The sequence below is a fragment of the Panthera onca genome, chromosome A3 (assembly GCF_046562875.1).
Source record: "Panthera onca isolate mPanOnc1 chromosome A3, mPanOnc1 haplotype 2, whole genome shotgun sequence".
NCBI lineage: Eukaryota > Metazoa > Chordata > Mammalia > Carnivora > Felidae > Panthera > Panthera onca.
Genome location: NC_138341.1, coordinates 13078691 through 13150779, shown reverse-complemented (window position 1 = coordinate 13150779; position 72089 = coordinate 13078691). Strand labels below are relative to the sequence as shown.

The 72089-nt window shown below is 37.8% G+C and overlaps 2 long non-coding RNA genes across 2 annotated transcripts; both read right to left on the bottom strand.

Moving 5' to 3' along the window:
- Positions 1 to 7465: 7465 nt before the first annotated feature.
- Positions 7466 to 9161, bottom strand: LOC132689357 (uncharacterized). The gene is made up of 3 exons (XR_009614976.2): positions 8956 to 9161; positions 7932 to 8510; positions 7466 to 7623 (listed from the first exon to the last, which is right to left on the bottom strand). It is a non-coding gene; the product is annotated as an uncharacterized LOC132689357 (long non-coding RNA).
- A 12097-nt stretch (positions 9162 to 21258) lies between these two features.
- On the bottom strand, positions 21259 to 56967 carry LOC132689370 (uncharacterized). The gene is made up of 3 exons (XR_009614983.2): positions 56847 to 56967; positions 54725 to 54824; positions 21259 to 21378 (listed from the first exon to the last, which is right to left on the bottom strand). It is a non-coding gene; the product is annotated as an uncharacterized LOC132689370 (long non-coding RNA).
- Between the last annotated feature and the right edge of the window lie 15122 nt (positions 56968 to 72089).

Here is a 72089-nt window from a genome sequence, read left to right as displayed (position 1 = left end):
ATGATCTCATTGTTCATGGGTTCAAACCCTGAGTCAGACTCTGTGCTGACAGCTCAAAGCCTGGAGCCTGCTTCAGATTCTGTGTCTCCCTCTCTCTCTGCCCTTCTCCCGCTCGTATTCTGTCTCTGTCTCTCTCTCTCTCTCTCTCAAAAATAAAATAAAACATTAAAAAAATGTTTAAAAAAATACTCTGCCTATTGACCCCTGACCTCCATCCCCTGGAAACCACTGATCTTTTTATTGTCTCTACAGTTTGGCCTTTTTCAGAGTGTCATAGTTGGAATCATACAGGATGTAGCATTTTCAAATTAGCTTCTTTCACTCAGTAATATACATTTAAATTTTCTCCATTTTTTTATATAGTTTGATAGTTCATTTCTTTTTAGCACTAAATAATATTCTATTGTCTGACTGTATCACAGTGTTTATTTATCCATTCACTAACTGAAAGACATGCTAGTTGCTTCCAAGTTTTGACAATTATGAATAAATCTTCTGTAAACATCCATGGGCAGATTTTTGTGTGGACATAAATTTTCAAATCCTTTGGATAAATTCCAAAAAGGACAATTGCTGGATCATATAGTAAGAGTATGTTTAGTTTTGTAAGAAAACACTGAGCTATCTTCCAAAGTGGCTGTACCATTTTGCATTCCCACCAGTGATGTATGTGTTCTCATTGTTTCACATCCTCGCCAGCATTTGGTGGTGGTTAGCGTTACAGGTTTTTGCTATTCTAATATGTGTGTGCAGTGGTATCTCATTGTTTCGATTTGCATTTCCCTGATGACATATTATGTGTCTTTTTATATTCCTTTTTAAAATATTCCTATTTGCCATCCATATATCCTCTTTGCTGGGATGCCTGCTATGGTCTTTGACTTATTTTTAAATCAAGTTGTACGTTTTCTTATTGTTGAGTTTTTAGAATTCTTTTTATATTTCTATATTTACATTTATCAGATATGCATTTTAAAATGTTTTCTCTCAGGCTATGGCTTATCTTCTCGCTCTCTTGACATTGTCTTTTGCAGAGCAGAAGTCATTAATTTTAATGAAGTCCAGTTCATTCATTATTTCTTCATATATCATGACTTTGGTGTTATATCTAAAAAGTTATCACCATTTCCAAGGTCTTAAGTTATCTCCGATCTTATCTTCTAAGAGTTTTATAGTTTCTCATTTTACATTTAGGTTTATGATCCATTTTGAGTGATTTTTGTGAGTAATCCATTATGAGTACATTTTGTGTGTCTAGATTTTTTTTTTTTACATGAGGATGCCCAGTTGTTCAAAAGACTATCTTTGCTCCATTGTATTGCCTTTGTTTGTCAATTGACTGTGATTAGATCAGTCAATTTCTGGATTCTTTGCTTAGTTTCACAGATCTATTTGTTTATTCTTTTGCTGGTACTACAGTGTTTTGATTACCTAGCTTCAGAGTAGATCCTGAAGTTAGGTAGTGTATTGAATCTACATATTAAGTTGGGAAGAACTGACATCATAACAATATTGAGTCTTCTTATCCATGAACACTGAATAGTTGTTTATTTAGTTCTTCTTTGATTTTGTTCATCAGAGCTTTATAGTTTCCTCATAAAGATCTTTAGATTTCATTAGATTTATACCTAAGTATTTCACTTTTTGGATGCTAATGTAAATGATATTATGTTTTTAATTTGAAATTCCACTTGTGTATTGCTGATATATAGGAGAGAGTTTGATTTTTGTATATTCACTTTGTATCCTGCAAACTTGCTGTAATCACTTTTAAGTTCTGGGAATTCTTTTGTTGATTCTTTCAGTTTTTCAACACAGATGATCATGTATCTGTAAACAAAGATTTACTTTTTTCATTCTCAAATCTGTTTACCTTTTATTTCCCTTTCTTGCCTTATTATATTAGTTAGACTTCCAGTAAGAGGCTGAAAAAGCCTGGTGAGAGGGAACATTTTTGTCTTATTCTTTATGTTACTGGGAAATCTTTGAATTTCTCACCATGAAGTATGATGTTTGCTGTAGATTTTTTTGTAGATATTCTTTATCAAGTGAGGGAGTTCTTCTCTATTCCTAGTTTACTGAGAGTTTTTATTATGAATAGGCTTTGAATTTTGTTTTGTTTTGCTTTTTATGCATCTATTGATGCAGTTGTGTGATTTTTTTCTTTTTTAGCTTGTTGATGTGATAGATTTCATCACTTGATTTAAAAATTTTGAACCAGCCTTATATACCTGGGATAATTTCTACTTGGTCATGGTATAATAATTCTTTTCATACATTGTTAGATTTGATTTGTTAATATTTTGTTGAGGGCTTTTACACCTATGTTCATGAGATATTGGTCAGCCATTTTCTTTTCTTGTAATGTCTTTGTTTGGTTTTGATATTAAAGTAATGATGGCCTCATAGAATGAGTTAGAAAGCTTTTGTTTTTTCCACTTCTATCCTCTGAAAGAGGTTTTAGGAAATTGGTATAATTTCTTCATTAAATGTTTGTTAGAATTCATCACTGAATTCATCTAATCCTGACCTACATAGTTTTCCTGCTCTCTAAAAAAACTTTTAATATTTCTTGTAATGTTGGTCTGCTAGCAACAAATTCTCTCAATTTTTTTCTGAGAAAGTTTTTATTGCTCCTTCACTTTTGTGGGATAATTTTGGAGGTTCAGAATTTAGGTTGGTTGTTTTGTGTTTCTCTCTCTCTCTCTCTCTCAACCCTTTAAATATCTCACTCTACTCCACTCCTCTTGCTTGTATGGTTTCTGAGGAGAAGTTAGATATAATTTTTATCTTTGTTATTCTGTGAATTTTCCTGCATCTTTGGCTTCTTCCAAGATTTTCTTTTATCTTTGTGTAGTTTGAAAATGGTATGCGTGTGTGTAGTGTTTTGTTTGGGATTTGTTCTGCTTGGTGTTTTCTGAGCTTCCTAGATTTAGACCTTGGTGCCTGACATTAATTGGGGAGAATTCTCAGTCATTATTGTCTCAAATATTCATTCTCCTTCTGACATTTCCATTACACATACTACACCTTTTGTAATTGTTTCTCAGTCATTGGATATTTGTTTTTTTCATTTTTTGTCATTATTCTCTTTGCTTTTTGGTTTTTGAAATTTCTATTGATGTATCCTTAAGCTCAGAAATTCTTTTTTCAGCTGTAACCAGTCTACCATTAAGCCAATCAAAGGTATTCTTCACTTCTGTTATAGTGTTTTCTATCTGTTACATTTCTTTCTGGTTCTTTCTAAAGATTTTCAACTTTCTATTTACATTGCTCATCTGTTCTTGCATGCTGTCTACTTTGCCCTTTGAGCCTTTAACTTATTAATCATGGTTGTTTTAAGTTCTTGGCCAGATAATTTCAGCCATAATAATGCCATGCCTGTTCTGATGCTTGCTCTGTCTCTTCAAACTGTGTTTTTTGCCTTTTGGTATGCCTTGTGATTTTTTCCTTGGTAGTCTTTTGTGATGTACTGGTTAAAAGTAACTGCTGTAAGTTGGTCTTTCATAATGTGGTGCTGAGGTGTGGGAGTAGAGGAAGTGGCTTATAATCCTAAGAGTAGATCTCAGTCTTTTTTAATGAGCCTATTCCTCTGGATTGTAAAACTTAGCATGTTTCTCAATTTTCTTTCTCTCCTCCTTAAGATGACAGGATGGCTAGAATGAGCTGGACTTGGATATTTTCCTTTTTCCATATGGAAAGTTACAGGGGACTAGAGTTGGCCATTTCCCTTCCCCCAGATCAGTTAGGCTCTGATAGAACCCCAGCAGGCTAGGCTCTGGTTAGTTAGTTTCTCTTGAGGGAAAGAACTGTTAAGAACAGAGGACTGTGATGTATTTTAAAATGGTCCTAGGGGCACTTGGATGGCTCAGTCAGTTGAGCATCTGACTTTGACCCAGGTCATGATTTCAGAGTTTGAGAGTTCAAAGGCTGCATTGGGCTTACTGCTGTAATCACAGAGCCTGCTTTGGATTCTCTTTCTCTGCCTTTCCCCTGCTCATGCTCTTTCTCTCAAAAATAAATAAAATTAAAAATAAAAATAAAAACGGTCTTTGAATTAAATCTCATAATATTGTGAGTCCTCCATATGGATGGGTCCTCCTGGAGGATTTTAACTCTCAGAGTTGTCTACACTGAGCCTCCAGCAATTTGTCAATTACAGTTCAGGTTTTCCTACCTGGGAATGGGTTCTCACGTTGGCTTTCACTCTTGTGTCTCTACTTGGTAAGCCATGGCTCCCTGTATTTGCCTTCTACAATCTTGGAGCAGTGGTTCGCTCCGTGTCCTGCCTTTTCTTATGTGTCCAAGAAGAGTTGTTGACTTTTCAAGCAGTTCAGCTTTTTACTTATTAGGATGGAGTGGTAGCTTCTAAGCTTCTTACATGATTAGAATTGGAAACTGGAAGTCTTCTCTTTCCCTTTAATTTCCTCTCTCTCTCTCTCTCTCTCTCTCTCTCTATATATATATATATATATATATGTATAATTGATAAATTGCTGGAAGCCCAGTGTGGACAACTCTGAGAATTGAAAACCTCCAGGAGGACCCAGCCATATGGAGGGCCCACAATATTGTGAGATTTAATTCTAGGACCATTTTTATTTTACATATATATATATATATATATATATATATATATATGCACACATATGTAAAATTATATATATATATATATATATATATATATATATATATATATATAATTTTGAGTTTATTTATTTTGAGAGAGAGAGCATACAAATGAGCAGGGGAGGGGCAGAGAGAGAGGAGAGAAAGAATCCCAAGAAAGTTCCATGCTACCAGTGCAGAGCCAGACACAGGGCTGGATCTCACAAACCATGAGAATCAAGAGTCCAACGCTCAGCCCACTGAGCCACTCAGGTACCCCCACAATACATTTTTAAACATACAGTAATAATTAATTTCACTGAGTTTTTATTTAGTGAAATTTAAAATTTTAAAATATAATTTTACTTATGTCTTTGTACACCATTGCTTCTTATATTCCTTTTCTCCTTTATTTTTGAAATATAGCCTTTATTGATTACTTCAGTAGAATCTGAATAAAAATTCTATTAGTCTTGGTGACACAATTTTTAAAAATTTGTCCTTAATTTTGTCTGTGTATGTGTGTGTGTGTGTGTGTGTGTGTGTGTGTGTGTGTATAAAAATGACTGGTAGTTGTTTTCTCTCAATATATTAAAGTAGCTTTTAAAATTTCTTCACATTAATGGTGGCTGATGATAAATCTTATTGTCTTCCTGATTGTTGCTATTTTACACATAAACATTTCTTACTCTATGATAGCTTTAAAATTTTTCTATTTATCCAGGATACTTTAAATTTCACTAAATATACATAGAGGTATATATATTTACTAAATATACATAGACGTATTCATAGAGGTATACATAGAGGTATATATTTCACTAGATATACATAGAAGTATATAGTGATTACATTTCACTAAATATACATAGAGGTATATACTGTTTTGTACTCTGCCTTTTAAATCTGAAGACTTAGCTCTTCCTTCAGTTACAACTATTTTTTTCTTCAAATTTCTGCATATTAACTCTCTCCCATCTTCTTTACTTCTGGAACTATTTTATTGTATTAATAAACTAATTTTTTTAGGGAGAGAGAGCCCCTGTGTGCAAGCAGGGTGGGGGTGGGGTGTGCAGAGGGAGAGGGAGAGAGAAACGGTAAGCAGACTCCATACTGAGCACAGAGCTCTATGCAGAGATTGATCCCACAGGTCAAGAGGTCATGACCTGAGCTGAAATCAAGGGTCTGGATGCTTAACCAACTGAGCCACCCAGGTACCCCTGGAATTCATTTTGAAGTTATGTTATAAATTATACCCATTATTCATGTTCTTAATTTGTTTCTCACATTTTCTCCCTCTTTAACTTTGAATGCTATGGTTTTGTTATTTTTTTCAGATATGCCTTCCAAATTCATGATTCCTGCCTTGTACTATTTAATTCTCCTAATGAGTTTATTTATTTATTTAAAAAAAATTTTTTAACGTTTATTTATTTTTGAGACAGAGAGAGACAGAGCATGAATGGGGGAGGGGCAGAGAGAGAGGGAGACACAGAATCGGAAGCAGGCTCCAGGCTCTGAGCCATCAGCCCCAGAGCCCAACGCGGGGCTCGAAATCACCGACCGTGAGATCGTGACCTGAGCCAAAGTCAGACGCGTAACCGACTGAGCCACCCAGGCGCCCCATAATGAGTTTATTTTTAAATTATATGTTTTTACTTGACTTCTTTTGTTTTATGATCTTTTACTTGGTCTTTATTTACGTGTTCTTTATTACCTAAACATTTCACATATACTTATTGTAAAATTTTGTTATCTCCATTTCTACAATGAGAAATCCTTCCATTTGTTAATTCCACAGACTGTCTTTCTTGGCATTATGCTTTTCCATAACTAACATTGTGGATACTTCCTAGAATTTCCACATATCTTTGGTCATTAAAGGCCTCTCTATTAAAAGATCTCACAGGTGACTCTGTACAAGTTTGATGGGATTCTTCATTGTTAACCAGCTTTCAGGCTAGGTTCTTAATTCCAGAGTTTTTGAAATATTCAGTTAATATAAACTTAAGAGTAAAAGTAGGTTTCTGATTTCTGGTAGTTGGTTCTCTTTCCAATCACAGCCTGGAATAAGCAACTTTATTCTTTTCTGTGATCTAGGGAAATGGGCAGGTATTTTTCAGTTCAGATGATGTCCACTGCTGGATTCCTATAACATGTGGGCTCTCTGACCTAATTCTAGGTTCCATGTGGCAATTAAAACTCTAATCCCTAAGGTGTGCTTCAGATTCCAGTCCTTCAGTGAGCTCCATAGGTTCAAGGAGTAGTGACCATTACATCTAAGTGTGTCTTTTTCATTCCTTTGACCTAGAAAATTCCCTTTTTTTAAAATGTGAGCAAATAAAAAATCTATTTCTGGTGGTTTGAAGTTGGAAAGGAAGTTTTTGCATCTACTCATGTTGTGTTTTTGCCCATAAATTTTTATTTAAAGGTCATTAAAACATTGCCATTGACCCTGCTGCTAAGATTTCCTGCTAAGGAGGTAGTTTGACAAGTGCACAAAAATTTGAGGTTATCCATTGCAATAGAGAAAAGTAGTAAAGACCTTAAATCCCCTGGGAGAAGAAATCTTCAAATAAATGATGTACAAAAATATATTGATTATTATAGAGCCAGCAGATGCAATAGTTAAATCCTATTTTTTTCATAGAGATATAAAATTATGATTAAGATGATGAAGATGAATATGGTAATATTTAATCCTTGTATAGAGCTTGCTTTGTGCTGGATACTATTCTAAATAACACACACACACACACACACACACACACACACTTTTACTTATTTAATCCTCAAAATAACTCTAGGATTCCAGTAGTATAAATTTTCTCCCATTTTACAAATGAGAACACTGCTGTGGAAACTTTAATAACCTGATCATGGTAACAAACAATTAATATGACATGTGTGTGTAAAATATGGGAACATACACATGTATTTACAAAATATCCCTCTTGATTGAAGAACACACAGGGGAATGATTCTCTTGGTTGCTTCTGTGGAGATAAGTGGTGCCTGGGGAACAAAAATGGAGGAAGACTGTTAAGGTTTGATCTACGTGAATAGGTTAATTATTTTAAAATTAAATGGGGCACCTGGGTGGCTCAGTGGGTTGTTTCTGACTTCAGCTCAGGTCGTGGTCTTGTGGTTCGTGGGTTCAAGCCCCGTGTTGGGCTCTGTGCTGATAGCTTAGAGCCTGGAGCCTGCTTCTGATTCTATGTCTCCCTCTCTCCCTGTCCCTCCCCTGTTCACTCAAAGGTGTCTCTCAAAGGTGAATAAATGTTAAAAAAAATGTTTTTTAATTAAATAAATGGAGTAGTTACCTGGGCCTGGGCCTGGGTTTATATGAATGTAAAAGAAAAATATTGAGGATTTCAGACAGAAGAAGCATATGGGGCAAATGGTCTGAGGCACATGGTCTGTGCCTGACTCCACAATGGTCTGTGGAGAACAGTGAGTATTTGTTTGTGTCCAGGATGTAGAGCACATGCCGTGGAATGATGAGGACATAATCCAGATCGATTTGTGCTTGACAGCAGTCCCTTCTATCACCATTGCTCGTTGCTTATATTTGACTTGTAATGTGGACACAGTGCTGTTGCAATAGCAGGTTTTCAAAGGTGTTGGCACCACTCTGATAGACTCCTTCTCCAAATTCCACATCCTCCTTCTATTCTTACTCTGAAGTTTATTTATGCATTTCAGAAGAAACCAGATGCTACAATTGAATTAAATCATTGCGGTGGAACAAATTTCCCTTCTTGTCACTTGAAGGAATAGCAAGTTTTTATTCCTTTTCTTTAAAATTCTTAGTAGATCATTTATGTTTTCTTTTAAAATTTTCAGCCACAATTGGTTCCCAAGATATTCCAGAAGTTCATTTTTGCTTCATTAAACCTGTTCTGGATGAAGATATTAGAAATAGTTGTTTGTCTTAAAATGGAGTGTTTCTGCTATATAAGTCTATGCAGGGAGGAGAGCTGATGGTGCCCACAGGGAAGACTTGAGATGACCTTGAGAACACCAAGAGATTATCTTACCAAGATAAAAAGTGAGCATTCTGACAGTTTTACTGTATTATGGAGAGAGAGCAGGAAGAGTGGGAAGGAAGGAAGGAAGGAAGGAAGGAAGGAAGGAAGGAAGGACAGAAGGAAGGGAGGAAGAAAGGAAGGAAGGAAGGAAGGAAGGAAGGAAGGAAGGAAGGAAGGAAGGAAGGAAAAGGGAGGGAAGGAGGAAAGGAAGGAAGGAAGGAAGGAAGGAAGGAAGGAAGGAAGGAAGGAAGGAAGAAAGAACAGAAGGAAAAAGGAAGGAAGGAAGGAAGGGAGGAAGGAAGGAAGAAAATCTTACCTATTTAATAATCAAAGCCTGGATGCTAAAACTGACTTAGTCTTTGATTAGCTATACGATGATATTTTGATTCCTCTCTTGCAACACATCCCCTTATTGTATGGGTCATATCGTCTATATCAAAGCAAGAGGTTTTATATTGTATTGTTTTACATTATATAAGAACAATTCTATTCTAATTTGAAGAGTGTCTTTGAGAGTGTGACGTAGAGTTAGTGTCACATTCTAAGAATATTGCTGGGTCACAGACAAGCCTTAGATAAGGCTGTGAGAACATTCTGGTTCTCTCTGGTAGTCTAATTCTGGGAATCTTATTTCAGAGCTGTGTTCTAATTATTGTACTATACAACCATATCTCTGGTGGCTGGTGAGAGAGTGTGGAGACAGGAAAAGAGATTTCAGAGCTCATGCTGAAATATACCAGTGGTCTATTTGTTCATCTTTACATCAACAAATGTATTAATTTTTGTAGTTTTATAACAAATCTCGATATCCTTTAGAGTAAATTCTCGGACATTGTTCTTCAAACCATCTTGGCTATTCTTGACTGTTTGAATATTCATATATGCCTTAAAACCAGCCTGTCAATTTCCACAAAAGAACTTTTCTTTTATTTTAATACTAATTTTTATCATTTAATTTGCACTGTGGAACTGCAAGTATTACTTCCTCCTAATATAGGAACATGTATCACATATATTAAAAGAGATAGGAAAACTTCATTCTCTTCCTTTTGAGGTTTTGAACTCTCATTCAATTCATTATTTTCATGGGAACTAGTGTAATCTTTTCCGTAGCCATTTATAACAGTTGGCTTCAGTGTGGAACACCAATTTTTAAATAGTCTTTAAAATACAGACTTTGAAGAGGACACAAAGAATTGGAAAAGTATTCCATGCTCATGGATTGGAAAAACAAACATTGTTAAAACGTCTATGTACACTTGATGTAATCCCTATCAAAATACCACCAGCATTCTTCACAGAGCTAGAACGAACAATCCTAAAATTTGTTTGGAACCACAGATGACCCTGAATAGCCAAAGCAATTGTGAAAATACACACACACACACACACACACACACACACACACACACACACACAGCTGGAGACGTCATGATGCCGGATTTCAAGATATATTACAAAGCTGAAGTTATCAAGACCGTATGGTACTCGCACAAAAACAGATACATAGATCAATGGAACAGAATAGAAAACCCAGAAAGGGACTCAGAACTATATAGTCGATTCATCTTTGACAAAGAAGGAAAGAATATCCAATGGAAAAAAGTATCTCCATTTTTTAAAATATGAAATTTATTGTCAGATTGGGTTTCCATACAACACCCAGTGCTCATCCCAACAGATGACCTCCTCAATGCCCATCACCCACTTTCCCCTCCCTCCTACCCCCCATCAACCCTCAGTTTATTCTCAGTTTTTTAAGAGTGTCTTTTGGTTTGGCTCCCTCCCTCTCTGTAACTTTGTATTTCCCCTTCCCCTTGCCCATGGTCTTCTGTTAAGTTTCTCGGGATCCACATAAGAGTGAAAACATATGGTATCTCTCTTTCTCTGTATGACTTATTTCACTTAGCATAACACTCTTCAGTTCCATCCACGTTGCTACAACTGGACAGATTTCATTCTTTCTCATTGCCACGTAGTATTCCATTGTATCTATAAACCACAACTTCTTTATCAATTCATCAGTTGATGGACATTTAGGCTCTTTCTGTAATTTGTCTATTGTTGAAAGTTCTGCTATAAGCATTGGGGTACAAGTGACCCTATGCATCAGCACTCCTGTATTCCTTGGTAAATTCCTAGCAGTGCTATTGCTGGGTCATAGGGTAGGTCTATTTTTAATTTTTTCAGGAACCTCCACACTGTTTTCGAGAGTGGCTGTACCAGTTTGCATTCCTACCACCAGTGCAAGAGGGTTTCCCTTTCTCCACATCCTCTCCAGCATCTATAGTCTCCTGATTTGTTCATTTTAGCCACTCTGACTGGCATGAGGTGGTATAGCAGTGTGGTTTTGATTTGTATTTCCCTGATAAGGACTGACGTTGAGCATCTTTTCATGTGCCTGTTGACCATTTGGATGTTTTCTTTAGAGAAACGTCTATTCATGTCTTCTGCCCATTTCTTCACTGGATTATTTGTTTTTCAAGTGGGGAGTTTGGTGAGTTCTTTATAGATTTTGGATACTAGCCCTTTGTCCGATATGTCATTTGCAAATATCTTTTCCCATTTCGTCGGTTGCCTTTTAGTTTTGTTGATTGTTTCCTTTGCAGTGCAAAAGCTTTTTATCTTGATGAGGTCCCAGTAGTTCATTTTTTGCTTTTAATTCCCTTGCCTTTGGAGATGTGGTAAGTAAGAAATTGCTGCAGCTGAGGTCAGAGAGGTGTTTTCCTGCTTTCTCCTCTAGGGTTTTGATGGTTTCCTGTCTCACATTCAGGTCCTTCATCCATTTTGAGTATATTTTTGTGAATGGTGTAAGAAAGTGCTCTAGTTGCATTCTTCTGCATGTTGCTTTTTTCCATTGGATACTCTTTGCTGCTTTGTCAAGGATTATTTGGCCATACATTTGTGGGCCCAATTCTGGGGTCTCTATTCTATTCCATTTGTCTGTGTGCCTGTTTTTGTGCCAATACCATGCTGTCTTGATGATGACAGCTTTGTAGTGGAGGCTAAAGTCTGGGATTGTGATGCCTCCCACGTTGGTTTTCTTCTTCAATATTATTTTGGCTATTTGGGGTCTTTTGTGGTTCCATACAAATTTTAGGATTGCTTGTTCTAGCTTTGAGAATAATGCTGGTGCAATTTTGATTGGGATTGCATTGAATATGTAGATCACTTTGGGTAGTATTGACATTTTAACAATATTTATTCTCCCAATCCATGAGCAAGGAATGTTTTTCCATTTCTTTGTATCTTCTTCAATTTCCTTCATAAGCTGTCTATAGTTTTTAGCATACATATCTTTTACATTTTTGGTTTTGTTTATTCCTAGGTATTTTATGATTTTTGGTGCAATTGTGAATGGGATCAGTTTCTGTATTTGTCTTTCTGTTGATTTATTATTAATGTACAAGAATGCAACTGATTTCTGCACATTAATTTTTTATCCTGCGACTTTGCTGAATTCGTGTATCAGTACTAGCAGACTTTTGGTGGAGTCTATCAGGTTTTCCATATATAATATCATGTCATCTGCAAAAAGTGAAAGCTTGACTTCATCTTTGCCAATTTTGATGCCTTTGATTTCCTTTTGTTGTCTGATTGCTGAAGCTAGCAGTTCCAACACTATGTTAAAAAACAGTGGTGAGAGTGGACATCCCTGTCGTGTTCCTGATCTCAGGGGGAAAGCTCTCAGTTTTTCCCCATTGAGGATGATATTAGCTGTGGGCTTTTCATAATTGGCTTTTATGATGTTTAAGTATGTTCCTTCTATGCCAACTTTCTTGAGGGTTTTTATTAAAAAGGATGCTGAATTTTGTCAAATGCTTTTTCTGCATCGATTGACAGGATCATATGGTTCTTATCTTTTATCAATGTGATGTATGACATTGATTGATTTGCGAATGTTGAACCAGCCCTGCAGCCCAGGAATGAATCCCACTTGATCATGGTGAATAATTCTTTTTATATGCTATTGAATTCTATTTGCTAGTATCTTGTTGAGAATTTTTGCATCCATATTCATCAGGGATATTGGCCTGTAGTTCTCTTTTTTTGCTGGGTCTCTGTCTGGTTTGGGAATCAAAGTAATGCTGGCTTAATAGAATGAGTCTGGAAGTTTTCCTTCCCTTTCTACTTTTTGGAACAGCTTGAGAAGGATAGGTATTATCTCTGCTTTAAATGTCTGGTAGAATTCCCCAGGGAAGCCATCTGGTCCTGGACTCTTATTTGTTGGGAGATTTTTGATAACTGATTCAATTTCTTCGCTGGTTATGGGTCTGTTCAAGTTTTCTATTTCTTCCTGTTTGAGTTTTGGAGTGGGTGCTTAGGAATTTGTCCATTTCTTCCAAGTTGTCCAGTTTGTTGGCATATAATTTTTCATAGTATTCCCTGATAATTGCTTTATTTCTGAGGGATTGGTTTTAATAATTCCATTTTCATTCATGATTTTATCTATTTGTGTCCTCTCCCTTTTCTTTTTAAGAAGCTTGGCTAGAGGTTTATCAATTTTGTTTATTTTTCCAAAAAATCAAGTCTTGGTTTCATTGATCTGCTCTACAGTTTTTTAGATTCTATATTGTTTCTTTCTGCTATGATCTTTATTATTTCTCTTCTTCTGCTGGGTTTGGGGTGCCTTTGCTGTTCTGCTTCTATTTCCTTTTGGTGTGCTGTTAGATTTTGTATTTGGGATTTTTTGTTTCTTTTTTTTAATTTTATTTTTTATTTTTAAAATTTACATCCAAATTAGCATATAGTGCAACAATGATTTCAGGAGTAGATTCCTTAGTGCCACTTACCCATTTAGCCCATATCCCCTCCCCCAACCCCTCCAGTAACCCTCAGTTTGTTCTCCATATTTATGAGTCTCTTCTGTTTTGTCCCCCTCCCCCCCGTTTTCATATTATTTTTGTTTCCCTTCCCTTATGTTCATCTGTTTTGTCTCTTAAATTCCTCATATGAGTGAAGTCATATGATTTTTGTCTTTCTCTGACTGACTAATTTCACTTAGCGTAATACCCTCCAGTTCCATCCACGTAGTTGCAAATGGCAAGATTTCATTCTTTTTGATAGCCAGGTAATACTCCGTTGTATATATATACCACATCTTCTTTATCCATTCATCCATACAGGGACATTTGGGCTCTTTCCATACTTTGGCTATTGTTGATAGTTCTGCTATAAACATGGGGGTGCATATGTCCCTTTGAAACAGCACACCTATATCCCATGGATAAATGCCTAGTAGTGCAATTGCTCGGTCATAGGGTAGTTCCATTTTTAGTTTTTGAGGAACCTCCATACTGTTTTCCAGAGTGGCTGCACCAGCTTGCATTCCCATGGGATTTTTCTTGTTCTTGAGATAGTCCTGGATTGCAATGTATTTTCCTCTCAGGACTGCCTTCGCTGCATCCCAAAGCATTTGGATTGTTGTATTTTCATTTTCATTTGTTTCCATATATTTTTTAATTTCTTGTCTAATTGCCTGGTTGACCCATTCATTCTTTAGTAGGGTTTTCTTTAACCTCCATACTTTTGGAGGTTTTCCAGGCTTTTTCCTGTAGATGATTTCAAGTTTCATAGCATTGTGGTCTGAAAGTGTGCATGATATGATCTCAGTTCTTTTATACTTATGAAGGGCTGTTTTGTGACCCAGTATGTGATCTATCTTGGATAATGTTCCATGTGCACTCGAGAAGAAAGCATATTCTGTTGCTTTGGGATGCAGAGTTCTAAATATATCTGTCAAGTCCATCTGATCCAATGTATCATTCAGGGGTCTTGTTTCTTTATTGATCCTGTGTCTATATGATCTATCCATTGTTGTAAGTGGAGTATTAAAGTCCCCTGCAATTACCACATTCTTGTCAGTAAGGTTGCTTATGTTGGTGTTTAATTGTTTTATATATTTGTGGGCTTCCGTATTCAGTGCATAGACATTTATAATTGTTAGCTCTTCCTGATGGATAGACCCTATAATCATTATATAATGCCCTTCTTCATCTCTTGTTACAGCCTTTAATTTAAAGTGTAGTTTGTCTGATATAAGTATGGCTACACCAGCTTTCTTTTGACTTCCAGAAGCATGATAGACAGTTCTCCATTCCCTCACTTTCAATCTGAAGGTGTCAGGTCTAAAATGAGTCTCCTGTAGATAGCAAATAGATGGGTCTTGTTTTTTTAATATATCCATTATGTTACCTTATGTCTTTTGGTTGGAGCGTTTAGTCCATTTACATTCAGTGTTATTATGGAAAGATATGGTTTAGAGTCATTGTGATATCTGTAGTTTTCATGCTTGTAGTGATGTCTCTGGTTCTTTGTGGTCCTTGCAACATTTCATTCACAGAGTCCCCCTTATGATCTCTTGTAGGGCTGGTTTAGTGGTGATGAATTCCTTCATTTTTTGTTTGCTTGGAAAATGTTTATCTCTCCTTCTATTCTGAATGACAGACTTTCTGGATAAAGGATTCTTGGCTGCATATTTTTACTGTTCATCACATTGCCATTTTGTTTTCCTGCCATTCCTTTCTGGCCTGCCAAGTTTCAGTAGATAGGTCTTCCACTAGTCTTATGGGTCTCCCTTTATAATTTAGAGCCTGTTTATGCCTCGCTGCTTTCAGAATTTTTTCTTTATCCTTGTATTTTGCCAGTTTCACAATGTTATGTCATGCAGAAGATCATTTCAAGTTACGTCTGAAGGGAGTTCTCTGTGCCTCTTGAATTTCAGTGCCTGTTTCCTTCCCCAGATCAGGGAAGTTCTCAGCTATGATTTGTTCAAGTACACCTTCAGCCCCTTTCTCTCTCTTCTGGAATTCCTATGATATGGATATTGTTCCGTCTGATTGCATCACTTAGTTCTCTAATTTTCCCCTCATACTCCTGGATTTTTTTTCTCTCTCTTTTTCTCAGATTCCTCTTTTTCCATAATTTTATCTTCAAATTCACCTATTCTCTCATCTGCCTCTTCAATTCGTGCTATGGCTGCCTCCATTTTATTTTGGATCTCATTTATAGCATTTTTTTTTTAGTTCCTCATGATTATTTCTTAGTCCTTTGGTCTCTGTAGCAATAGATTCTCTGCTGTCCTGTATGCTTTTTTTCAAGCCCAGTGATTTATTTTATGACTATTATTCTAAATTCTTGTTCAGTTATATTGCTTAAATCGGTTTTGATCAATTTGTTAGCTGTCACTACTTCCTGGAGTTTCTTTTGAGGAGAATTCTTCCATTTTGTCATTTTGGGTAGTCCCTGTAGTAGCTCCAAACTGCAGGGCACTTCCCCTGTGCTGTCTGGAGAAACTTGTGTTGGTGGGTGGGGCCGCAGTCAGACCTGATGTCTGCCCCCAGCCCATTGCTGGGGCCACAGTAAGACTGGTGTGTACCTTATCTTCCCCTCTCCCAGGGGAAAAACTCACTGTGGAGTGGTGTGGCCCCTGTCTGGGCTGCTTGCACACTGCCAGGTGTGTGGTGCTGCTTCGATAGGATCTGGCCAAGTGTGTATTAGACAGGGTGGATCTGCAAGGTACACAGGGGTGGGAGGGGCAGGCTTAGCTCACTTTGCCCTCAGTGGTCGACTGAGGAGGGGCCCTGCAGCACCGGGAAGGAGGCAGACCCGTTGGAGGGATGGATCCACAGAAGCACAGCGTCGTGTGTTTGCGCAGTGCGAGCAAGTTCAGTGAAATGGTTCCCTTTGGGGTTTCGGCTGGGGAATGGGAGAGGGAGATGGCGCTTTCCAGTGCCTTTGTTCCCCGCTGAGCTCTCTTCTTCCTGGAGTCAACAGCTCTCCTTCCTGGCGTCCTCTTGCCCTCCCCACTCTCCGAGAATAGAGCTGTTGACTTTTAACATTCCAGATGTTAAGCCCTGCTGGCTGTCAGAACTCATGCAATCTGGCCCCTCTGCTTTTGCAAGCCAGGCTTTGGGGGCCCTGCCTTGCCCAGAGGGCTGCCCCTCCACTGCTCCAGCTCCCTCCCACCAGTCTATATAGCATGCACCACCTCTCCTCCCTTCCTACCCTCTTCTGTGGGCCTCTTGTCTACCCTTGGCTCTGGAGAGTTCATTCTGCTAGTCTTCTGGCAGTTTTCTGTGTTATTTAGGCCAATGTGGGTGGAATCTAAGCAATCAGCAGGACGAGGTGAGTCCAGAGTCCTCTTATCCCGCCATCTCCCTTCCTGTCTCTAAAGACAGTATCTTCAATATATAGTGTTGGGAAAATTAGATGGCAACATGCATAAGAATGAAACTGGACCATATACAAAAATAAATTCAAAATGAATGAAATACCTAAATGTGAAGCAGGAAATCATCAAGATCCTAGAAGACAACACAGGCAGCAACCTCTTTGACCTTGGCTGGAGCAACTTCTTACTATACTTACTAAACATGTTGCTGAAGACAAGGGAAACAAAAGCAAACATGAACTATTGGAACTTCATCAAGATAAAGAGGTTCTGTGCAGCAAAGGAAACAATCCACAAAAGCAGCCTAGGGAATGGGAGAAGATATTTGCAAACAACATGTCTGATAAAGGATTAGTATCCAAAATCTATAAAGAATGTATCAAACTCAACACCCAAAAAACAACCCAAGTAAGAAATGGGCAGAAGAGATGAGTAGACACTTTTGCAAAGACATCCAGATGGCTAATAGACACTGAAAAGATGCTCAAAATCCCTCATCATCAGGGAAATAGAAATCAAAACCACACTGAGATACTACCTCACACCTTTCAGAATGGCTAAAATTAACAACACAAGGAACAACGGGTGTTGCTGAGGCTGCAGAGAAAGGAGAACCCTTTTGTACTGCTGGCGGGAATGAAAACTAGTGCAGCCACCCTGGAGAAAAGTATGGAGGTTTCTCTAAAACTAAACATAGAACTACCGTATGATCCAGCAATTGCGCTATTAGGTATTCACCCAAAGGATACAAAAATACAGATTTGCAGTGGTATGTGCACCCCAATGTTTATAGAAGCATTATTAACAATAGCCGAATATGGAGAGAGCCCAAATGTCCATGAACTGATGAATGGATAAAGAAGACATGGTATATATACACAATGGAATATTACTCAACCATCAAAAAGAATGAAATCTTGCCCTTTGCAATGGCATGGGTGGAGCTATAATGTATTCTGCTAAGTGAAATAAGTCAATCAGAAAGACAAATACCATGTGATTTCACTCATATGTGGAATTTAGGAAACAAAATAGATGAATACATGGGAAGTGGGGGATAAAGAGGCTCTTAACAATAGAGAACAAACTGAGGGTTAATGGAGGGAAATAGATGGGAGATGGGCTAGATGGGTAATGGGCATTAAGGAGGACCCTTGTGATGAGCACTGGATGTTGTATGTAAGTGATGAATCATTGAATTCTACTCCTGGAACCAATATCGCACTGTATATTAGCCAACTAAATTTTAATTAATTAAATAAATAAATGTTTTTTCTTCTTTTATTTATCTCTCACTTCACTCATATTGGCCCAATTTTTTGAACTCTATACGTTATGCCAATGAATGTGTCTAAGTTAACAATAAGTATTATCAGGGACCTTTAAAAATAGACCCCAAAACTCAAGCAAAAGGATGTTTGAAGATCCATATTTTTATGATGACATCTATTCTACTTTCTATTTTAAAAATGATTAATTGAATTAAGGTAAAGGAAAATCAAATAACTTGTCCAAGATCATACAGCTTGGGTGATATAGCTGATGAAAATGTTGGAGCTAAAATGAAATCTAGACTCCCTAACTTCTAAAAGGATATTTTGCTCCTTTTAAGACTGTCTCCTTGGCCTTATCATTCTTTCCAACACGAATAACCCCCTCCCCACCCTCATTTTTACCAGGTGAGGGTCCATGTACTCATGAACTTGCGGCACCAGACTGTCTCACCCCAGAAACTGCTGCTGATTATCTCTGTCAAAGTAGTCTTTACTTGCTGATTCCTATAATTCTTTGTACCTCTCTCTCACATACTTCTCTCATTCTGTTTTTTATTTATACAAGTTACTTCTTTCTAGCCATATTGCAAATGCCTTGATGGCAGGAACTGACTTTTATAAATTTGGTATTCACGGTGCCTAGCCCCTTGTCCAGCATAGGATAGGTACTTACTGCTTGTTTAATAAATTGGATGAATTAAGGAATTCGGTAAGTAGAGAAAATGTCTCAGTATACCCATGGAAAGGCATTTGGGATATGGATGAGAAGGACAGAATATATTAACTTAAAAAAAAATCCATATAGTTTCTCCTCTTAAATGAGAAAAATGTTAGTGTCAATAAGAAAATCAGGTGATACTTGTTGCTAGTACATTTATTGTTCCCATCGAGGGACAGATGTCCCTCCTCGTGTGCTCTGCTGGGGCTGGGATGACTATCTCCATATTCTGGAGACAATGTGTTCTTTGTGGCCTTAGAAACAGAAACATAGGCTATGCTATAAGTCATATCAGATTTTGAATTGATGCTTTCACCTTCTCCTTAAGATAAGCCTGAAATTTCATTCTTTGAAGAAAAATGAGAATCTGGCTTGTTTATTGTGAGAACATAGGTCATCTGAAAAGGCAAACAGTTTTCAAATTAAAGATGGTATCTTGTGTATTAGAGAAAACAGGACCGTGAAGGCTGCCCGGAGCTACAGGAAGAGCACACCTCCCTGGTTGGGAGCGAACGCTGCCTCATCTTGGAAACCGTGGCAAGTCACTTAATCTTTTAGGGCCTCAGTCTTTCAGCATCCAAGTGGGAAAGATAATTTTCTGGTATCATGTAAGGTTTAGAAATGAGATTCATATCTCTACAGTGTTGGACAATTGTGAGGGAGTGTTCCTAATGGAAACAACTACTGATGTGGTCAGCAAATAATTGAACTGGGAATTTGAGGGCTCACAGCTGAGATCAGCAAAGTTAAAATCTGGCTTTCTCTGGTCTGAGCAGTGGAGGATGGGGTGGAGTCGGTGGCTTCTCTGGCTTGGCCTCTCCTCACCCTTGAATCTTGATAAAATGAGAGTTTGAAAGCCACCATCTTACCTCATTTTATCGTCACTGCTCAGTTATGTTCATTATTCATGCTACTTCAGAGATCACAAACCTGAAACTTTATGCCGTGCTCCAGGTCTAACAATCAATACGTAGTTGAGATAAAACCTGCACACAGATTGTATGACTCCAAATTATGCATTTCTAGGAGAGAATGATGATTACATTCCTTCTGTGACAACAGCAGCTAGGAAATAATAAGCCTATTCATTTATAAAAACTGAGTCTAGGCTTTCAAAATGTCGAGTTTAGTGTGATTATCAAAGTGTAAATCCTCTTATGTTTGTAACTTGTAAACACTGAAGGGGATGAATTATTTAACAGATAGAAACAACTTGTCATCTATCATTGCAGAGTGAGGAAGAAAGTGTTTGCTGGTAGAATTTATGACTTTGACATCTCAATTTAGGTTGTCCCTTTGGAACACCCAGATATGCTGAATTTATATGATCTGCATTCACACAGTTTCATATAGGTAAACAAAACACACTGTAGAGGAAAAATTCCATTTTACAGATACCTATAGAAAATCTCAGAGTATTCTTAGACTTCTCATTGAAAGTGCAGATTGGAAAACATGTTAAAAGCTTTTAGCCCAATACTTGTCTGATATTTGGCCCTCTCTTTACATCATTAGACTGTGTTCACTCTACCTCTGTTTGCACCCTTCCACAGTGAAAGGGCTGGAAGTTCATGTGAGAAGCACAGTGTAATAAGGCCATGGCCACTGGAATCTGAGACGTGACCTGAAATCCCTGTTCTGTCCCTTAGAAGATATGATTATTGACTTGTCACTTAATAGTTGTGTTCATGCTTTCATTTATTCATCATTCACCCACAGATATTGACTGAGTACCCACCATGTGGTGGGTACTGTGCTGAGAGCTACAGATTCCATGTAATATTTAAGTCACGGCACTTACCTCCACAGTGACTGAGGCCAAATAGAGATGAAATGATAAGATAATGGACTTGAAAGTGCTCTTACGATGGAAAAGTCTGATACGATGTTAGATATTATCTCCTCGGGTAGGACTTTAGTGGTGATAGCATTAAAATATAATTTCAGATCAAATGAAATTTTGGTTTAAATAGTTGATGGGAATAGATCTGGGAGAAAACAGGCTGCTCTGAGGGGCTATGCCAAGACAGAGATGCCATAGGAGCATGGTGCTTGCTTACCTTTCTAGGGGAGCACTGTGGATGGTGGAGAGGGTCCTGATTTGCAGCAAGGTTTTAGAAGGCTGTGGAGTATGAGGAGCTGAAAGGGTGTCAACAGAAGACTGTGTACTGTGAGCTGTAATCCAGTCACTCAGCCATCCAAATTTTCCACACTCACGGACTTCTGAATATGATGAGATTTGTTCCAGAGAACTGTGAAGAGGCTCGACTTCAGGACTGGGTCTTACATGGGACAGAATCCAGTAACACTCATTGAAGTGAATGTAGAGAGGACTATGTAAGAGGAAGGGAGGCATGAGAACCTAGGGAGCAGTCGAATTGCCACAGACCTGGAAATGATATTTGGACCTTATTTAATGAGATCTCTGCAACAGTCTTTTTTTGCTGAATAACTTACAAAATTAATCAAGCCTATTCTTCATGTTGTGTGAATCCACTGCAGCTCTGTTCCACGCAGTTTCATTCTGTCATCCAAGCTGAGGGAGCAGCCTCTAATTGGGACATGCTAGTCTCACTGCAAAAGGAAAAGAGTGGTGTCAGGATTATGTCAAGACTCTTAAACCCTCTGCAAAGAAATATTACTTCTGCTCACATTCATTGGCCAAACAAATCACATAGCCAAGCCTGATGTCAGTGTGGCAGGAAGGTATGATCTTGTTACAGAAAGAGGAAGTGAATAATTTAGAACAGTCATGAAGTTTTCAAAATATCTAAGGGCTGGGAAACACAAGCCCACATCAAAATTACATGAGTGCATAAGCAAAGTACTCTTTGGAGAGTTAGGAGTTATTCAGCCCTCAAACTCGAAAAGATGATGGAGCATTGGGGTGATGGAGAATTAAGTAGCAGTAAAGGTTGCAGGTGAAAAGGAAGGTTCAAACCAATTTTTAAATAAGTTTTGAGTCCCATGAAGAGAAATGTGCCTTTCATTTTTATAAAGTGAGTATTTTTTATGCAGATCATTAATATTTTTAGCACTCCTTTCTTGTGGCAGTATGAAGGATGAATGGAAGCGGTAAGAAATATAGATAGAAAAATCAGCTGGATATGGATAGAAAAGTCCAAGAAAGTAATGACAGTGGAGAAGTAAATGCGAATAAAAATATAAGGAATGATCAAAAGTTTCAGAGATGTGTTTGGCAGGACCTGGCAGCAGGTTTATTGTCATTGAGCTGGAAGAATTATACTGTTAACAATCCCATTAACATGAGATTTACAAAGATATTAATAGAGAAATAATATGGCAGCAAGGTTTGCTTAGCTTCCTTAGAAGCAAAAGTTCCTTTAGAAGCATAGTAACAGTCTCATCCACCCATTGTGACCTTGAGGAGCAAATAAAAGTCACAGGGTGGAAATTCCACTGGTCCTCACTGGTATGGATGTAGCAGGTATTCATGGCTTATGTACATTCTTGTTGGCCTCTTCTGATTGGTTGGGGTCTATGACCTATAAGCTAAGAAATATTTTGAATGCCATTTGTGCACACAAGGTCACTTTATCCCTTTATTTTTCTAGTCTACATGGTATCACTGAGTGGGGACAGAAATGGGTATCCAAATTCAATGATTCCATCCTCTTCCCCAGAACACAGGGTTATGTTGCTTTATTGGCTTATAGAGGACCTCAATAGGAAAACATATTGACCCATATCTGAACATTCTGCATTGACCAATGGCTTCCTTATTTTTCCATTGGGAGAGAAATAACGTTTCATTCTTACTCCCAGCATAACTTATATCAATCTTCATGAGTCGTGGTTGTGGTCAAATATTCTTTCTCACTTCCCAGTTGTAGCACAAACATCTCGCATTTCCCTTGGTACCAACACTTCAAATTCACTGAGCTAGCATCTGACTTTTCATTTGGCAAGAAGCCATGCATTCTGCATTTATCATAAACACTGCTTGTTTAAACTTTGTTATATCTAAGCAGCCAAGTTAAAAAATCTTTCTCTGGGGGCACCTGGGTGCCTCACTCAGTTGATTATCTGACTCCTGATTTTGGCTCAGGTCATGATCCCAGGGTTGTGGGATCAAACTCTGAGTTGGGCTCACCCTGAGCATGGAGCCTCTTTGGGATTCTCTCTCTGTCTCCCTCTGTTCCTTTCCCCAACTCACACACTCTCGCTCTCTCTCTCTAAAAAAAAAAAAAAAAAAGTCTGATAGCCCCAAAGGTGGAGTAATCTGTTTTTCTTCTTTCCTTTTGAAATGATAGAGATTCATCTTGTCCTTTTGAGTACTTTTCTGCATTCACAGTCCTCAAATCTCACCTTTTTGTACATTACACACTGAATTATGGTCTTGTTTCATTAATTATATACAAATAATATTTTAATAACATAACACTCTTATTCATAAATTAGATCTGGTCCCCTAAGGCTTCTTATTAGCCAGCAGTTTATTATTTTAATTTCAGTTAAGCCCCGTTATTTCCTCTTGGAATATGTTTGCAGGCATCTTATTCTCTGTCCATGTCTCCTATGTTAGTATTTCTCAAGATACTTCATACCACCACCCCTCCCCCTACTCATTCTGCTTGGTTTAGTTCATCAACTGCTTATATTTGTAGAGAAAAACTGGAATTTTCTCTTAAATTCTCTTCATAATGCATATAGACTTGCTCTTTCATTTTGCTGATTAGCAAGGAAATTGGTTTTGGTTTCCAGCACCTAGGGAAATTGGAGGACTTTTGTATAAAGATAAAGAAGCAACGGCTTCTTGTCATGTATTCTCATAGTCCCATTTTTCTGCCTAATGTATGATTTCTTTGCCCCATCTTCTCCAAGCTTAGACCTTTCCATGACCATTTAAAACCTAGTCTCTGCAGGCTGAAATCTGTGTGTGTGTGTGTGTGTGTGTGTGTATTGTTGCTTGTCTTTTTGTTTTATTTATATTCTTTGCTTCTCGTGCTGCTTGTGGCTCACCCAGCAGAAATGTCACTACCTATACTCCACTGATTAGTACTTGGATGAGCGACCCCAATTCCATAGCATGATAGCTCCTACACCAGCAGGCACAATAAACTGAATTCTTGCCAAATATTTCTTTGCCTTCCCCAAGTTGGAAAGCCTAGATTTATATGCTACCTGGAAGCTTTTATTCCTTTTAGGGACTTTATTCCCGAAGTGTTGCCAGAGAGCACTAAAAATGAATTTAAGGAGACAGTTACAGATGATTGGACAATTAGGTATAATTCAGAATGCCTTTCCTTAAGCAACATATGAATTATTACTATATTTCTTCTACATATTGTTAAATATAACACATCTTTCTTTAAAAACAAGGTTAAAGCTTGGTAAAGTCACAAGAGATTAACTCATATAATCTCAAAAGTAAAAAGCAAAGGTTTAAATATTCAGAGCTAACCTTATTTCCCTGGCAACCATGAGCTCTTCACCTTCAGCATATATATATGCCCACTGGACTTTATTTATGTCACCAGACCACTGTTGGATGTTTTTGAATGACCCATAGAACATTGCAACTCAGCGCATCTAAATTAACTCATTATTTTTCCTCCCAATTTTCGTTCAGTTTTCCATGTCTCAGTGAATGTCACCACCATTCATTAATTCTTTTCAGTCAGGAACAAGGGTGTGATCATTAATATCTTCTTCTTTCTCACATATCAATTTCTTTTTTTTTTTAATGTTTATGTTTATTTATTTTTGAGAGGGAGAGAGAGAGAGAGAGAGAGAGAGAGAGAGACAGCGCACGAGCAGGGAAGGGGCAGAGAGAGAGGGAGACACAGAATCTGAAGCAGGCTCCAGGCTCCGAGCTGTCAGCACAGAGCCTGACATGGGGCTCAAACCCACAAGCCATGAGATCATGACCTGAGCTGAAGTCAGACGCTTAACCGACAGCCACCCAGGTGCCCCATCATGTGTCAATTGCTAAGCTCAGTCCATATTTCCTCCAAACGTCTTTGAATTTATATTCTTTTCACAGATCTCACTGCCATAGGTTAGCGAAATTCATCTGAATTCTAATCGTTGACAGTCTGTTTTTTTTAACTTCCAGTTGTGCTTAATTTTGTAATGCTGTATACTGCATACGCTGGTCTCTTCTCTCCAGATAGATAAAGTATTTCTCAAAGATAAGTATCATATTCCATACATTTTGGTATCATTTTCCTGTGAATTTGGTACTAGAGGTATATATATTAGAAGTTCAAGTTCCTCTTAAGGGGTTGTGGCATTTTTCATCATACATCACCTCATGCCCCAAGTATCAAGGCTGAAATTGGGCCTATTGCTTAATTACACTTGTATATCTCTAAAGCAGCCTATTGTAGTATTACCATGCTTTAAGAACTGGAAAAATTTCAAGTGAGACCAGAAGCAGCCAAGCTTAACTTTCACTGAGGCTGCTGCCATTCCTGTGGGTATAATGTCTCCGTTCATCAAAAGACATTTTTTTTCCCTACTTAATGCACTTACCATGTGGTTTTATTAGAATGAATAGCTCTAGCCCTGTAAATGGGTTTGGTTGAAAATCCAATTTCTTTCAGGGCCAGTGGGAGAGGTCGAAGGGCCATAAATATTCCTCCTCTAAACTGTTTATAAGTAAAATGGCATTGCTGCAAAGGCCCAGTAAATGTCTTGCTATACTAAGTTATATACCAATCCCTGGCAATCTTTTCTTTCTTTCTTTGATGAAAACAGATTGCATGGTTATCCCTCGGTCAGGAGTTATGCTCATGAGTACCTTGATGGATAGAGATGTTTATCAGAAGGAGAATGGATCACCAGGGCATCAACTGTAAATGCTAGCCTTTTTCCTAAAGTTGGAACATAGGATGTCTTACCATGCTCTTCTCATCGTTTTATCTAGTGTTGGACTGACGATACCTGTAAAGAACTGACTAACCCGTCTGCCTCTGAATTTGCTTGGCTTTGGGTAAGGGCTATTGCCACTTTAGTCTTATTTTTCTGGCATTAAATGAAAATATTATCATCTATGGATTCTTCACACAGTTGAAGTAAATATGGATTTCACCCTGTTTTCAAAATGAGCTCTGAACCCATTCTATCAGATAATTAGTTTCATGAAATATTTCTGGGTAGAATATATGTACAGACAGAGTGTATACAGTGCTCTTGCATATGCGATGTCTCATGATTTTTCTCTCCAGAGGAATTGGGGAAAATGGGAAAAAATTGTATATTATTTTCTTAATTTGAAAAATGAGGTTCAGTAGAGAAGAGACCTACAATGCATTGAGTGTCTACTCTATGCCAGCCATTATGCTAGGTGCTAAATATAGAAGTTGGATAGTCACAAGCTGATTCCATTTACATCCACTCTTGGTTGGGTTTTTATCTACTCCAGGATGGCTTCTCCTTAAGTTTTTATCATCCCCAGAGGTATCTAAGACACCTATTATGGAGGCTAAATTGGGTCCAGTGTCATTGAGAGATAGATTAAGCTTACATAAGAGTTGATTGGAATGTGGATGGCAGCAATTCTGAAAGGCACATTTCATCCCAAATACTTATCAGTAATAGTCTGACTCAGGGTGAAGTTGGTGGTCCTCTCTTGCTGGCAGTAAGAGGGAGAACTAGTGTTGCATCAATATAAAATAGGATAACAAAATGAGACTCTTTGTATTTATTTTGGGCTAAAGGTCCCAAAGACTGAGAGTAATACAAAGCAAAGATAATAGATCAGCTCGCCAATGAAGTCCTCAAATTTGAGATCTCAATTTTGAGATCTTAATATCTACTTAAAGGTACATTAAGTTATTAAAATACCTTAAATTGAGAAGGGAAACTTTTTTGGATGAGAAGGCTTTTTTTTTTTAGTAAGAGAGTTGTTGATATATGGTGTGTTTCTGCCACCCTCTTCCTTACCAATACAGGAGGGGAGACTTTGTAAGGAACTTTAGAGAAACACTCAGAATTTTCTAATTGACCCATGTCCCTTAGAATTTTTAAGGGGCATGTACCAAGGCAAAGCTATGCTCCCAAATTTGTCTCTAGAGGAGAGTCTGGAAGAAGCAACCTGTGTCAGAGGACTAAATTTAGAGGACTGTACAGAGAATTAACTCTGTGTTTTCCCCAGGAGGCAGAGGGAGCTGGTCTGGAACATCTCAGATCCTTCTGAGAGAAGTGCCCAATGGAACAAATAATGCCCAAAAAGGGAGACGACCATTACATCCCCCAAACCTATTTATCTTGTAATTGGAAGTTTGTACTTTTGACCACCGTCATCCATTTTGCCAGCCCCTGGTAACTACCAGTCTTCTCCGTATTTATGAGTTCGTTGTTTTTAGATTACACATATAAGTGACATTATACAGAATTTGTCTTTCTGTGCCTGCTCTCACTTTGACTAAGGATCCTCTTTACAGTATCTTTGAGAGCAATCATCTAGACTATGCCTGATTGTTAACACTAAGGACGTCTCACTGTTTCCCTTGAGGCTTTTCCCCATAGATAGAGTTTTCTTTTGAAAACAGAAGCATCAGATATAATTTCTCCAATCCATGTGTAGATTACTTAGCTCCAGACTGTAGTAAATGAGATTATTCACTTTTATTATAATTATTATAGCTGACAGAAATTCCCATCCCTTCCAGAGTAGTAAGAGAACAGATCATTGTATGTTTTCTTGTTGTTATTTATTAGTTCTTATTGGTGTTAACTCAAGGAAAGAATGATTCATCAAATCCAATTTCTTGTATGACCTATCATTTTGAGTCATAATTCTATTAGTTTGGATCAAAGACCTATAGAGGTGCAATGTGCAATCTCTACTGTAAAATCAATGTAGAACAAAGCTAAAGAGTGGCCTTTTCAGGATATAACATTTCAAATATCACAGTATGTGGTAAACATATAAAGAAGGTAACCTACCTCTCATGTATAGCACCAGAGACCCGGTAGCTTATAATAACAGGAGTTTATTTTTCACTATTACGAAGTCTTTGATAAGTCCAAAATCAAGTCACCAGAAGATTCATTGTTTGATGAGGACCTGAAAACTGGATTATAGACAGCTGTCTTCTCACTTGTGCTCACATAACAGAAGGGATGAAGGACCTCTCTGGAGTTTCTTTTCCAAGGATACCAATCCCATTCATGAGGGCTCCACCCTCATGATCTATGGTTCCCACCTCCAAATATCATCACATTGGGAATGAGGTTTCCACATACGAATTTTAAGGGACACAAACATTTATCTATAGTAGGGACCAAGTCTTAAACATAGGATAAATGCTTGCTGTGCTCAGGGCATCTACAGTAAGATATTTGGGCGAACGTATTCTTAATAAGTTTTGTGTGTGTGTGCACGTGTGTGTGCGTGTGTGCGTGCGCATGCACGCGTGCGCACGTGCGTTATCATTGGCCTCTTTTCTTTTAAAGACTAAAGAATTGGAGAAAGTTGAATTAAATGAATTCAAAGCTTTGCACTGTAGGGAAGAAAAGGACAGTATATAGATTTGTGATTTTACTGTTTTATTTATTAGGCTTTAGTCTTTCTTCACTATCTGCATTTCAGATTCAAAGCCTAGATCTAGGTGACTCTGAAGCTATTGTAACATGTGTCCTGAGGTTTGAGATTATCTCCCTCAGTGATTGCATTGCTGTTTGGCTACATGTCTGCCATTTTACTAGTCTTCCCTTTTGGTTTTGGTAAATTTGCTAAGTTATGAGGTACAGAAAGAGCTCACAAATTTCCAGAGGGGAAGAAGATGTGCTCTGGAAGAACTAATGGACATTTGTACAACAACCCTTTATTAAATACTTTTTATGTGCCATACACCTTGTTGGGTGCTAAGCGTATAAAGATCAATTACACATGATGCCCTCAACATGCTCACATTTTCTGACATGAAAAGGGATAGTGCAACAGAGGGTTGCAGGTGTTATGAGAAACTGCTCCCACCATGTTAACTTAGATTCAATGCAAAGGTTGTGAGTTAGAGTGGAGAGTATTTTTCACGTATTACTAAAAGTTTATGTGCCAAGAATGACTGAATAGATTTGCTATTCCATTACTTTCTCTTTTCATATAACTATTCACTTATATATAATAAGAAATCCTGGTAAAATAATATGACCTAATATTTTGAGTCATAATTCTATTAGTTTGGATGAAAGAGGTGGAAAATGCAATCTCTGATGTAAAATCAATGTAGAACAAAGCTAAAGAGTATTTCTCAGTGTCAAAATAGGTGATATCTTTGCTTAACTATGTGAAAGAATCATAACAGCGATATATCATATTGTCACTTTAACTAAAGGGACTGAAATAATTGACTCAATATCAGACAGGATATATAGTTGTTTAGATTATTTAATTATATGAATAACCAAGTTTAGATTATGTAGTTGTATGAATATCCATGTTAAACAGTACGAATTCAGTTTTATTTTTTCCAGTTAAAAAAATAGTATTGATATCTTCTATAATGTAGGAAATTTTTATAAAGCTTTAAATTTAGAATTTTAGCGAACCTGAGTGAAATAAAGAATAAGCCACCAAAACAGACATTTGAAAGTTTAAATTTGTCATTTTCTTGTAAGATCAATATTATTCAGACCATAAGGTATATATAGTCAATGAAAGAGAGTATCAAGACATACTATTATCAGCAGATAAAAAAATTTCAAAATCAAGATATTACCTATAAAATTTAAGGAAAAGATTGGATGATAAAGTCTCAAGGATTAATATTTAATAGAATTTACTTATACACACAGCTTTATGTTATGATTTAGAATTAATTGTTAGAGTAAGGTATTTCCCTATAGGTTATGAATAGAAAATAATTCTAAGATAGAATCAAGAAAAAATAAATGAACCCAACCACAATAATGTATTAGCAAATATTAAAAAGAACATTATTACTTTTTATCATGAACTTAAATTTTAGAAGCTGACTTGACTATATTAAAAATAGTATTGGGGGGACACCTAGGTGGCTCGGTGGGTTAAGCATCTGATTGTTGATTTTGGCTCAAGTCACAACATCATGGTTTGTGGGTTCGAGTCTTGCATCAGGCTCTGCACTGACAGTGTGGAGCCTACTTGGGATTCTCTCTCCCTCTCTCTCTCTCAGCCCCTTCCCCCTTCTCTCTCTTTCTCTGTGTCTCAAAATGAATACAAACTTTTAATTTTTTTATTTATTTTCATTTTATTTATTTATTTTTAAATATGAAATTTATTGTCAAATTGGTTTCCATACAACACCCAGTGCTCATCCCAACGGGTGCTCTTCTCAGTACCCATCACCCACCCACCCTCCCCTCCCTCCCAACCCCCATCAACCCTCAGTTTGTTCTCAGTTTTTAAGAGTCTCTTATGTTTTGGCTCCCTCCCTCTCTAACCTTTTTTTTCCCCTTCCCTCCCGCACGGTCTTCTGTTCAGTTTCTCAGGATCCACATAAGAGTGAAAACATATGGTATCAGTCTTTCTCTGTATGACTTATTTCACTTCGCATTAACACTCTCCAGTTCCATCCACGTTGCTACAAAAGGCCAGATTTCATTCTTTCTCGTTGCCATGGAGTACTCCATTGGGTAGATAAACCACAATTTCTTTATCCATTCATCAGTTCATGGACATTTAGGCTCTTTCCATAATTTGGCTATTGTTGAAAGTGCTGCTATAAGCATTGGGGTACAAGTGCCCCTATGCATCAGCACTCCTGTATCCCTTGGGCAAATTCCTAGCAGTGTTATTGCTGGGTCATAGGGTAGATCTATTTTTAATTTTTTCAGGAACCTCCACACTGTTTTCCAGAGCAGCTGCACCAGTTTGCATTCCCACCAACAGTGCAAGAAAGTTCCTGTTTCTCCTCATCCTCGCCATCATCTATAGTCTCCTGATTTGTTCATTTTAGCCACTCTGACTGGCATGAGGTGATGTCTCAGTGTGGTTTTGATTTGTATTTCCCTGATGAGGAGTGACGTTGAGCATCTTTTCATGTGCCTGTTGGCCATCTGGATGTCTTCTTTAGAGAAGTGTCTATTCACGGAATGGGAAAAGATATTTGCAAATGACATACCAGACAAAGGGCTAGTATCCAAAATCTATAAAGAGCTCACCAAATTCCACACCCGAAAAACAAATAATCCAGTGAAGAAATGGGCAGAATACAAACTTTTTAAAAAAAGAATAGTATTGGATAATACAGTGGCATGGTAAGGTAGTAGATCAGGTGTCAGAGATAAGAGAGTCTGGGATTTACACTACATAGTTGTTTGGCCTGGGCATGCCACCACACATTCTTTTCCAATTGAACGTCATTAGTAAAGTATGGCATATGCACAGTTATATATGTAAGTCATAACTCTACATCTTGGTGAATTATCACAAAGTAAACACCCATATAACCACAACTCATACTGTGAAATGAACATCATTAGCATTCCAAAGGCTCTTCTCATGCCTCCAATAGATCACTACATAACACTCCTTGCATGAAGAAATAACTCATTAATTGTCATTGCGGTAGAACATTCCATTGTATGCATATAACAAAGTGCATTATCCATATATTTGTACAGTCATTAGTTTGATACTATTAATACTATTTCTGTGAATATTCGCAGACATGTTGTTGGGTGAACATACATATACATTTCTATAAGGTATATATCAAGTAGAAGTAGAGTTGCTGTGTCATGGGTATTGCTGTTTAGCTTATTAGGTAGCCCAACATGATTTTCCAAAATGTACCAATTTATTCACATATATGAGAGTTCCTGTGATTCAAATCTTCGCCGATGGTTGGTATCGACTATCATTTTCATTTTAGCCACTATTATGGGAGTGTAATGGTATTGCAGTGTGCTTTTACCTGTAATTTCCTGATAGCTGAGGAAGTTGAACAACTTTTCATATATTTATTGGCTATTCAGACATTCCCTTTTGCAAAGTATTCTCCTTTTATCCATTACAAAAATCACCTGCTACCTGAAACTAAGATAACACTGGATGTCAATTATACCTTAAAAAATTACCTGCCAGTTTTTTTTTTTCGGACATTAGGAGTTTTAAAAATATATAAAAATATATTCTGATTATAAATACTTTGATGGCTATATCATCTCTGATTCTGTTGTTTGTAGTTTGATTTTTTAACATCTCTTAACAAAATAAAATTATTAATTTTAAATTTAATTTGTAAACTCCACAGAAGTATAACTTATAAAATTCACCTATTTAAATGTATAATTCAATGGTATTTAGTAAATGTAGGGTTCTGCAGCCATATTCACAATCCAGTTGTAGAACATGTTCATTATCGCACCCAAAAACTTCTCTTGTGTTAGTTTTCAATCAATTCCTATTTCCACCAAGGAAGAGGAGGATATGTAGAAAAGAAAACAATATGAAGACAGGGGCAGAGATTGGAGTGATGTGGCCATAAGCCAAATGCTCAGTTCTGTTTACAAAGTACTGATGAAGCTTAGCTTTGATTGGCTTGAGTTCTGTCTTCTTGGGGAAATCCATTTGTACATTGATTGACTTGGTTCTATGTCATAGTCATATTTTCCTGCTTTTGTCTTTCACTCTGGCTCAGCAAGAATGGCCATTTCCTAGTGTCAGTGCTAATATATTCAAAGGGAAGGAAGTGCTTCATCTCCGTCTATAATTGCTTGAAGTTCAATAAAAAAACCACAAGTTTCCTTTCTTTCTTTCTTTCTTTCTTTCTTTCTTTCTTTCTTTCTTTCTTTCTTCTTTCTTTTTGCTTGCTTGCTTGCCTTCTTTCACTTATTCAAGTTTCAGATGTATAATTTAGTGATTCAACACTTCCATACAATACCTGGTGTTCATCACAACAGTTGCACTCCTTAATCCCTGTCATCTATTTCACCCATATTCTCCCTTCCCCGCCTCCCCTCTGGTAACCATCAGTTTGTTCTCTACATTTAAGAGTCTGTTTCTTGGTTTATTTCCCTCTCTTTTTCTTTCCCTATGTTCATTTGTTTTTTTTCTTAAATTCCACATATTAGTGAAATCATATGGTATTTCTCTTTCTCTGACTGACTTACTTTGCTTAGCATAATACTCTAGCTCCATCCACTTCATTATAAATGGCAATATTTCATTCTTTTTTATGGATGGCAATATTCCATTGTATGTATGCACACTATTTTCTTTATCCATTCATCAGTCAATGAACACTTGAGCTATTTTCACAGTTTGGCTATTGTAGATAATGCTACTATGCACATTGGGGTGCATGTATCCTTTTAGTTACTATTTTTGTATTCTTTGGGTAAATACCTAGTAGTGCAATTATAGGATCGTAGGGTAGTTCTATTTTTAAACTTTTGAGGAAGCTTCATAGTGTTTTCCAGAGGGGTTGCACTACTTTGCATTCCCACCAAACAGTGCAGGAGGATTCCCCATTCTCTGCATCCTTGCTAACACCTGTTGTTTCTTTTTTTTTTCCCCAAAGTTTATTTATTTATTTTGAGAGAGAGAGAGAGAGAGAGCATGTGCAAGCGGAAGATGGGAAAGAGAGAGGAAGAAAGAAAATCCCAAGTGGGCTCCATGCTGACAGTTTAAAAAAAATTTTAATGTTTATGTATTTTTGAGAGGCAGAGATAGAGCATGAGTGAGGGGGGGGGGTAGAGAAAGAGAGGGAGACACAGAATCCGAAGCAGGCTCCAGGCCCTGAGCTGTCAGCACAGAGCCCGACGTGGGGCTTGAATTCACGAACTGTGAGATCATGACCTGAGCTGAAGTCGGATGCTTAACCATCTGAGAGCCACCCAGGCCCTCCTCCATGCTGACAGTTTAGACAAACTGTGAGATCATGACCCAAGCTGAAACCAAGAGGTAGACACTTAATTCACTGAGCCACCCAGGCACCCCAACACCGGTTGTTTTTTATGTTGTTGATAACAATACAGTTTTCTGAATTACTTCCTTTAGAGTTATGGCATCCCTGTTACTCCTGAGCTTATAATTTCTGTCCTTTGATTACTACTGCACCAAACTTTACAGCACAAAATTCAAACGCAGGTGCCTCTCTGTCAACCCCCTCCCAAATGAGTTCTGTTTTACAGATATTCTGTGGTTGGCTAGAGGGTGGAGCATATCCTCCAGGTTGATTTTTTTCTCTGTTTTCTTATTTTGTCTTTTTGTTTTTCCTAACTCTCACTACCTACACTTCATTATTCATTCATTCATTTACTCACTTAAAAACAATTCATTAAACTCTACCATATTGTGCATGGTATTTACTAAGACCTGGAAATAAAGAAATGAATAATATAGCCCCTGACTTTAAGTAAAGGAGGAGGGGCATAAATTCACAAACACTAAACATTTTGAAAAATGCTACCATGCTAATAAGCAGAGAATGCTATGGTAATATTGAAAAGACGCACGCTACTCTAAGGTTGACCTTACTCTTCCCACCTGAGCTGTGGCTTTGCTATGTATGTTTTACCCCAACCAACTGAATGCTCCGTAATCATTTTAGTCAAACCCAGTGACATAAATATGTACCTCACGTGAGTCTGAACAGAATGATGGTAATTATAATGATAATGAAAATGGTAGGAATTCAATAATTATGTGTAATGAATGAATGGATTTTACAGATGGAAAATATGAGGCTTAGAGAATTAAACAGCTTGCACAAAGTCATGTCTAGTAACTCAGAGCTGAAACACAAAACTGAGGTGGCTTATTTTCAGAGTATGAGCTCTCAACTATTATATGCTCTGCATACTTAGTTGAGCCAGAATACAGACAAAAACATTCTGACAGTATTTACAACCCCAAATTGCTTTGCAACTAAGAACACCCTTAATGACAATCAGGGGAAGTTTTCAGTTTTAAGAGTAATTGTATGTGCCATATTACCATAGGCGAAAATTATGCCTTTCATTATGCTATCTAATTACTGAAAAATCATAGAAGGAGATGTGAAATATTTTAATAAATAAGGATTTTTATTTTTGGAGAAAGTTTGAGATACAGATGATGTAAGAAATGGAATATATATATATATATATATATATATATATATATATCCTTTTTTCATACAGAGGAGTATGAGTGGTAGGGAAAGGCAACAGATCTTGTTTTTCTCTCTTCTTAAGAGCCATCTTTTTTGATGTGTTTTTCTAGGGAGAAAGGTATACATGAAGCGGTACTTGACAAAGAACCAGTCTTTGCGTTTGAACTCAAAATTAGACCAAGTGTTACTGCTTAGGTCCTAGTTGGTTGAATGAGCATCTGGATTGAGGCCTCCAGACTAACATAGTCACATACAGTGAGGAGCCCCCAGAGAGCCAAAAGAAAAAAAACGATAGTGGGGCAAACTGGCATTTGTAACCCCACAGGACCAAAAAGGAGGCAGCAGAGAGGCATGCGTAGCCCCAGAGCCAATGTGGAGATACAGAAGAATGAACAGGTCTTACTTACAGAGTAATTAGATATGGGAGAATGCAGAATCTTAAGGGGAACAGCAGCCATAAAAGGCCCTCAAATGAAGTCCCAGGAACTACCTTGCTGCAGGAGCACGGACCTAAGGAATACAGCAGGAGGCTTCATAAATTGTCCGTTTCCCCTAAGAGGACAGTTAACAAACTTTTTTCAGATAAAGAGGATTGTCAAATGGTAACTTTCTTAAAGGTGCTTCTTGTGTGAAAACCAATCAACCAACCACAGGATACCTTTCTATTTATTCATGTCTTCTTCAATGTCTTTCATCAGTGTCTTGTAGTTTTCAGTCTTGCATCAATGTTTACTGATCGTTCACCTCCTTGATTAAGTTTCTTCCTAAGCATTTTATTATTGTTGATGCTATTGTAAATGGGATTTTCTTAATTTCTTTTTCATATAGTTTCTTGTGAGTGTGCAAAAATACAACTGATTTTTGTATGTTGATATTGTATCCTGCAACTTCACTGAATTTATTAGTGCTAACAGTTTTGGTGGATTCTTTAGGATTGTCTATATATAAGATCATGTCATGTGCAAACAGAGACCATTTTACTTCTTTCTAGTTTGGATGGCTTTTATTTTTTTTTTCTTGCCTATTGGTTCTGGCTAGGACTTTTAGTACTATACTGAATATGTGGCCTTGCACATGATAGACACTCAATTAAATGGAATTGAGTCATGAAGAACCCCAAAGTAATATATCCAATTAAAGTGTAATATGATGAATTTAAGAAAAAAGTCATTCTGTCAGACTTTAAATGTACAAAGGTGATTATAAGACCGTACATGAATATCAGTGCAACTCTCAGAAGTAGGATCCAGAATCTTGACATTGTTAATTGTGGGGTAAGATGTGCAGAATGAAGTAATTTATGGACATAAAAAGTAAGTCAGAGTGCTGGAATACTCTAATAGAAACAGTTATCTAGTCAATTTTTTATACTGGTAAATTATTTTTGTTACATTTTTCTCTGTTAAATTAAGAGATCTGGTTTCTGCCTCCTGACTAGACCTTAATTCTGTGTTTGTGTGCAAGCTTATGTGTGGATATGCATGTACATGCATAGTCACTGAGTGCTTGGTCATATAATCCTTCAGTCTGTTTGATTATTTTAACGACATAGCATGGTTATTTTCGGAGGTAAAGTTTCTTTGTTTTACATTTGAGAAAAGGACAGTAGGTTCACAGTGAAATATTAATGTTTGGTAATCACTTTTCATTGTAAATCCAGATTTGTTTTATAAATAAAAAAGCATAAAATTGCAGGAAATAAAATGGCTTCCAAATCCTGAGGTCCAGAAAGGATTCTGTATCATTAAGAGAAACTATGCTGACAATAAATTTTCATAGTGTGAGCCAATAGTTTATTGCTTCATCATCTAAAATAGGGATCACATTTAAGCTAAAATATATTAGAATTCATTTATAAAGATAACCATAAGTCCACTATTATGTAGGGATTGCCTCATGAGATTCTTCAAAAGGGCCAAATTCCTTGATTTGACATTCAACTGCATGACTGACTTGATCTTTTCCCACTTTTCTAAACCCTTTTCCATTATTATTTTGTTTTTTAGTCCAAAACAACATGTGGCTGCTTGCCTGCCATATGTCCTCCCTTCAAAACATACTTTAAACTGTGCAACTTTTGGGTTCCATGAAATCTGAAAAAATTCTGCAGAGGCTACAGAACAGTAGGACATTAATTTCACTACAGTGTCCTAGTCAGTGAAGAACAGAACTGCTTGTTAAAATGGGGAAAACATTTTCAAATCAAAATAGCAGTAGTTATAAAATTAAATTAGGAAATAGTGAATTTGGTGTAATGATATCAACTATATCAAACTGTCACATCACAAAGTAAATCGTAAATGGCTCAGCTTTAGGATATTCATCTTGCTCAGTATGGTCCCTGGCATGGAAATATCCAGACCTCCCTGAAGATAAATATGTGGCATGTCTCAGAATTTTGTTATCAACACAAGACACTATCATACTTACTGTTACTACGTATCTTCTTCTATGCCTTTTTGATATGTTTACCTATTGCTGGATCTTTCTCTGCCCAAAAGGAATTAGTAATGTTCTGGTGATGTCACCCTTTTATTTATTCACGTATTTATTGGCTTATTGGCTTGTTACTTTATTTTTACTCAGTTGCCTGACAATGAGGTTAGTAATTTGAGGTCTCTCTTATATGGTAGTCAGAAAGTGTTATTCAGGAAAGCCCAGTGTTTCTCTCCAGATCCTTTGATCGACGTAGTGATGGTTTGACTAAGTGATAATGGTTGTGGCCTGGGTTGTTTGGACTGAGAATGGCATTCTAGGAAATGGACTTTACCCAAGAGCTAATCTGGCATCTGCTTTCTATTCAGCCTTCTAAGTGCAATGGACAACAAATACCAATAGCCAAAGTGTCTGCCTTCATAAATTTTCTCCTCCTATCACTGGAAGAGCAAAATCATTGTATGCCATTTATTCATTTATTTGTAAAAATATTTACTGAGTATCTACATAGTGACAGGTCCTCTTCTAAGCAGAATACAACCACCGTGGCTGAATTTTGAATTAGTCATAAGGCTCTGTATCATTTGTCACATAGTTTTATAACTGACTCCCTTCCTTTATATGGTTACAGGAAAGTCGTACCTACTTCCTCTACTTCCTTGACAGTTAGTCATTTTCTTTTATACTCTAGAATCAGAGAAGTGTTATTATTTTCCTGAACACACTGTGTTGTTTTTTTCTTTCACGCCTTTGCTTATTCAGTGACAGCTGCTTGGATTGTCCTTGTCTGTCTCCTTGTCTGACCAACTTTTAGCTAACTTCCAGTGTAAACTGACATCTAGTTTTCCCTAAAAAAAGTTCTGATTACCCAGAATGTGGCATGTATACCTGTTCTTCTTTGTGAGGATATTTTGCATTTAACACTATAATAACATTTCATGTTGTATTGAAATTATTGTTTGTGCTTCCCTTATTAGAATGAGGTTTCTTGAACACAAGGGGAATCACTTATTTTGAATCTGGAACACAATATGGAAACAGATCTGAAACTCTTTCAAGTTTTGACCTGAATTAAAGTGCAAACAGGCTGTTTCCTCTCTTGATCAGAGCAAAAAATCTTCTACATTTTTTCCTAATCCTGGACTTCACTAGTGTCCTCTCAAGCATCAGTTCAACCTTACCCAGGAAAAATGCAGTAGAGCCTTTGAACACCAGAGTGGAAAGGGACCTCAGGGATCAAGTTCAATGCCTTTCATTATTATTTGGATTTTAAAGTCATCTTGACACAACATATATAGGATTGGGGAATTTTGAGATAGTTACTGTGTTCAAGACCTAAAAATCACTGGGATTTATCAAATACAGTCACTGACCCATAGAATTAATGTATTTTTAAATAATTTTTTTATTGAAGGGAATAAAAATATTGCACTTGGTAAAATGCTTACCTAACTCATAACTTTTTTGGCTTGTCCTGTAACCCAGATTATATCACAAGGTCAAAATAAATGTGTCAAACATTAAACTCCTTGAAGTGTCTCCTGGTGATTTCTTTTTTTTTTTTCAACGTTTTTTTTTTTTTTTTTTTTTTTTTTTTTTTTTATTTTTGGGACAGAGAGAGACAGAGCATGAACGGGGGAGGGGCAGAGAGAGAGGGAGACACAGAATCAGAAACAGGCTCCAGGCTCCGAGCCATCAGCCCAGAGCCTGACGCGGGGCTCGAACTCACGGACCGCGAGATCGTGACCTGGCTGAAGTCGGACGCTTAACCGACTGCGCCACCCAGGCGCCCCTCCTGGTGATTTCTAAAGAGTTCCACAGGGCTCTTTCCCTGTGCTGAAGATTCTTTCCTTCTCTTCAGGAAACCCTGCTCTCCCATGGGGGTATTTATTCCTCCATTAACTCCTCATTGGTCTATAGAGACAAGGCTTTATCCTTTAATGATATTTTGTTTAAAATTCTCAGATAATGGAAGAGAAAACCAATGCAGAGAGTCATTTTCAGCCCTGTGGCTTTCCTTAGCCTGTCACAGAAGAGTTGACATGCAAAGCTGACGTATTACTGATGTGGTCAGTATAGTACAAGCACTCTGAAGTAAAAAAGCAGATGTGCTAGTTCAGGCCACCTTTGCTGTTGGTGAAGCATTAGAAATTGAGTTCAGACCATATTTTTGTTCCCTGTCATCCATTGTTAATACCCATGTAACAACACACTCCTAACAGGTCTCATCCCAGAAGCTTTAGAATGTAGCTCCTGCTATTCTAAATTAATCCTTTTATCATCATTTCAAAATCAAATTAATGACCTCCTTCCACGTATGGTTATAAATAAATATCTTGATCTTGTAGACCATACCTGACTACTGGTGCCTCAGTTAAAGTATTCAGATAGACACTTATTTATTTATTTTTTTTTGCACAGTGCTACATTAGCCTGACTTATTTTTGTCCTTGTGTATGGTGTTGGACAAAATATGAGTGAATTTCTGAAAACTAATAAGTAAGCAAGATATACCTAGGAAAATATTTAATATCCTGTAATTAAGATGTAATAGTTTACAGGAGGGAGAATGGGAAGTTAGTTTGGATCCACGGTAGGGGATGGGTGGTATTTGAGTAAGACCTTAGAGGATGCATGTGAAGAAGAAAAGACTTTGGCAGAATTCCATGGGCTGAAGAGTTTTGAGTATATTTGGAGAATGTCAACTAGACTGATAGGGCTGAATTTATGGAAGGGAAGTCAGGGAGAGGACAGTGTGGCAAGTGATGAAGCCAGAAGTTCATCTGGGGAGAACTAAATGTGGAGAGTTTTGACTTTCAGGATCAGGAATAAGAACCAGTCGTTGCTTGAAATAAGATTGAAGTGTGTGCTGGGGACAGCAGGGGCACTTCAGCAGTGGTTGGTAGTTGTCAGAAAGCCTTTATATGACTTTTCCCTTCCTGTAGCTCTTGCAGATTTAGAGCACAATAATGATCCTTGGGTAATGTTCAAGGAAGCAATGACTGTGCTTGACACCTTGGAGCTACAGAGGATCTGAGGGCATAGGGCGAGATGAACCAAACCCCAAAGCAGTGCAAAATTGATGGCTATGAGTGACTGCAGCCCCAAGCTGGATAGTGCTCCAGTGGTGCCACATTGATTTCAGCTCCACCTTCTAATTGCCGTAGCAGGAGAAACAAAGCCTTCACTCTTGAGTGTTTAAGGCTCTATAGACTTTCCTCAAGTATGAGTGAGCGCTCTTTTTTTGCTTCCAGGGCTTCTGTGTATTGCTCATTTGAGAGTTCCATTAAGTCGTGATCTGTTTAGAAACTTCTCTGTTTCATGATTATGTTCTATCTTCCAGGATACAATGTGGGATTCAAGGACAGAGGCCTTGGCACAGGTGTTCTTGTATGTTCTATAGTATGAAGAATATGCTTAGTTGACCAATCCTTGATGAACTGAATTGTATTTCAACTCAAGTTGTGGTTATTATTGAAGCATTTTTGCTATGATATAGAAAGATATTTTTAACATAAAAAAATAATGGCACTTTTGTAACACAATAATGTTTTCACTTTTTCAAGTTCACTTGTAGTTTTTGGTCATTTTTAGACCTATCTTGACATGGTTGCAATCCATTCATCCATTTATCTAGCAAATGATCACTGAGTACTTTTTAAATAAAAAGCTTTGATGATATGATATACAATAAGATGAAATTAGTAGAAATCTATAATTTGGAGGGTTTTATCCTCTTGATGTTATATCAAAAGATTGCCTATTATACTTTTCATAATAATTTTTCAAGGAAACATATGTGGTACCTTCCTTTTCTCAGAAGCCAGACGTGGTGTTATGGAGAGCTCAAGACAATGCACTCACGTCATGTTCTAATGAAGCTTGAATTCACATCCAACCTAATCAGTTCAAAGAGGTCAGGCAAGTCAAGCCCATGATGGGTGGTGATGATGGCTGACACTCAAATTGTATAGTCTGCAGTGCTTAAGACATTCCCTGCTGTATTTATGGAAGAGTTCCATAAAAGCTAAGTTCAGACTTTCATGATTAGTGTCCACATCTTGGAATGATCAGAATCTGAGAAAATAGGTCATAGAGGATTTTAACTATATGGACACGAAAGCAAACTCAACTCTTTATCCTATCGAACCCTTTTGCCAAATAATCACCCTTATTGGATGAAAATGATTCTACCTAAGTGGGTGCTTTTCTTCCCATCTTGGAGTATCTGTGTTACCCCAAACCAGCTGAGTAGAATGAAACTGGAGAATGCTATTATATTCATTGCTACTAATGAATTTGGATACTCGTGACTCAGATGGGCATCTAAAAAGGAAACATCCAAAGCTAGTTAACTGAATCTCGGCTTTCTTTTGTTTGTGAAAATGCTGATATTTCTCCCTGATTAGTACATAGCACACATGGCTTCAGACAGGCATGATTAAATAGTAATGCCCTGGGCAGTCATATTTCCAGCAACTGTCATGTCACTGCCCAAATCAGGATTTACTTTCCTTCTGGACCTTGACAGAGTTTGACTCTCTGAACAAAAAGGGAAAATTAGGCTTTTATTTTTCTTATCTGAAGACTGCAAAGGATAATCACAGCATGGAGAATGTAGCTGACAAGAGCAGGCCTAGCACTCAGACAAGGAGGAGGGAAAATGTGGCATCACTCATCCATCCCTCTATGGAGCAGTGAAAGAAGTCAGGTGGTTGAAGTAGAACTTCAACAGCCTAAGAAATATTGTTTACCTTTATTTTTCATAGACTGTGTACAAAAGGTTAAGCATTCAATTTTCAAAGTATAAAATTCGAGTATTGAATGCATCTTTATAAAATATACCTGGGGTTGTCCAGATATTTTTACATGGGCCCCTAAAAAGTCTATGTTGCTGCCCTTAAATCCTTAATCATGAGGGTGCCTGGGTGGCTCAACTGGTTAAAATGTCTGACTCTTGGTTTTGGCATCATGATCTTGCAGTTTTGTGAGTTTGAGCTCCATGTCTGGCTCTGCACTGGCCGTGTGGAGCTGCTTGGGACTCTCTCTCTCTCTCTCTCTCTCTCTCTCTCTCTCTCTCTCTGCCACTCCCCTGCTTGCACTGTCTCTGTCTCTCTCAAAATAAATAAACTTAAATAAATAGACAAAATAAAAGAAATCTTTAAGCATGCTTGTTAGATTCCTGGTGATGAAGAATCTGATACAAAACTCATTAAATGTTCTTTTTTGTTACATTGCATAGTAAACTGTATATATTCTCATTCCAGAGGGTGAATAAAATTCTATTTTTACTATTTTATTTGTTACATACTTTCCTAGGTTAAGAAAGTCCCTCCAGGTATCATTATAGCTAGATTGCTAGCTAGCTAGACTTAGATACAGATAGATAGATATATAGAGTTAAAGCAATTAACCTGATCAGACCCTCAAACTATAGATTTCTATACCAAAAATTTAATAACAGCAGGTGAGTAGTTTCCATTATAAGAAAGTGTTTTAACTAATCTTATTTTTTGCCCATGTGTTCAGAGTATTAAAAATGACTTATATTTGTCTAAGGCCTTCAATTGCACATTTTCTTTCTTCTCATAGTATAACATAAACTCCTGCATTTCCAAAGACTTGATGGTGGGTTTTCTTGGCCAATTTGAGTGTCAGTTAAGTTCAAATGTTTAAATGGGTATGTACTGAGGGAAGCTCAGCATGTTTAGATGTATTAGGGTATTTTCTTGTGGTGACTAGAATTGGTTTTAGAATTGCTGGGTATTAAAAATTAGCTTAATCTGATTAAAAGTTATACACACATTGTGGAATATCCTGAAAATACAGAAAATATTAAAGAATTATCATCTAATTCACCACTATGTGGATTATTTTTCAAGTACTATTTTTTGTTTGCTCATCCAACAAATACTTATTTCATACCTAAAGTGGATCAGAATCTGTAACGAAAATTGATATGCTAAGAAGGAAGGAAAGACAGTGCCTGCCTTCAAGATTTAATTGAGCAAGGAGACAGCCAAGGACTCAAATAACTACTTGAGGCAAGGGAAATTCGTGAGGCTGAAAAGTGGCAGACTGGGTAGGAATAGATCAATCATAGAAACACGAAATACCATGGAGAGTCAGGGAACCAAAACACTTTTCACTGAGAGTTCTGGGTAGATTTCATAGAGGGAAAGGCATTTGTACGAACTTGAAAGTCTAGATAGTATTTCATTGGGTAAAGATGTGAGAAAAGGCATTCTAGGCAGAAGGAATGCCCTGAGCTGAGACATAGAGGCAGAAGGATGTTCAGAGTTTAGAGAGAGAAATAACCAGGAAAGGTATTTGAGGATGAAATCACACCACAATAAGGATATTGAAGTGTTTTTAAGCATAGGAAGAGCCATCAAAGGGTATTTGGTTATATTGTTGGGAAGATTTATTTTTATTCATATATAAGTATGGATTAGTTCTGACAATTCAATATATTTGACTTTCACTACAGTAGTTTCTTGGCAACAGTAGAGGAAAAAATTAAATTGCAAATAACAACTTTGCCCATAAATGCTATTAAATAATTTCTAATATTTGCATGTTTATATACTTATATATTTATATCTCAGTATCCTTCTAGTATAATTATATCTGGGTCAGAAACTAGATTTATTATTTTTTTTTCATTTAGGTTTACTTTTATTTTATTTTATTTTTTTCAATATATGAAATTTATTGTCAAATTGGTTTCCATACAACACCCAGTGCTCATCCCAAAAGATGCCCTCCTCAATACCCATCACCCACCCTCCCCTCCCTCCCACCCCCCCCCTCAACCCTCATAGAAACTAGATTTAAATACAGGTGTCTTAGTGAATTTTTACATTATTGGGATGGCAATGGAGACTTTTAATAACGTGCATTCATACTACAGGTAGACAATAGCTTGTAAAAACAGAATTTCATATCAATTATGAAGAGCCATGTGATCATTTATGAAACATAATTAGTCTTCTATGTAAGTTCTCCAGTGGTTATTAGCAAGGGGGTTATGATTATATTTTGAAACAATATTCATTTTGCAAAAACCAATTCTTTTCCTAAATACTTCTTCCCTTACTATAAAATGGATATGCTCTTTCAATATCTCTTTTTCATTTTTGTTTTGGTATTTTTATTTTTACACATATCACATAGTTCTTAAAATTAACATTTCTATGAGTGGACATTTCTGATTGATTTGTGTTGATAAAATAACTTTTTCTAATACTAATTAATATATCTCTCTAAGTAAATGAAATTTGTGGCTGCAGGTCCAAATGGAAGTAAGTGCCCATTTATTCGATGGATATATGAATGATTGAGCTTTGAGCAAACACTTACAAATGCATTTGTTTATGCCGGGCCTGTGCTTTAGGTCGAGAGACACAGTTAACAAGTAAATTTACTTGCTAATGCCATTGTAAAAAATGTTTCCTAATGAAACTGAAATCATTAGACCTATGAATTGACTTATTTTCCTGTGGGCATGGTGGCAAGGCTGGTGGAAGATGTAAACATGAGATCATGTCATAATTTCAGCTTCAGGTGTATTTATGAAGCATCCATGGGTGTCATTTGGTGGGCTTGCACAAGAATCCCTTTCAGAATTCTAGTCAAAGCACTAACTCCACAGTTTGACCCATGTGACCCAGGTACCATGTCACCATATATTGAGAATTTATTCTAACTCAGAGAAAGATTCTTATGCTTTCTCTCTCTTTTTTTTTTAAGTTTATTTATTTATTTTGAGAGAGAAAGAGAGGGAGAGCATGCAGGAAGGGCAAAGAGAGAGGGAGAGAGAGAATCCCCAGCAGTCTCTGTACTGTCAGCACAGAGTCCGATATGGGGCTTGAACCCAGGAACTGTGAGATAATAATCTGAGCTGAAAACAAGAGTCAGTTGCTCAACGAACTGAGCCACCCAGATGCCCCTTTATGCTTTCTCTTGAGTAAAACCTTCTTAGACATTCAGTGGTTGAGATTTAGCCTGCCACATTTTTTTCAGGAGTATTTATTAAGCGCCTGCAATGTACTAAACAGTCCACTCACATGCTTCTCCTATCTGCCTTGAGAATGCGAAAGGAAGGGATGGAAACCACAGGTGATTAAAAGAGGGTGTTCCTGGACCTGGTGGGGAAAATAATTAGAGATATGGATCTCATTAAGGGGAGCAGTGATGAAGTTAGTGCACATAACTTTCTGGGATGTCGTATTTTTGGTTTTGGTATAACAATTTGCTGATCTTGAGACAAAAATATTTGAGGACCTTTCTTCCCTTTGATCATTGCCACCATTTGACCTAAGCCCTTATAGTAAATTTTTGCATAGCTTAGAACTACTGTAGTTGATTCATATGTGGGCTTCCATAAATGTATGTGTGTGTGTGTGTGTGTGTGTGTGTGTGTGTGTGTAGTGAAATTATCCCTTTCTCCAGAATATTTTGAACTAGAATGAATCTCAAATCCATTGAAGCCAGCTGGAATAAGAACTCGAAGATCCTAGTTTATCATCTGATGTGATCCCTTAAACCTCAGAGCTGTGGTGCGTCCATCTTCCTCCATGCAGATTAAGTAGCACAGAAAGCTGCAGAGAGAGATAAGAATGAAGCAGCTCCCTTTTGAGCCTTAGCTGCGTATCTGCCCTTGGGTCAGTGAGACATGCCTATATCCTGAGAGTTCTAATACATCCCTTTAATGTCAGCTTAAGAGTTATATCCTGTTCAAAGAACATATCCCTGTAGGCATGGCAGGTGGAGAGGGAAAGCAGCGAATATTATTATGAATAATATAGAGCCCTGCAGTCCTTAAACTGGAGTATCCTTTAGAGAGCTTCCAGTTCTACCTCGTTTTGTAGGTGAAGACGCTGAAACCCAGAGAGTGGAAACATGTTTTAATCAGGTTAGGCCACTAATGAGTTGTTAGTGACAGTCAGAACTGGAATCGTAGTCTTTTAAATTGCCACATATATGTCCTGTGAATAAGATGTCCAAAAATGATATTGTAATGCCTGTACCTCTGTAGGACGCTCCATGACAAATATTGCACAGCCTGTTACATATATTTATGTATTATGCTTTATCCAAATGCTTGTTTGTATTCTCTCTGTCTTCCTTATATGAAATATGTATTGACTTATAAGCACCATTTCCATTTGTGTGAGTGCTTTATATCCCTTGGCCTCCCTTTAACTTATTCTGTGGATAGGAAATTCATTATCTCTTTCACTTCCTTGTGCAAGCTGCTTAATCAGCTGTTTTGCTCTAAGCTCAGCAGGGCCTTCATGGTTGCTCAGCAATCTTTCTCTTATTCCCATGGAGAAATTTTTATTCTTCCTAGAGGTCCCTACACAATCCCTCTCTCAGTGCTTACAAATGAATTTCTTTCTTCATACAAAAAAATCTGAAGCCACTAGGGGTTAAATTCCACATGCTTCCCTCACACGGTAAGTATTATACATGTCTCTGTTCTCTCTTGTAACCAGAGTCTTTCTTTTCAAAAGCTAAACTGTGCCACTGTGTTCTCTCCCCCATGTATTCCTATGTCCTCCTTCACTGTGATGCATTGATTAGCCGCTTCCTAATATATTCACCCTTTCTCTCCTTACTGGTTCCTGTCTCCATATGAAAATATGGCCAAGGCTTCCCCATTCTATAAAAGCCTGCACTAAGCTTTCCCTTAAGTTGTATGTTACACTGACACTCTCCATTCATACTTCTACACTTACTGCATTTATTTCCCTCCTTTGCAGTCATTTCTTAAATGGTTCTGCTTCGGTTTTTTCTATCCATTCTGCTCAATCCTCTCTTAACTGTTCCAGGAATGTCTGACTGTTGAATCTCACAGTCTTGTATTGCATTTCCTCTTAAAATCCTCTGAAGTTTTTGAAATTACTGGCTACCCCTTTCTTCCAATAGTTTAGCAACACCATCCTCCCTGGCCTTTTCTGGTAGTCTGACCATGCCTTCTAAATCTATTTAACCTACTTCTCTGGTTTCTTCTTTCTGTTAAATGTAGGCATTTCCCAAGGTTACCATCTTGACTTATTTTTCCTTCTGCATATGAGTCAGACTAGTGTAAAGGTTAAAAGTGGACTTGGGAATGGATGACACTCGCCATTTATTTAGCAGTGTGTCATTAGTTATTATTTAATCTCTCTGACTTATCTTCAATTATCTGTAAAACGGAATGGAAAATAATCGCTCACATTTATTGAACACTTACCAGGCATGGAAACTGTGATAAACATCTTATTTGCATTGAGTGTATATCGCTTTCATCACAGCTCTAGGGAATACTACCCTCATTTCACAGATAAGAGCAGCAAAACACAGATTAGTTAAATAATTTGCCCCAAATGACACAGATAGTAAATAGCCAATGCAGAATTGAATATAGATAGTTCCACTTCAGATATTAATGTCTACATTTTTCTCCTCAATAGTGATGTTCCTTACTCATAGAACTCACATGCAGTTAAATAAAATAATGCATGTGAAACTCTTAACATAGTTACTGCTGAAGTAAATAACTAACTAATGTTAAAGAAAAACATTTTCTCTTAATATCCCTCTTATTAACAATTTTTCCTTGGGGGTTTACATCTGAGGTATATATCCACTCATTATCCGTTGAACACCCAGCTATATATCTCTAACTCATATTTGTCTCCGGAAATACATAACTGTATCTCTTTATCTGCTTGCAGGCCTGGATATGAAATCAGCATATATAAAATGGAAAAGGTCCCATTGCTTTTCTTCTCTTTAGCTTATGATCCTTGCCTCAGTGAATGATACACTCATATTTCTAGGCCCTTGAACATAAACGTTAGAGTCATCATTGTATGTCCACTTTGTATCTCAACGTCAACATTCAGTAAACAGACAGTTCCTGCTTATCATAACTCAGAAATATTTTTTGAATGTTTCCATTTTCTACTAGTTTTGATTTCTCTAATAAAATGTTAGTCATATCTTACCTAAATTGTTACAATATCTTCCTAAAGTATCCTTGCCTTTCTATAGTATCTTGTACTTGACAACCAATTATCTTTTCAAATCTTTGGGTAGTAAACATTTTATTTTTTAATTTTTATTTAAAAGTTTTTTTAATGTTTATTTATTTTTGAGAGAGAGAGGGAGACAGACAGACAGAGCATGAGCAGGGGAGGGGCAGAGAGAGTGGGAGACACAGAATCTCAAGCAGGCTCCAGGCTCTGAGCTGTCAACACAGAGCCTGACGTGGGACTTGAAGTCACAAACTGCGAGATAATAACCTGAGCCGAAGTCAGATGCTTAACCAACTGAGCCACCCAGGCTCCCTGAGGGTGGTAAACATTTTAAAAACTTATAGGTCTTTTTGTTTAAACCAAACCCTAAGTGGAAGCTGAACATGAAATGATATTCGGAGCAGAGCTATTCTGAGTTGAAGATGTGGAACTTGGAAGCAAGTGCTTTCTTATTTTCTTCTGATCTTGTCTTCTCTGGATTGGCTCCTCAGTGGTCCCTGCATATCCTGAGAGAATGGTTGGAAAAGTTTTGTTTTAAAACAGACTTAACCATAAAGTTAATAATGCATGAATCCTTTGCTAATATGGCACTCAAGACCCTTCACAGTTTTTAGCCCTTAACTGTGAAGACCCTTTCACCTATTGTCAGTCTCATCCACTGCCACCTGCACCTCATAGGCACATTTGTTATTTAACATTATTTAATCATCCAATTTCTGCTTGCATCTCCATTCCTTTGCTTTTTGGTCTGGACTTTCTGAAATGCTCTCCTCTTTCTCTGTCTCATTTGATATAATTTATTCTTAGAGACTTGGCTTAAATGTCACCCCCTTTATATAATCTTTATAGAATATCACAGTCAAATTTTAACTCCCTCCTTTGTACTCTATAATCTGGGGTTTGGCTTACACTAAAGATTGAACTGCTACCTTATTTTATTTGAGTTACTTGTGTATATGCCTATTTCTTCCTCTCCTGTATCAATATATCTTGAGCTCCTGTGGTTCAGAAACATGTATTTTTCTTTTCTTTTCTTTTCTTTTCTTTTCTTTATTTTCTTTTCTTTTTGTTATTCCTTCAACACTTACCTGTATTTTATATATATATATATATATATAATTTTATATATATATGTATATATATATAAATTTTATATATAAAATTTAAATTTTTTAAATTTTATATATTTTATATATAAAATTTAAATTTTATATATTTTATATATAAAATTTAAATTTTATATATAAAATTTATATATATATATATATATATATATATATATATATATATATACAAAATCTGGGGCCTGATAGCTTTTGCTTTAAATTTCTCATTATCAGGTATTATTCGTGGTATTTCTACCTGAGATATTCTGATACATGATCAGTTTTCGATCTTAAACTGTTCTCATTATCATTTCTGATGTTTACTCTTTTATCCATCCATCAATGCATCCATCCATCCATCCTTCCATGCTCAGCATAATCATTCTTAGGGGGTGCCTCGGTGGCTCAGTTGGTTGAGCATCTGATTTTGATTTCAGCTCAGGTCATGATCTCACAGTTCATGGAATCCAGCCCCATGTCAGCCTCTGCACTGACATCCCAGAGCCTGCTTGGGATTCTCTCTCTCTCCCTCTCTCTCTGCCCCTCCCCTGATCGTGCTTTCTCTCTCTCAAAATAAACAAATAAACTAAAAAAAGAGAAACACCTGAGCCATCCATTTCTTTTATGTAGTTTTCCCTTACCACACAGAGGGATTTATCCTTTCTGCAAATACCTACAGCTCCACTGTCTCTGCTTTATCTTCTTAATCTATTTTTAACAACTTTCTTTCTTTTCTTTTTTTTTTTTTTTTTTTTTTTTTGGTTACATATATGTGCATTATTTCCCCAACTGGAATCTTAAGTTCTTTTAGAATAAAGACCATAGAGGTGCCTGGGTGGCTCAGTTGGTTAAGAATCTGACTCTTGATTTTGGCTCAGGTCATGATCTTACAGTTTGTGAGTTAAAGCCCCACATCAGGCTCTGTGCTGACATCACAGAGTCTGCTTGGGATTCTGTCTCTCCCTCTCTCTCTCTGCCCCTCCCCCACTTGTGCATGCATGCTCTCTCTCCTCTCTCTCTCTCTACTCAAATAAAAAAAATGAAAAATAAAAAATAAATACCATAAATTTATAGTATTTTGTATCTCTCATAGAACATAATTCACAGTTAGAACTTGTGACTTTCTTTTTTTTACTATATGTCAACTTTTCCCACATGAGGTCCTAGCATGGTGACAAACATATTTAAGTCAATGAATCTTCAGCCCCACATGATTTCCTGCTACCAAAAGATTCATGAAGAATTTATCAAATTCATCACCCAAAAAACAAATAAGCCAGTTAAGAAATGGGCAGAAGACATGAGTAGACTTTTTTCCAAAGAAGACATCTAGATGACCAACAGACACATGAAAAGATGTTCAATGTCACTCATAATCAGGGAAATACAAATCAAAACCATGATGAAATACCACCTCAAACCTGTCAGAATGGCTAAAATTAACAACACAGGGAACAACAGATGTTGGCAAGGATGTGGAGAAAGGGGAATCCTCTTACACTGTTGGTAAGAATGCAAACTGGTACAGCTACTCAGGAAATAGTATGGAGGTTCCTCAAAAGAAACCTAGCAATTGCACTACTAGGTTTTTATCCAAAGGCTACAAAAATACTTATTCAAAGGGGTACATGCACCCCAATGTTTATAGTAGCAGTTTGGCTATCAACAGTAGCCAAATTATGGAAAGAGCCCAAAGGTCCATTTACTGATGAATGGATAAAGAAGATGTATGTATGTGTGTGTGTGTGTGTGTGTGTGTGTGCACATACAGATATAATTGAATATTACTCAGCCATCCAAAAAAAAAAACCAAAGAAATCTTGCCATTTGCAACCATGTGGATGGAGCTAGAATATATTATTTTAAATGAAATAAAAGTCAGTCAGAGAAAGACAAATACCATATGATTTCACTCACATGTGGAATTTTAAGAGACAAAACAGATGAACATGGGAAAAGGGGGAAAAAGAGATAGAGAGAGACAAACCATAAGAAGCTCTTAACTATAGAGAACAAACTGAAGGTTGATGGAGGGAGGTGAGTGAGGGAATGGGCTAATGGGTGTTGGGTATTAAGGAAGGCACTTGTGTTGAGCCCTGAGTGTTGTATGTTATGTGATGAATCACTAAATTCTACTTCTGAAACTAATATTACACTATATGTTAACTAGCTAGAATTTAACTAAAGGTTTGAAAAAAAGTTTTTGTTTGCATTAAGAAAAATATTATTAAAGATCAACATACTCTTCCCTCCTCCAACACCCCTCCCCCTCCACTTCATGTTTTATATCAAAGGATTCTCCTATGTTTGGCCATTGGCATTCCAAATAACAAATTCAGCACTATCACAGGAGGACAGCTCAAAGCAGGATTCTGCCTATGTTATCTAAATGCAGTATTGTGTTGTAGGTCTCTAAAGAATTTGTTTGCAACTCTCAAATGTTGCCTCAGAGGACATTCCCAAATTATATATCATAGATATTGTCCTAAAAGGTTTTCATAAATACATTTTTCAAGCATTATGCTAAACAAAGATAAAACTATTACATTACTGTCGTACATCTTAGACTAACAGACTAATGCACACTGAATATATCAACGGGGAAAATATGCAACATTTTCTAAAATTATTTGACCATGGAAAGCTGTTCTTCAGAACTTTTATCACATATTGGAATCAAGATGAATGCTCTTTGGGAAGCACTGCATCAAGAATTCAATCCTGTACTTTGTCACTGATCTTAACAGCTGGATGAGTTCATTTTTTTCTGTGTGTGTGCGTGCGCATGCACACACAGGTGTGTATGAGAGTGTGGAGGTCCAGAGAAAATATAGTTCACTTTTTAAAGATCATATGGCTATCCAGCAGCATAATTATGCTCAGAACACCTGCATTATTCTGTTGTTCACTTCACTATGTTACCTACATCCCTCAATAGGTTCCAACTCCCTGATTCCATATCTGGTTCTTCTGCTTCCCTGAGGCAGACACAGTGAGGTTCTCTCTTTGCTCATGGTAAATGCATGTTAAATGTTTATAGTTCTTTTGTTTGTGAGTTACAGGTTATTTCTCCTTGACATTACAAGTACATCAAAATATGCTTCTTTTCATACTGCAAAAGTGTACCTACACAAATAAATTCCTGGAATGGTATAAGACCCTGAAGCAAACTAACTTTAGTAGCAGACTTAGGTTATGTATTTATTACAGAATGATTGTTTTATATCCTTAGGTTAACTATTCGCTTTCTGAAAATTTTCATAAGGCAGGAGAATGTGCATATTTGTTCCAAGATTTAGCAAACACCCAAAGAACTTAGGTTAATAGGTATATTCTACAGTTAAGTTGATACATACACATTGGTGTTTCCTATGTTTTGCTATCAGTTCAAAGAATTTGAGTCTTTTATTTAAATCAGTCTTTAGACCCTTTCCAATGATAAATCATTATTACCCTTTACTCATTTTTTCATAGGAAGGAACATCCATGGAGAGGGGATATTTGAAGAAACACTTGTTCTGTTCCTTTCCAGGACTCCACCACCACACACACATTCAAAAAAAAAAAAAAAAAAAAAAGGTGAAGCTAATTTAATTGGGTACATCCTTATCTACTTTGGAGAACATTTTTTTTTAGCCACCACAGTGATTTCACTGTAAAGGCAATGTGGATGTTGGATTTCCTATTATTTCTTGTCCTCTTTGAACTCAGTGTGCCCAGGTGCATTGAATAGATGGGTTTCCAGTTTGTATGAAATGAACCTATGGAATAGGCTTTCCAGTTTCAGGAAGACATGAAATATTTTCTACCTGCTCTGATTGTGACTGGTGGGTGAGTCAGGTCTCATGCCTCCCATGTGGGACAAAATAGGCCACCCAGATTGGCTTCAGGTCTCCCTTGCATGCTTTGGAGCCCTATGATAGTCTTTGGGTATCCATTAATAAAAGTGATATTTGATCTCCATTTTGTTCCTAGTGCCTTTATCTACTGATTAAATGCTGGAGGTCAAGAGGATAATTAAGTGCTACTTGGACCACCAAAAGTACTGTGTATATAGACAGTTCAGGATCTGAGTGAATGTTGAGAGGGGATTGACTGATGCAGATTTTATGGGACTTCAAACACCTATTTTGGGGATTTTCTTTTTAGAAAAAAAAAGAAAAAATGAGATACAAAAGTAAATATTAATTTAGACTGAAAAATATACATGCGAAAAAATGAAAAATTTCAGCACATGAAAAATTTTTAAAGTTGAGAGCTATCATAGTTTTTATTAACTGCTTTTCTTACCTCTATAATATTTTTTCTTTGTTTATTTGGTTAAGCTGTATTTGATTATATTTTTGTATGATGATATTTTATAATATTATCTATAGAGAGAATAAAAAAAATTCACCTTTTTGTCTATAGGTGTTAATTGAATTAAAAAATATTGATCAATAATAATTTTAGCAATGGTATTTATATTCCTGGGGTCATTGTTAAATTTAGGAAAATCTCTATCATCTTTCATATTAAGTTATAGGATTTGGAAGAATTTTCAGCTCTGTTCCTTTCAAACTTTGTCTCTTTTCTATTACCCACTTAATTCTAGCACCAGGTACTATGGGACTTATTCCTATCAGCCTTCAACCTCTGCCCTATACCTTCATGTCAAAATATGAGGTCACTTGCCACAGTTGGTGGCAGTAGTGTCCCTGGAAGACATCCCTATACAAAACGACTATCAAAGACTTAACTATACATGGAAGTGTTGTGAGCCACATCAGTATATTTCTTTAAAACCAAACTGAATATATCTCAAGTTCAGTTTTCCTTTTTTCTAGGTACTCCATACCTTTTGGTTAGGTGCTCTGTGCCTGACAGGAAGGGGAGTGTGACAGATAAAGTGGAAAGTCAATGGTCTTAACTGTCTGCTGCTAAAACACATTTATTCTGCAAATTTTATAAAATCGCATAACTGATTGAATACACTATTTGCCTCTTCCAGAACCTCAAGGGGACTTTGCAAAGTAAGAGCCCTGGAGGATTAAACTTCATACTAAATCTGTTTCTGAGCAGAAAGTCTTGTCATTGTAGAAACCAAAAAACCTATGAGGGTATTATATTTGTAACTTGAGAAATGAGTCAGGTTTTTAACTGAAGAAGAGCTTTGGTACCTATTTTTAAATCAGAAATGCTCTTTAATGATCTCCTGTAGAAAGACAATTTAAGATGGGAATTCTTTCCTGGAGTTTTAAATGCATAGAATAACAACAATTACTTTTTACTGACCATTTACATATGTGCCAGCACTTACCATATATGATCTCTAATCTCACAAGAGCCCTGTAAAACTGGGAGAGCAAAGACTCATGGCAGTAGTTCTCCCAGGTGTCATCTCTGCTCTCTAAAGACTCCTGTTGGAAAGAAAAAGTCATGGAATGAGGATCATGCTTTTACAGACTTACTTCATTTGAATTTCAAAGGTATCCAAAAGCTAGATAGATAAATCAATTTTGAGAGTTTAAACCGTGATTCAGAATAAGGTTAAAATTTTAACAGGTAGTAGAGTTGAGATACAGTTCCGTTTTTCTTTGGATGTAAGCCAGGTACTAGATGTCATGGATTTGTTGTGTATGATTAATATTGCATATGTTTGCGTTTTTCTGCATCTTTGCAGAAACGTGCAAGGAGAGTCAAAACCTTCCATTAGCCTAACTCCCAGCCCCTGTCCTTATAAGAGCAGCCTCTTTGAGTATTTCAGAGTGTAGTTTCATCTCTTTAAAATCCTGCTTAATGCCTTCACTTGATTTTCAATTTAAAACTTGGTGTAATAATATTTCTGCCTCTGGATGTCTAAATAAAATATGCATTTCAACTGACTGTCTTCTGATTAACCTAGTGACTTTGTTCATCACACAAAAGAATCATAGGATAAGGAAGCCAATATCTGCTTCACTAATCATGAGGTAAGTGAAAATGTACTGATCTCAGTTTTCCAGTCAGACCTTTCAGAAATGGATAATTCCTTGAACACATTTAAAAATGAGTAAAAACTAACACCCTGAATAAGCCAGACTTTTTAATGGTTAGGTGGTTTTGATGAGAAACTTTATGGAGTCATTGCCTGTTACCTTACTTTAACACATTTCAGACTTGGAATCTTAACCAGTCTCCTAGTCAGAAGGATCATTACAAAGTTATATTTTCCTGTTATATGCTCTGGGAGCTGGATGTATTCTTATTGGGGGAAGAGAAGGACTAGTAAGATGATTACTAGATTTCTGCATTTTTCTGTTCTTTTTTTCTTTTTCTCAGTTTATGTTTTCCCTTGTGTATGTTCCCAAAAAAAACTATTGAAGACTGTGTTTGTCAAATGAGTAAACTTGATGTCACATGAAGCATTTACCTACCTAGGTTTTTGTTCTGAAGATGGTGTCACCATTCCACAAAGAAATCAAGTGCATGGACTTTGTTATAGGTTGTGCCCACGTTGAGGAGCCCTTTCCAGGTCATGTTTTGGATGATTAAGATTGCCAGATATTAAAGGCATTACTGATTGGTACTTGAGCAATGCTAGAACTATCTGTCTGAATGAGAAATATTCCTTGCATTCCCAAAGGATGTTGTTCTTTCATGACTAGGTTTTCTAAACATTCTTCCTTCTTCTGGAATGTTCTTTGTCTTCAAATGTATTGGAGCAAAGCCCACTCATCCACTAGGACTAAGCTTCAGTATCACTGCCCCCTTCATAGCCTTGTCTGGCACTGTCTTCTTCTCCCAGGAACGGTTTCTCTTGGACATAAAACTTGTCTATTTAAAAAATTACCATTATGTATAACTTCCTTCTTCACTGAAGAGTGAGATCTTTGAGAGCAGAAACCATATTTTATTCATTTTTGCATCTCTGCCTGTTGGCAAAATGCCTATCATATACAGTCCCTCAATCTATACCCATTAATTAAACTATTCATTCATTCACTAATTCATGCAACAAACGTGACTTAAGAAATGTCATTGGAAGCAAATAAACTACATTGACAATTCCCTCAAAGAGTTGGTGTATTGGATTTAGGATCTATCATTACTCATTAAGCAAGCTGAGATCTGCTTTAATCAAAAGTCTCCTTTGGCTGTTTAACTTAAAAGCTTCATATCCACACAGTTGCCTGTGCCCATGGCAACTGAAATGCATGAATGCGGGTTCTGAAATATAATCTTTCTAGAAAGCCAGGGCTCCTATTAAAGCTGTAGTTTACATCCACGTCCATCCTACACAGGTGTTATCACAGGCCTGCATGGATGACTATTTCAGCTAGGCAGTAGTGACTTCATATGACATCATGTCTACAAAGCGGTTTCCCCTTAGAGCATAGTGAGCTGTTGATAGATCTAATGTGGTGAGATCACAGGATCACATCATTTTGTGAGAGGCCTACCTGCAATGAAGGTATAGCCTGTAATATTTTATGTATGTGCCAGGCAGCATCACAGTTTTCCTTCCCCAGCTTAACAGAGGTAGCAACTCTATCTGTGTTTTCTCTGGATGTCTGGAGACAGGGGAAGCATGTATGTCCTATGCTACTTGGTAAAGGAATTCTGAGTGGGAATGGCTCCTGTGTGAGGTCGCAGAAACAAGACATGGACAATGCTACTTGTGATGGGAAATCATTCAATGGACACACTTAGGAATATATTATTAGATCTTTAGGTCTAAAACTTTGGGTAGGTGAGTTTAACTCACCCTTAACTTCAGGATCTCCATTTTGATGGGAACTAGGAACTATAGAGAATTGTATAGATTTGGGATATTTATTACATTCCCATATATTATATATATAATTATAATATGTACACATCTTATTCTCTAGAGAGCTTAGAGGTAAAATCCTTACAATGTGAAGAGAACATGGCCCTGTCCTAAGGTGCAATGAGGAAGTGGTGAGCTGAGGAGAATGTGCGTATCCTTCAGCCTCTTGCATGGAGAGAGTAAACCAGCCTAAGTAGGTGGTTGAAGCTTTCTGAGTTCATGAGGCCTTAAACCTTTACTTTTGTATCATGGGGGGAAGCCCATGCGTCCCAAGAAAGGAGTTAGGGTGGGCCAGGACGCCAGGGGTGCCTAACAGACTCAGGGCAGTGACATAACTATCCACATACTAACTGGAGGAAAACTAGCTCAATGTTTTGACAACTCATCAGTGGTACCAGTGCATACTGAGTATCAGCCTATATTGGTGTGCTAGGGTGGCCATAGCAAAATAGCACCACTGGGTGGCTTAGAATGACAGAAATTGATCATGTCACCATTCAAGAGGCCAGAAGTTCAAAATTAAGGTGTCGGCAAGGTGGCTCTCCCTCCGAAGTATGAGGAAAGGGATCTGTTCCCGGCCCCTCCCCCAGCTTCTGGTGGCTCCTTGGCTTGTGGTAGCATCGCTACAGTCCTCACGTGGTGCTCTCACTGTGTGTGTGTTTGTCTGTGTGGTGTTCTTCTTAAAAGAAGCCAAAGGTTTCAGAGGTTCACCTTACTTTGGTGTAACCTCATCTTCACATAGCCAACTACATCTGCAGCAACTCTGTTTCAAAATAAGTTCCCATTGTGAGATACTGAGAGGTTAGGGCTTCGACACATGAATTTTAAGGGGACACGATTCAGCCCTAGGCATGAACTTTCTTGAACATATTTCCTGGCATACATGCCCAGGAGTTTCTCTATAATAGATGCTTGGCCATGAATGGCTGGGTCAGTCACGAAGTGTACAAAAAGAACTTGGGAGTTGGTTTGAAGCTTAAGTGCAGTGATGGGATCAAACTGGCAAGAGGTCTGTGTGTCCGTTTCCTGGCACCGAGCAGCTGCTAGGTAAGTGGATGCTGGAGCAGTGCCTGGTCTTTGCTGAAAAAGTCCACTGGAAAAAAGGACGAGGAAGCCCACATCTTAAGAGGAATCCCATGATGTGTTGAGGGGTGGATAATTTACAAGGTGACATTTGGCAACTGACCAGTCACCAAAGAGTGGCTGTGTTTTTAGCAAGAGTTTATTGAGGGTGCATCTTCTTCAGAAAACAGAATCGAGCTTTGTGCTTTTCTTCCTTTTTACCCTCTTACTTCTGATGACTTTCTTGATGGCTTTCTATTCTGAGGTGTCTCCATTTATCTCAATGGATTTCAGAAAATTATTTTTAAAAATGCAAAACACACCAATTTTTAAGGGAAAGAAATTGAAAAACAAATGCTTACTCAGTGACTTCTTAAGCAGGGTGTAGCCTAGGCTAGCCTCACATCAGCCCTTAAGAGAAGATGGTTTTATCCCCCTTTTTAGAAAGTAGAAAACTAAAACTCCTAGAGATCAGATAATTTTTCTGAAAACAAACAGTAACTGAGAAGATTTTTAAATGTTTTTAATGTTTATTTTCAAGAGAGAGAGAGACAGAGCATGAATGGGGGAGGGGCAGCAAGAGAGGGAGATACAGAATCCGAAGCAGGCTCTGAGCTGTCAGCACAGAGCCTGACACGGGACTCGAACTCACGAACCATGAGATCATGACCTGAGCCGAAGTCGGACGCTTAACTGACTGAGCCACTGAGGCACCCCAGTAACTGAGGTTTTAATTGTAATATTTTCCATCCCAAACTGAACAGTTACATCATATTGACTCCTTAATATGTTTATGCTCTACAGGTTGATTGGTTGGTTAAGTGGAAGGTAGTAGTTTCATGATTAATACACACCATGCTAACATATCATAGGGAGAAAATGTATAAAAGAGAGTCAAAACTGTATTAAGTGTCTGCTGTAGAATACATGCGGTAATCTGTAATTGTTTTGGGTGCTCCTGAAAAACCTGTTCTTCAGTCTTATCAATCCAATATTATGATGAAGAAATTAAGATTTAGAGAGACACAGTGACTTGCTTAGTATCATGTTACAAAATATAGTAGAAATGTGGCTTGAACCACAACCCTTTCATATGAAATCCCATACTTGTTTCTTTGTTTTACTTTCCTCCTGCTCATAATTTATTAGAACATAAATATGATGAAACTAGGAGCATTTATTATTTTTATATACTACACAGAGTAAATGTGAAATAAATATCTGTTTCAGGGTTGAATGAAAACAGTTTGCCTATTCTATTATGAGAGCAGTTTAATATTAGAAATGAGGATTCCAGAAGACAATATCTTAGCTGTGGTTTGTAGTTTATGGTAACATTAAATTTATGCTACCCATAATCAATTGTGTATCCTACTTCAGAAAAATATCCCCAGCTCTCCAAAGTCAGATCCTCTGCTTTCAAGGTGAAAAGCATATTATTTTATAGCAATTTTCCCTGTTTCATCATAGACCATGAGAGACCACGGAATGCACATAAGGGAGGGTCAGCCTGGGGAGATTTGACCCATTGTTGTGTTTACATGGGTAATCGGTGAATTCCGTTCTTTTTGAGTTTTGTATTTCATAATCTCTTTTCTCCTGTAAGAACTTTACTGTAACTTTGTATGAGAGCCTTACTATGATCAACCTACAGATTTTAACTCCCTCTTTAGTTGCCATACTCCAGCTTCATTTAGCTTTGCTCAATGTCTTCTTAAGAAGGAAAAAGCGGTCTCTGGATTGGGGTAGGCGAGAGGAGGAAAGCTCCTAGGGGGTTAGAGTGTCTACCCCTTTATTCCTAATTTATAGTAAACTGGTAGCTCAGGAACTTAACTTTCACTTTCACTTATTTTCTATTTTAATTCTAAATTCTATTTTAAATAGGTAATACATACAATAAAAAAAATATCTAGTGAAAAATAAACCTCTTTATTATTCATTTTGCTCCGACATTGGTTCCATCTTGCCAAAGAAAAACCAATAGTAGTTTTGGTAACCAGTTACCAGAGATATTTCGTAAAGGGTAAGGAAGGGTCTTATGAATGTCTTCCCAGGGCTAAGTCCTAAAGGATGAGCAGATTTCCACCAGGCAGACAAGGGAGGGGGCCACACTGTAGGCAGGAAGTAGCATGTTCAAAAATGTTGAAATATGAAATCGTGTAGTTATTCCTCAGCAGATCTAATGCTTCAGTATCCCTTCCTTGGAGTACATCCTTTCCCATCCTCTCTCTAAAACAGTTTTCCCTATTCTTGAACTTCATATAAATGGAATCATTCAGTTACATGTATTCTTTTGTTTATCACTGAGTTCACTCAACATTTTGTCTGTGAGATTTCTTTATGTTGTCGTGTAGGAGTATTTTTGTATCTCAATGTAATGTCATGTCCTAGTGTGTGACTGTACAAAATTGTATTCACTCATTTTCTTAGCATTGGGCATTTTCTCCTCTACTAGAGTACTCAACACCTTGCCCTATATTAACGAGTTAGAGTTTGTTTCTCTCACAGATCTTACATAATTCCCAAGAGTCCACTTCTTGCCAGTAGTGAATAAGACAGGAGCTTGATACTGGGAAACTGGAAGGCAGTACCTCAATGCTATTGCTCACTCCTTTGGCCTTGATGCCCATGATAGTACAGATAATGCAGTTTAAGCTCATGTTCATACTGTTAACACCTACCTACCTACCTACCTACCTACCTACCTACCTATTCATATTGCTAGTAACAAAATAATTTCATACAGCAAGTAACCACATAATTTTCCTATCTTTAAGAATTTCATTTCAGAGACCCAGGAAACTTATAGTTCTGCCAAAATAATGGATAAAAGGCAGACTTCTACTTGATTCTGATTAAATCTTCAGGACAATGGTATTGCTTGTACCCACTTGCACCAGCACTTGTGCCCATCGTCTCCCAAGGGAAATAGTTTCCTGAAGTCTGTGTGGGCTACATAGTTATTGGGAGCTACATCTTTTCAGCCTCAGTGAAGTCCTTGATTGCAGATCAGAATTATTATATAAGATCAGTGTTCAAATCACTCTCCTGCAACTAGACTTAAGTACCCTATACTTTCTACAAAGGATTTGTGGTGAGAATTGCTAAGAGGGAAACCATGGCTGGGCAGGTTGGGTTCTGCCCCTCAGACCTCTGATGTTGGTGATGGAGGCTGCCATCCAATGACCTGTCACTGAAAAAGCTGAGTCTGCAGAGACCTCTGCTCAAAGCATTTCCTGAGCTGTACCCTCCTGGAATAACCCAGAAGCCTTTTTCATAGGCCCGTCTATCCTTTGAAATGTTTTTCAGCCTCCTGGACAAGTCAGACTCCTTCCTCACTTTCTATAATAGCAGATGCATGAATAAAAGCAAATGCAGCTAGCTTTCTAGCATGATAAAATATCCGGAGATACAAACACCAAGGAGTTTATGCAAATGAAACCACAGAATATTGAAGTACAAAGTGAGCTGATGTGTTATAAGAACTCAAAAGGTCATCTAGATGGTTTAAGAATAGATCATAGAATTTAAATTGGGTATCCGTAGAATTCAATTAAATCGGTCAAATATTGACTCAGTATCTAGTCCCACTGGACAGGGAGGTGGGGTGGGACAGGCAGGGTAGGATGAGAGGTGAATGAGACAAGCCTGCCTTCAGGAAACTCTCAGCCTTGGGCCAGAGGGTGAGGAGGGACAAGAATGATGGGGATAAAATATGGAGGCAGAAAGCCATAATGATTGAGTGCCCATGTTCTGAGGTCAGGCTGCCTGGGTCTGAAGCCAGGCTCCAGCACTTAGAATGGCGTGACCCTGGGCAGAGTGCATCTCTAAGCCTCAGTCTCATCTTTGGGAAACTTGGGTTTCATGACATTATCTACCTCATAATGTTATTCTGAAAATTAAATCCAATAACCTGTCTACAGTGCTTAGTCCAGCACTAGCCATAGAGCACTTAGTAGACAGTAGTAGCTATGAAATGTCAGGAGGAAGTACAGGCAAATAGGAGAGTTGCACCCATTGGAGAGTTTAGGAAAGACAGGAGGAAATAAGTAATATTTGGAAGAGAGGGGCAGTATACCAACTGATGGAAACTGGGGGAAGATGCACCTAGCATGTGTTTATAGCAGTTGCCTGTCAGGCTATATAGTCCCTGAGGTAAGGGTCCATGCCTGTCATATTCATCAGCATCTCCCAACACCAGAAAGCGACTCATTTGAGTGAAAGAATAAATTCATTCATGACTGTATGGATAAGAGGGACACCATGAGCTTGGAATGCAAAAGGCATCCTTGGGGGAGTGGGGAGGGGTACCATGTATAGGTGATTCCATCAGTGAACCCCTCACAGGTGAGCCTGGAATCCTGGGGGGTTTCAGCCAGATCACGCAGAGCTTTGAGTACAGGACAAAGAGTCACATCCACAAGCAGTGAAATCATTGTGCTTGTGTTTCTGTTCCTTTTAACTTTGAAGGAAATAAAAATAAAAAGCCAAGCTGTACTGCAGAGTCAGCTGAAATGTTATGAACTTATCTTTCATTTTCCTGCCATCAGTTATGTGCAAATTAGACATTCTCTTCTGCCTATAAATTGCTTAATCTAAGTTTGTGCTGCACATGATACCAATGGCTTTTTAACTTGCTCTTGGAGCTAAGCAGGAGGCTGATAGATTCTGTGAGCATTATTTTCTACAGCAGGAAAAGTCTACGGTAACCAAGCCTAAAATGATTCTTAGATTAAAATACTGTACAGCTTTACTGGCCCCAGATACTAAAATGTCAGGATTCTTTATAAGCCCTGATTCTGCCTCTTCAAACATGTCATGAGCTTCTTGTGAATTTGGGCAGTCCAATAAAATACGATGGCCATTTCCCAGTCTTTGTTTTGTCAGCCTTCAACTTGTCACATTTATGAAGGCTTTTATACGCACTTTCCAAATATAGCATATCATTCAGTTCTCAGGACAACTTTGTTCAGCAGGTTTTATCAACATGACATAGGAGGATCTGGGGCTCACTAGTGTCATCTGGTCCCCCGGCCCAAGCTCTTATTCCCCAGGCACAGGGCCTCAATGGAGTGTCAGTGTTTTCTTCTGAACTCTCCAGAATTCTTCCTGCAGTTACTGCATATATGTGTGATGCTTTATCTTCAAGCCACAAAATGCTTTTCTGCTTGTAGAGTGCCTCCTGGATGGATGTTTTCTAGAACTATTCTTATCTTGATTTCTTTTTATTTTAAAATCCGGTTGCCATTCCTTATCCAGAAAAACAACAGAGAAAATAATATAGTAATAAATTTGGCTTTCTTTAGAAGACCTCTTGATCTGATAATAGTAGCTGGCCTATCCAAAGCTTATGAGTAAGATTCTAATGCAGACATCAAAAGACGTTCGTCTATATATTTGTATGGGAGGATTAGGAGAAAGAAGGTGGGTGCACGGCTGATACCCCATTAACAAGTATGTTCCTGCCTGAAGCTGAAAGAGGGACAGTGAGTAGTCGAAAGTGCATGTGTTTGGGAGTCAAGCACACCTGGGAGAACTGGTTCAGCTATATTCGAGCTATTAAAACTTGACCTTGACCTTGACTTCCTTTGTAAAGTGGGTTTAGTAAGAGTTATATGATATTTGCTCCTTTCAATCATTCATGAACCGAAAGACTTTTATTGGATACCTCTTATGAGGCAGGCATTTTGCTAGTTGCTAGGGATAGAGCCATAGATAAAAATAAAGCAGATATGATCATTATCTTAATGGACTTCGAATCTAATGTCTAATATCTTCTTAGTTTAATATCTTCTTAGGAAGATATTGTACACCTACATATACAATCCTATAAATAAAATTGTGATCAATGCTGTTGAGAAATAATATAAGATGTTTGGGGAGGGTTCTAGTACAGTTGAATGGCGGTCAAAAAACCCTGAAGTTGAGACAAAAGTGATAAATAGGATGAGCTGACTCATAGGATTATTGTGAGGATCGTAAGTTATGCTCATTTAAGTGTCTAGCACAGTGCCTTGGGCATAATAATCATCAATAGTTTCAATGAGAACAATAATATTGGGCTAGGTGACTGCCCACTTCAGATATTTTGAGACACTCCATGGAGAGCTTCCCCACCATTCTTCCTTCCTTTTCTGAGCCCTGATTCCTTTCTTAGAGCCCAAAGCCCTGTTTTCCAGGATGGAAACTCCTCAGGGATTTATTCCAAGTTACTTTAAGTTCACGCTATGTTGTTACTGACTGATGTCAAATCAGTCTTGAGAGTTACTCGTAGAAGGAGTCATTCCAATCCATGCTAAGTTACTAATAGTTGATAAAATGTTCCATCCCGAGAGCAGCTTTTATTAAAGAGGAGAAAACACAAGAGTGATCGTGAGAATGGAAGATGGTCTATATAATAATGTGAGTCTGTTGGGGAGAGAATGTCAAATAGAGAGGCCAGGAGCTTTTATACTGAAGTAATAGAAAAAGGTCGGGATGTTTGAAAACACACTAGCTTTCTGAATAATTCTATCCAGTAAACCTGTAAAATATCCATTTTCTAATGGCAAAAGTGTTTCCTGCCACAGTCACAATCCATAATCTCTTTCAATTAATTATAGTAATGTCGACTGTCCCTCGGGCTCCCTTGAGGACTCTGACAGTTTTCTCCCATGGCCATGATCTCCTCTCATTGTCTCTCCAGGTCTGGAAATGGCTGACTATGCTAACTTTTCAGTAGGAGAAGACTGTTTCTGTACTGCTAAGGCCTTCTGGGGTCCACTAAAAATTGAGGCAAAACTCTGCCCATCTTTTCATCAACCATCCACTTAGACTTTTGAGCACCTGTTAATTCTTGGTCCTAAGTTAGATACTGAGGATAAAGAATGAAGGAAAAATAGTTTCTACTCTCAAGGAGTTTAAAACTTAGTGTTTTGATGAAGCAAAGTAGTGGGGGCTGTGAAGGCACAGATGGGGGAATGACTAAGTTGGCACAGGTGAGTTGGCAAAGGGCTTCATCTAGAGACACATATTTGGACAGGCCATGAAATGAGGTCTACCTACTCAAGATGGGCATGACTGGAGTTCTAGGCAGTGACTTGCCTATGAAGATGCAGAGAAGCATGAAAAAGCATAACACATTTTCTAGATGACATGGTCCATAGACCGAACATATTCAAGAATTGTTAGTTTAAATATATTCTATTTTGAGGCTTGTTGACTGATGTGGGAAGGGGACAGGGAGGCAGGGAAGAAGGGAAGAAGGGAAGGAGGTGAGGAAGAGGACAGAAAGTTGCTGAGCTATAATTGTCTGGTATTGAATAGATGAGTGTGACACTATACACTTTTGACGCAGGGATTCAGTTTGCAGTAAAGATACCTGAGTTCTTGTTAGCTTCATGCCCTTGACCAAGTTCTCAACCTCATCCCCCATGTCAGCATGGACGAGATGATCTGGCGATATATTTGTATCATTGAGAATTCTTTCTCCATACTCCTAATTTTAAAAAAGTAATGACTTTAGAAGTGTGAACTTCAGCCTTTCCATTTTTTCCCATATGACCTTGAACAAATATCTTAACCTCTCTGAGCCTCAGTTTCTTATGTAACATAAGGAGATGGTTCCTCTCTTGTATTGCTGTTGCAAGAATCAGGTATAATTTATATAAATATCTAGTATGGTTTGTGATTTATAGGAGGCATTCAGTGAATGGGTGTTGTTGTTGCTATTACTTCTATCAATGTATTCATTTTCAATAGTAACTCTTTTAGTATTTACTTCTTCCTTGCATTTCTTTATTCTATATTAGATTGTAAAATGTGTGGGAAAAGGTGTTGGACCTTATCCTTCCCTAGGCAATTGGCCAGTTTTGGTGCTTAGTAAATACTTGGTAATTGACTGATAGACAATTATGTGACAACTAAAAATGTAGAGTTGAGAGAGTAAATTCCTGTCCACTTCTCTGGTATTAATTGCATCTAATGTTTTACATGCTATATAAAATATACTAGAATTTCACAAAATGGGAAAACAGATAAAGTTCACTCATAAAAGGGATAGGCCATTTCTGCACATTTCAGAAAGTCCTTAATCCTGTATATGTTGCCAGGAAATGGAGAGTGGGTTGCATGTATAAAGATGGATAAGATTGTGGGGAAATCCTTTGCCTCATGCTGTTTAGTTGTCTCATACATGTAATTATTTGTTTTGACCAAGGCCTCGTTTTCATGGATTAGTGCTGTCTGAACGGACAGTGTACTGGGAGGCATTTTTTTTTTTTTTTAACCAGAGATTATCAAAAGTTTGTGTGCATAGAGACCGCAGGGGAAGGCTCAGATAGCAAGGTTCTAATCCCAGAGATCCTGATTCAGGATTTCAATCCTATTTCTTGTCTTCTGATACATTGAGCTCCTACCCAGGCCACCACCCCAGCTTGGGCCCTGTCCCGCTCAGACGAGGACCACTTCAGCCAATACTGTCACCTCATGTTGTGACCTTCTGAGTCAGCAGGTAATTGTCTATTGGCCTTGCAGATAGAGCCACGGTTCAGGAATTTGCTAATTACCATTCCCTGTTGACTGATTATCCACATCCACTGGGTATACACTTAAACACGTTTTAAATCAATTTAAATCCCAGGTCCACAGCCACTTATCTGAATGACTGCACATGGTATATTTATATGCCACCAACACCATTACCTGCACCATTAAGGGCTGCCACTGCTAATAATCACAGCTGCAAAAGCATCTACGTCTGTTGATGCCACTGCATCCCAGGAGCCTCAGGAAGCTTTAACGTGTCCCTTGGGGGTGGATTAATCCCTTATTGTGATACAGAATCCTTGATTTGGAGAGATTAAGTATTACGCTCAAGGTCACAGTGTGGGTAGCGCAGCAGAACTGTGATCCAAACCCAAATCCATCTGGCTCCCAAACCCCTGCTACGGCCTCTACAATTAAGGAAAGGCAAATTATGTCTTTTCCTTATTTGTACTACTAGGTCAGTATTTACTGCAGTATTTCAAATCCATCTGCATGAGAGAAGAACCAGTTTTACCTTTTTCAAGGTGAGAATTTAGACTGATTTTTCACATTTATTACTGTAGATTCTTCTTGCTCTTTTAGTGCCGAGATTTGATGTGAAAAAATGTGCATCGGTGCTGGGCCATGTAGGGGACAGAACCATCTTCAGGCAGAGCCTCGGCTAAAGGCTCCAAATGCAGATATTTGACTACAAGAGATAAAATACAACCTTTGAAAGTCCTCTTTTCCCTGCTAATTGTTAAACCAAAGGAATGCTATTTGCTAGACATCTCCTGGAGACCTTAGAAATGGAACAGCATCACCAGCAGCTTCTCTGCAGAGGAAGCCTGACAGTCCGGTAAGAACGGGGCAGGTCAGAAGCTGCTCAATCACAGAGACAACTTCTACTGCATTGCAGAGTCCGAGTCACTGGAGCGAGGAAAACATCAGCCCCGAGACTGTAAGCCAGGGCTCTGCCAGCAAAGGCACGTATGCACAGAAATAATACAGAGAGAACATTTGCATCTCTCTTGTAAGATGAGCTGAAAACAACCCTCCCTAAAAAAGAAAGAAAGAAAGGAAAGAAAAAAAAGGTTTCAGATGAGAACTTCCTGACTATTGAGAATAAAATGACAAAAATAATTTTTGTTATTGAGGAAACAGGACCTACGTGCACACAAAGGAACGACCTCTGAGAGAAAGCACTCCCCTCTAGAAATCACTCAAGAGTGGGTGCTGGATAGAGTAGGATGTGAAGGTGGCAGGCACATTTGCAGGTAGACATCAGGGGTCCTGAGGGCCAGGCTTCTAGAAATACTCACCATGGGTGTCACTGTGCAGGTTTCAAAATTTGGCCTCTGACCCCTACTGAACTACAGATGTGAAACCTGGGAAGCTTCATGGTTTAAAGGAAAGAAGGATCAAATAAGAATACGATCTTATTCCCTGGGCAGTCCACGTCCTCTCTCGGCCTCGGTTTACTATCTCTAACATAAGGTAAATGGACTATCTTAGTGCTTCTCAAACTCTGTGCACAGGAATTACCTGAGATCTTATCCAATGCCGATTTTGATCCAGTAGTTCTGGAATATGGGGCCTGAAGCTCTGCATTTGTAACTTGGCCTCAGATGCTGCTGCTGCTCTCTTGTCCATAGTTTAAATAGCATGGGACCAGATTTTCTTTAAAACCTCTTAGCTTTGACATTGGGTTAAGAAGAGAAGGAAACTAGGTGCTTTGATGGATAGAATTCATTAATCTAAGGAATTTAAATGTTTTCAAAAGTCTCTATTCATTTATTCATTCTTTAAAATATTTATTGGGCCACAGTTATTTAGTGGTACTCTTTTAGGAACAAAAAGGCTTCCAAGATCGCTGCCTTGTGGAGGTCTAGTGGAAGGAAACAAACAATGAACGAAAAGTGAACATAATGTGGACTGCGATGGAGAATGTTAACTACAACTTAACTTCTATGAGGGCATGGATTTTGCTCTTGTGTTCACCTACTTCCACTGCCTCAAAAAGCATCTGAGACATAGTAAGCACTTAATAATTATTTTCTGAATGAGGGGATAAGTCAATTCTATTAAGTGCTATTCTGAAACAATATAATATAGAGTGATGTGATTCAGAGAGATCAAGGAAGTAGTGTGGGCATCTTGGACTAGGAAGCATAGAAAGCCACTCTGAAGAGGTGGCATTTGAGCCTTACAATGCATAACAAGAAGGAGTGGACCATGTGGACCCTGGTTTTCCAGACAAAGGAAATGGCAAGTTCAAAGGACCTGAAATGATTGGCTCGGCACATCCAGGACTCATCAAGGAGTCCTGCAATTGAAGAGGCTGGTGACTATCAGCCTCACACGTGAGTAAAAGGGGATACACTCAGATAGAGGTCAGCAGGGACAAGACCACTGTAGGTCTTGGTGGTCGTGGTAAGAAACGTGGATTTTTTTTTATTACATATATAGTTTATTGTCAAATTGGTTTCCATACAACACCCAGTGCTCATCCTAACAGGTGTCCTCCTCAATGCCCATCACCCACTTTCCCCTCTCCCCCACCCCTCATCAACCCTCAGTTTGTTCTCAGTATTTAAGAATCTCTTATGGTTTTCCTCCTTCCCTCTCTGTAACTTTTTCCCCCTCCCCCTCCCCCATGGTCTTCTGTTAAGAAGAAATGTGGATTTTATTGAAATGCCATTAGAGATCACAGAGGCTTTACAGGCAGAATCAGACATAATGTAATTAGTATTTTATAAACACCAGTCTGGCTGTTGGTGGAAGATTGTAGGAAGGCTAATGTGGAAGAAGCAAGTCAGGAGGCTGTTCCAAGTAAGGGACTACTCCAGTATTCAAGGCGGTAAGTGATGATGGTTGTACGAGGACAGTCAACAGGAATATAGATCCAAGGTAGGCCTGGCAGGATTGGCTAATGGATGAGATGTTGGCTGGGGCTGGTGGGTGTGAGTGAGTGGGGAGGAGTAAAAGGAATAATGAAGGATTCTTCCCTGAGCAACCTTTTATCTGATGTAGGAATATGTGCAACTTTATAAGTCAGCCTTTCTATTTTTGGACAACTAATTTGTAGGCAGAATTTCCATATATTGAGTTTAAATCTGTCTCTGGGAAACATCCCTCACTGAGACCTAACTTTTGAAATTATAGAGTCCAAGTCTTCTGTCTCTTCCTCCAAATAATCCCCAAATGTTTAAAGGCAGAGATTATAACCCCCCCCTTCTCACCTACACATACACCATGCAACATGAGTCTTCTTCCCTCATACTAAATATGTTTCAATTAAGATTGAGATTATCACTTCACATGAAGTCTTGTGTGCTTGAATATTACTCCTTTAATAAGTTAAGGTGACAAGAAAACCAAGAAGTCAGACCAAGATGTCACTAAGGGAAATATTGCCCATCAGGAAAGGAGAGTAACACAGCACAGTTGGGAGACAGTTTTTGGAAAAAAGTAGACCATTTCTTGTCACAACCAATGATCTGAGACACACCAATAAAGATCAATATCACTTTTCAAAACTAGTATAAAGTTAAATTTAAACTTTGAGAAAAGTGGCATTGAATAATGATTCACTCACCTTGGATTCTTAGCCAATTGTACAGGAAAAACTTTGGTTAACTGGAGTTGTGTTTCCTAATCCAAAGGGATACATGCACCCCTATGTTTATAACAGACAAATATGGAAACAACCCATGTATCTATCGATTGATGAATGGATAAAGAGGATGTGGTACACACACACACACACACACACACACACACACACACACACACACAAGAATATTACTCAATCATAGAAAAGAATGAAGTCTTGCTATTTGAAACAACATGGATGGAGCAAAAGAGTATTAGGCTAAGCAAAATAGGTCATTCAGGGAAAGACAAATACCATATGATTTCACTAATAAATGGAATTTAAGAAACAGCACAAGGGAAAAAAGGGAATAAAACCAAGAAATAGACTCTTATTTTTTTATTTTATTTTATTTTATTTTTTTCAATATATGAAATTTATTGTCAAATTGGTTTCCATACAACACCCAGTGCTCATCCCAAAAGGTGCCCTCCTCAATACCCATCTCCCACCCTCCCCTCCCTCCCACTCCCCATCAACCCTCAGTTTGTTCTCAGTTTTTAAGAGTCTCTTATGCTTTGGCTCTCTCTCCCACTCTAACCTCTTTTTTTTCTTTTTTTTTTTCCCTCCCCTCCCCTTATTTTTTTATTTTAAAGAGAGAGAGCGAGTGAGCGATCAGGGGAGGGGCAGAGGAGAGAGAATCTTAAGCAGGGGCTTAACAAGAAAAAGAGAGTCTGACTTGGGGGCTATCCCAAGACCCTGGGATCATGATCTGAGCTGAAATCAAGAGTCGGGCACTCAACTGACTGAGCTACCCAGGCACCCTAAGAAACAGACTCTTTTGTAATGTTTATTTATTTATTTTGAGAGAGAGTGAGTGGGGGAGGTACAGAGAGAGGGGAGAGAGAGGGAGAGAGAGGAAGAGACAGGGGGAGAGAAAATCCCAAGCAGTCTCCATGCTCAGCATGGAGCCCTCTGTGGGGCTCAATCTCATGATCTCATGAGCGGAAATCAAGAGTTGGATGCTTAACCAACTGAGCCACCCAGGCACCCTGAAATAGACTCTTAACTAGAGAGAACAAACTGATGATTATCAGAGGGGAGGTGAGTGGGGGAATGGGTTAAATAGGTGATGGGGAACCACACTTGTCATGATGAGCCCTGGGTGATGTATGGAATTATTGAATCACTATATTGTACACCTGAAACTAATATAACACTGTATGTTAACTGACTGGAATTAAAATAAAAATTAAAAAAAGAGGAGTTGTGTTTCTAAAGCTCTGAGTACTAAAATAGCAAATAAACAGTAGAAGAGAAAATGTCAGCTGAAGAACTGAGGCTGTAGCTGAATGGTTCATCACATCTTCCATTAAAAAAATCACAATTTTCACTCAATTTACTACCACAGAGAGAAACATTAGAAAATGCTTAATGTTTCAGGCTTAACTGAAGCCAAAATTCAATGATTTCCCATTAATAGTAATTCTACTCTCTGCCATCAGCTTGCAGCAATTTGTTGCCATTCTTTGTCAGTTTCTCTTTCCAGATGTTGCTGAGTCTGGATCTCCTTGTTAGAGATTGGGATTCTTAACTAAAAGTACCAGGAACCGTAATACCTTCAGGGCAGCATGATGCCAGAAAGAGGCTTGTTAATATGGATGGTTCAAAATGGATAAGGCAAGGTTGGACTTCTACGGAAGCGGGGAA